Source organism: Schistocerca serialis, chromosome 1 (genome assembly GCF_023864345.2).
Source record: "Schistocerca serialis cubense isolate TAMUIC-IGC-003099 chromosome 1, iqSchSeri2.2, whole genome shotgun sequence".
NCBI classification, from domain to species: domain Eukaryota; kingdom Metazoa; phylum Arthropoda; class Insecta; order Orthoptera; family Acrididae; genus Schistocerca; species Schistocerca serialis.
In genome coordinates, this window is record NC_064638.1 from 247529591 (window position 1) to 247601679 (window position 72089).

Consider the following 72089-nt stretch of genomic DNA (forward strand, 5'->3'; position numbering starts at 1 on the left):
TCTAACAGTGTGATGCGTGACAGTGTAAAGGCACATTGTTCTGACTCTGTACGCCTTCCCTACGAACATCTTTTAAGGGGTGTATTCGCAGCTGATTTTTACGGATGGCAGTGCACGAGTTCCTCGAACAGCGCAGGTGGAGGAACGAAAAAGTATTCGCGAATGGATTGGCTTGCCCCTTCCCTGACTCAGATACCGTCAAGCACGTGTGAGATGGCTTAGGGAGACGTCCATATTGCAGTGAACTCGTGAAATTAAATGAAATCAAACACAAAGGGTACAAAATTAAAGGGTTCTTTTATGAATATAAAAGATTGCTTAAATGTTCAAAACATGAAAGAAATGTATTTATTTTCGTGCTGTTTGCACAAAACAAAACAAAATTATAAATCTGAGAGCCGATTTGACTGGGCGTGGACAGAACTCAGTTATTAAGGGGAAGGAGGAGGGAACGAATCGCCGGCCGGAGTGGCCGTGCGGTTCTGGGCGCTACAGTCTGGAACCGAGCGACCGCTACGGTCGCAGGTTCGAATCCTGCCTCGGGCATGGATATGTGTGATGTCCTTAGGCTACTTAGGTTTAAGTAGTTCTAAGTTCTAGGCGACTGATGACCTCAGAAGTTAAGTCGCATAGTGCTCAGAGCCATTTGCAACGAATCGTCTCACCATTATTATTGTCGTTCGTCGTATACTGCTGTCGGCGGCAGACGCTGCGTTGGTGCGGCGCGTCGCGTCGGAGCTGTGCCACATGGGTTGGCTGCCCTCATTAACAATCGCGGCTTTAAGGCGGCTCCCAGGTACGATCTCCGCGTTGTCTGCCCTTTGCCGGTTGCGTGGCCGAAGCTGTGCTGTCACGGCGTCGGAAGGCGGATGTTGGCGATGGGTGGAAGAGCGCCCATGTCCTCTCGCTTCCGCGGCGTCTCCACGACTGTCCGATTTCACTTCTCATCCATCTCTCAGCTCAAATCCCCTTCGAGACATAATTCCTTTCGACGTTATCATTGGTGGACGAAATTTTCAATGTAGCCCAATGACAGACCGCCATTTCATTGCCACGCCTCTCCGTACAGGGCGGAAATTTTCTATCTGGCGTGGGCTGGCGTGTGCCTCGTTAATTGGCATCTTTCTCACGATTTCACATTCTTAAGATGTTTTCAGCATTCTGAGGCCGTCGCGAGAGCAACTACACAACGCTTAGAGTGAAATTTTCACTCTACAGCGGAGTGTGCGCTGATATGAAACTTCCTGGCACATCAAAACCGTGAGCCGGTCCGGCACACGGTTTTGATCTGCCAGGAAGTCTTACACAACGCTTCTTTATAACAGATCCCTCTGCGTGAGGCCTGGACAGACTCATGTTTCGGCTCCGTCTCAAAATCTGCCGGCTTCCGTCGAGGAAAACATCTTCTTACGAGTGCTGGTTTCTTTTACACGCCTCCCTGCGCCGAGTCCGCACACTGTTTTTTTCACGCTCCTATCTGTGCCCGTGGGGTGCTGGAATTGTCGGCACATCCCTGATTTCTAAGGCAGCTGAAATGACTGCCACAAGGCCAGAAGAACTCAGATGCTTTCGAGCATACATTCTTGGCTGCAGGTGTCCATCAGCTCTCGGCACGCATCTCGTTGTCAGACGGGCCCTTCGCATCGTGTCCGTTCTTGAGCGAGGCGAGGACGTCGGCCCGGCTTCCCTCAGTGTGCTTGAAGAATGACGGCTGTGCCCTCTTCTTGGGGCTCGCCCAAGGGAGTCCGGCCCCTTCCTGCTCCACGGCCGCTCGCGGCGAGTTGGCGAAAGTGGCTGCAGTATTACAATATGCACCAAGGACCATCCAGCACGAGAGGACGTTACTGAACATGCGTTGCCGTCCAAGGTGATCACACACCGTACTGCGAACCATGCCCTGCCTTTTTCAATGTCCAGGGAACTATCATAAATCGTGGTAACTAAATTTTAATTATTTCTTTGAAGAAAAGTGTCATTTTTGTTCGTCTCATTGCGTATTTCTTTTAGTTACCGTCCATATATACTTCACTACAGCAATTTTTTTTATGAAACTTCCTGGCAGATTAAAACTGTGTGCCGTACCGAGACTCGAACTCGGGAGCTTTGCCTTTCGCGGACAAGTGCTCTGCCATCTGAGCTACCCCGTCCTCACAGCTCTCCTGCTCGCAGGAGAGCTTCTGTAAAGTTTGGAAAGTAAGAGACGAGGTACTGCCAGAACTAAAGCTCTGAGGACGGGGCATGAGTTGTGCTTGGGTAGCTCAGATGGTAGAGCACTTGCCCGCGAAAGGCAAAGCTCCCGAGTTCGAGTCTCGGTCCGGCACACAGTTTTAATCTGCCAGGAAGTTTCATAGCAGCGCACACTCCGCTGGAGAGTGAAAATCTCATTCTGGAATTGTTTTTATGTTTGGTCCAAGTTTCATAAAGTTGTGTTACTTGGCAGTGACACATTATGAAAAAGTAACTTTTGTCCATAAATTTTGCACACTAGTCTCAATAGAATCAATTGATTTTGGGTCACTAGTAACTGTACATTTTTTTACTCGTCAGAAAATATGACTCTGCTCCATCAGTATTCTCTTCTGCAAAAAGCATGTGGTCGACCTGCTATTAAATAGTCAACCTTCACAGCAGACCTTTGGCATGAATGTGCATTATTATTCAGTCTATTTCTCACAGTTCTATCGCTGCCACGAAACTGAGAAATATCTACCAGTTGACGGCCACTGAAGAATGGGTTGGCGTGTATGTTGTCGTATGAACATTGGTCGTCTCTCTCACTGGACGTACAGGTTGCCCATTCCCAGTTTTCTATCTGATACAAGTCTCCCCACCAACTCCTGTGCATTCTCATTGGTACGTCGCATCTCTCATCAGTTTTAGATGAACAGTAAATACCACCCTCGACAGGTGGGACAACACAAACTTTTGTCTCTTGTTGCCACTCAGTTTGTTTTATGATTGTGATTTACGGTCGCACAACGGCTATGTTACATGCACCCTTGCCGATAGGTTACAGAATAAGTTTCTACTCAACCAGTGTCCTGTATATTACGTTAATTAAAGTATTAAAGGATGTATTAAGTTCGCAGTATACTGAACATAGACATTGCGCCATTGAGGTTGTGACTCGCAACAAGTATAGCGGAAAAAAGTGCCCAATGTTGAAGCAGTGTGTTTATGTTAGCTGCACCAGGTGCTAAGACGTAAACAGAAATACATCTTCTCGGCTCTGAATGCAGTTTACAGACATCATGGTCCGCTCTTTCTCTGAGTAGCCAACAGAAGACTTTGTTTCCTGATGTGATCGTACGAATGGAACCAGTATTATATCACTAGTCATCAGAATATTTTTCTGTTTTGATTCCAAGCAGAAAGATCTCTTTTTATCAGAAGCATGTAATTAAAACCCTCCTGTCATATCGTAACATTTGTTTTACAGTTTAGTGAGGAAATAAATATTTTATGGTTCTGAGGAATGATATGAAATCAACTTCTTACCGTAGTCCCGATCTGAAATGAAAAGAAAACCAGGGATTCCTCAATTCTCTCCTCCTACAGTCCGTTCCCTTTCATACATTTCCACCTCTCGCAGAATCTTATTCAATGAAATCCAGGTATCGCGTTTTTCAGGAGTATGAGCCTTATTTTACCAACTGTGATACAGGCAATGTACAGCAGAGGAGAGTCATCCCCTTCAACAGTGATAATCTTTGCACTTTCAGCAACAACTGCCAGCTGCCACAACACCTCCCGGCATACATGCAGCAGGCAAGATAACTGCCACAGCAGTTCAGATATCACTCACGATAGACTGAAAGTCAAATTAACATCGCTTTCCGACTCATAAACAACTCAGAATGGAGCATTACAAGTAGCACAGTGTTCTAGCGATTGAACTTCGATAATTTCTGTATGAATGTGCTGACAGACGAAGGACGACGGTTCAGTCCCGCGTCCGGCCATCCTGATTTAGGTTTTCCGTGATTTCCCTAAATCGCTCCAGACAAATGCCGGAATGGTTCCTTTGAAAGGGCACGGCCGACTTCCTTCCCCATACTTCCCCAAACAACCCAAACCCAACAGACGAAGGTGCGCGCTAGCACGAGACAATCAGGAATTAAATTAAGACCGAATTACAAAAACTCAATAAATAGCCGTGAAAGTTGTACAAAAATACAGGTCCTGGAACAGTTATCAGAGGGGCTCGCACATTTGTCTCGCGAACAATATGCTGAGAGTCAGTGAAACAAGATGGCGGCATCCTTGTAGGTGTGCGCCACCACTGAGCAGCAGACTGTCATTAGATCTCTGTTAGATCAAGAGTTGATATTAATCCGAATTCACATTCAGATGGCACTGTAATTTGGTGAAATTTGTTTGAGTCGAACACATGTATACAAGTAGCAGATAAGTTCAAACGGCGTTGAAGATTCGCCGCGCCGTGGACGATCTGTCTGTGCAATCAAGGAGAACTGATGAGTTGATACGAGGAAAGAGGCGTATATTGCAGCAAATGTGAACATTAGTGTCGGATCAGCCCACTATATTGTTTATGACTTACGACTGTTGAAGAAAGTGTATGTGTGGTTGACATAAGAATTGAAAGAAAGGCGTATGGACGCGTGCAGGTAGACCGTAGGACCGTCTGTTTATCCCGCCCCCAGTAATCCCCTAATCTGGCACCTCCAGATTATCAGATTTTTGACCGAATGAAAGAAATTCTTTGTGGCTCAAGGTCCGCTCATTACGAGGAAGTCCAGGCAGCATTCCGTAACTGGTAATGCATATGCATCCAACACTTGCGCTTAGAAGTGAGTAGCTTGTCCAGCATTTGCTTAACTGCATTGAACACGAGGCGGATTACGTTCATAAATAAATACGTATTGTGTTTCATTCTCGTAACACATTACTTGAAAAAATTCCTGGTTTTTGTTCAATGATTCTTGCATGCAGGGACTCTACGACCCACTCAGATTGGTTAATCTCTTATAGTTATTTTGCATTCTTTCAGTTTTATGCATACTGAAAATAGAAATTCTCTCTCATAAGAACTTTTAGCTTTTCGTGGCAAAGGCGTCAGCATTAGTTATACTGCGATCATTGCGAGCAGGTGATACTAACAACTGTGTGATCGAATCATACAGTTGCTCACTCCAACGGCTTTGAATGATGTTAGTGGTGGCGCACTTAGCACTTAGTGTAGTGTTGAATACCTTCGGTGGCAAGGTTAATATTTTAATTGTTAGTGTTTTGTACAATTTCCATCCCTCCTACGAGGGGTGCATAATTTGTGTGCGTCTGTAAATTGTTAAAACTCTTAGTTTAAAGATATCTGGTGCGTCGCAGATTTGCACCAGTGTAGTCTTTCAGAGGCTGTTGTAAGCGGTCGTAACTACGGCCGTGTCTAAAGGGAGCGGCAAGATTCTCTGCCCGAAAGCTCATACAGTCAAAACTTGTTTCTTTCTGCCTCTGAATAAATTGTAACTTTGATATTTAGAGGATGCTTTCTGATTATAATTTTAAATCTGTTTCTTTTAAAAAATGCTTTCAGGCACTGTTAAAGTGAATAAAATTCCCATTTGTTAGATGCAATTTGGTTATGATTTCATCAGTTACTCCCTGGCAACTACTTCCATGCTTACATACTGTGATTAAATGTGTTAATGTTCTTGATGAATCACTAGTAAATAAACTAAATTCTTAAGAATATTCTCTGAAAATAAATCACGGTTCACTGAGTACATTCTGGGTTTCAGGAGTGACATGATACGCGAGCAAAAAGCATGTACTAAAATTCTACAACAGATCAAAACAATAGTTTTGCACATCTGCTCGACGACCCTTCTTGAAAACTGGAACTACCTGTGCTCATTTCCAATCATTTAGAACCTTCAGTTCCTCTAGACACTTGCTGTACTCGGCTGTTAGATGGGGGGCAAGTTCTTTCGCGTACTCTGTATAGAATCGAATTGGTATCCCGTCAGGTCCAGTAGACTTTCCTCCTTTGAGTGATTTCAGTTGCTTTTCTATTCCTTGGACACTTATTTCGACGTCAGCCATTTTTTCGTTCGTGCAAGGATTTGGGGAAGGAACTGCAGTGCGGTCTTCCTCTATGAAACAGCTTTGGAAAAAGGTGTTTAGCATCCTCTGTTTCAATGCCATTATCATCCCAGAGTGTCTGGATATGCTGTTTCGATCCACTTACTGATTTAAGGTAAGACCAGAACTTCCTAAGATTTTCCGTCAAGTCGGCACATAGAATTTTACTTTCGAATTCACTGAACGCTTCACGCATAGCTCTCCTTACGCTAACTTTGACATCATTTAGCTTCTGTTTGTCTGAGAGATTTTCGCTGCGTTTAAATTTGCGGTGAAGCTCTCTTTGCTTTCGCAGTAGTTTCCTAACTTTGTTGTTGAACCACGGTGGATTTTTCCCGTCCCTCACAGTTTTACTCGGCACGTAACCTGTCTAAAACGCATTTTACGATTGCCTTGAACTTTTTCCATATGCACTCAACATTGTCAGTGTCGAAAGAGAAATTTTCGTTTTGATCTGTTAGGTAGTCTGAAATCTGCGTCCTGTTACTCTTGCTAAACAGATAAAAACGGTTCAAATGGCTCTGAGCACTATGGGACTTAACATCTGAGGTCATCAGTCCCCTAGAACTTAGAACTACTTAAATCTAACTAACCTAAGGGCATCACACACATCCATGCCCGAGGCAGGATTCGAACCTGCGACCGTAGCGGTCGCGCGGTTCCGGACTGAAGCGCCTAGAACCGCTCGCCCACACAGGCCGGCGCTAAACAGATAAACCTTCCTCCCTTTTTATTTATATTCCTATTTACCTCCATATTCAGGGATGCTGCAACGGCTTTATAATCACTGATTCCCTGTTCTGCGCTTACAGAGACGAAAAGTTCGGGTCTGTTTGTTATCAGTATGTCCAAGATGTTATCTCCACGAGTCGGTTCTCTGTTTAATTGCTCGAGGTAATTTTCGGATAGTGCACTCAGTATAATGTCACTTGATGCTCTGTCCCTACCACCCGTCCTAAACATCTGAGTGTTCCAGTCTATATCTGGTAAGTTGAAATCTCCCCCTAAGACTATAACATGCTGAAGAAATTTATGTGAAATGTATTAGAGATTTCCTCTCAGTTGTTTTTCCACTAATGCTGCTTAGTCGAGAGGTCGGTAAAAGGAGCCAATTATTAACCTAGCTCGGTTGTTGAGTATAACCTCCACCCATAATAATTCACAGGAATTATCCATTTCTATTTCACTATAGAATATACTACTACTAACAGCTACAAACACGCCACCACTGGTTGCATGCAATCTACCCTTTCTAAACACCGTCTGTGCCTCTGTAAAAGTTTCGGCAGAATTTATCTCTGGCTTCAGCCAGCTTTCCGTACATATAACGATTTAAGCTTGTGTGCTTTCTATTAGCGCTTGAATTTCCGGTACTTTACCAATACAACTTCGACAGTTCACAATTACAATACCGATTGGTGCTTGGTCCCAAGCTTTCAAAGTGTCCCTGTAGCTGATCAAAGTTTTGGAATCAATGATGTGCCTATTCACCTGTGTACCGCTCTTTTGGAGATAGTGCAAATGGCAGCGATACTAAGAAACATGTTTTCTAAGTCTATAATTATAAAATAGACGTGATACCTACTCATAACATTTACAATATAACCACCAGAGATGCACCCAATATTTTAATTATGTTCCATTGGCCGTCTTAAATGAACGACTCGGACTTGGCAGAGATAAGCCAGGGGCAGGGTTTTATGTCTAAGAATTTACGTGCCTTCAGCATCCAGTCAAATCATGAAACATGTAATTCATATTGTCTTCAGCTAATGATTGGTCTGGGTTAACTGATTATTCAAGCACTATAATGATTTTATTGTTCTGTTTTGCAAAATGAATTTCAAGACATCCTTTCCCACTAGCAGATGTGATACAAAACTCAGGTACATCAGTTAAAAGTAGGTCCGAGACTAAGTCTATTGCTGGTGCAGTGCAGAGGTAGTGGAGTTTTGATTGTGTCACGGCATTTCAAATGTTTCATTTTGTATCTGATGCGGTCTGTGAATGGTGATAAGACTTACAGACGGTTTTTCACAGTAGACTACCTAATTGTTCGATTGTTGTCTTTGAGTTTTCAATCCCATCTGATAATTAGACACTGTTTCCCGAAATCGATAGTACCAAACAAAACGATGAAATCAGGACGAAGCAGTTTAGGTAATTAAGTCAGGCAACATAAAATATTTGCTCTGTGGCCCTCAAAACGACGTGCAGCTAAAGCAAAGCTTGATCATTTCGTAGTTTCTATGGTAGATGCTCTACATTTCTTACCATCTACACTCCGTTCCGGAAAAAATGGTTTACTTTGTCTTTCTCGTCTCTCTTACTTATTGTAAGTAAGATTGCAACCAAATTTACTTCTGACATAAGAGTCAATCACTGATAAGCCAGAACATTATGACCACCTACCTAACAGCCGATATGTCCACCTTTGCCAGTGATAACAGCGGCGACGCGTCGTGGAATGGAAGCAATATGGCCTTAGTATCTCGCTAGAGGGACTTGGCACCACATCTGCATACACAATTTCCGCAAATTCCGGGTAGTGGGAGGTGAGATCTGACGCACATCATACATGTGTTCAATCTGGTTACGATCTGACCAGTTGGGAATCAGCACGTCAGTTGGAATTCGCCACTGTATTCCTCCAATCACACTGTAACACTCCTGGGCTTGTGAAATGGTGCATTATCATGTCGAAAAATCCCACTGCCATCAGGAAATATGATCGTCCTGAAGGGGTGTACTTGGTCTGCAACCAGTGATCGATATTGCTTGGATGTCACGATGCCGTACACGGGATACACTGGAACCATGGGTGCCCACTTGAATGTTCCCCAGAGCACAATGGAGCCGCCGTCAGCTTCTCTCCGTCCCGCAGTACAGGTGTCAAGCAGCTGTTCTCCTGGAAAACAGATTCTCGCACTCCCTTCGGCATGATGAAGAAGGCATCGAGATTCGTCACACCATGCAAAGCTCTGACACTGCGCCGAGGTCCGGAGCCGATGGTCACGTGCCAATTTCAGTCGTAATTGCTGATGTCGTGGTGTTGACATTGAGACATGCATGGGTCGTCGGCTGCGGATGTTCTTCGTTAGGAGTGTTCGGTGATTTGTGTGTTCAGACACACTTCAACTCTATCCAACATTGAAGTCTGATGTTAGTTCCGAACCAGTTCACCGGCTGTCCTATTTTACCTGTCTGTCTAATTTACACGTCCGAAATCTGTAATGAGTGGTGGCCGCCCTACACCAAGACACAACAGCACTCCTCGAACACGCAACAAGTTGGGCAGTTTCCGAAATGCTCATGCCGAATCTGCAGGCCATCACTATCTGCCCTCGGTCATACTCAGCTAGATCGCTCACCTTCCCCCTTCTATACACGTACAACGCACTCACTGATACTACAATCACCGTGCGCGTGTCTGACTGTTTATATCGATAGCAGGTCGATGGTCAGAATATTATGGCTGATCAGTGTTACTATAAGCGGTGACGTGTTGTTGGTACCAAATACTGTCTAAATCGAATATAAATCGAATATAAATGGTGATAACAATCCGTGTGTTTTCAGTGTCGCACGGCGCTGCAAATAGTAGGTAAAGACTCAAGAATATTCGAAATAAATATGCTACGTATTTCTCGAGATTTACTGTAACAAATGTATTTGAAAGGAAACGCAGCACAGAACTTGTAAGGATGAATACAATTTGTGCTCATACGCAAAACCAATTCTTGTGTTTCTGGCCTGGAAGAGCCACTCTTCTTATTAAGTCCTCCACTTCGCAAAGTTTTCATTACGCTCGCGTCGTCCCTGGAAAATAAAAGTGACGAAACTCTTCGCCGGCTTTCGTGAGGCAGCTTTCCGGCTTACCCAACTTTTATTCTGACACCTGCAGCCTCTTTCGGGACATGGGACTAATAACATTTTCTTCTCCACGAACCAGTAGTTTGCGCAGCGAATAATAATCTCCCAGTAGTGATCGTTGGACGATTCAGGCAAGCAAATTATTGTTGAGAGTTATTGCAGGAGAGAGATGGGAAACGACATTAAAATGTTTGTGACGTACTGTATTGGCTGGCTCTGAGCACTATAGGACTTAACATCTGTGGTCGTCAGTCCCCTAGAACTTAGAACTACTTAAACCTAACTAACCTAAGGACATCACACACATCCATGCCCGAGGCAGGATTCGAACCTGCGACCGTAGCAGTCGCGCGGTTCCCGACTGAGCGCCTAGAACCGCTAGACCACCGCAGCCGGCCGTACTGTATTATCACCACTTCACTATACAAGTAATATGAATGAGTTGATGGAGCACAATACAATTTTAAGTGTGTAATTGTGTCTATTAACACTCTATACAGCCAGTAATAGTTGCAATAAACAGACACATACATACATCTTGATGTTTCAATAAATATACGAAGTGTTTCCTTTATTTCTTAAGAAGTGAAGCATAAGACAGGTTTGGTCTCGTCTTCCAGCTTTTGGTATTCCTTCTTCTGCTAAAGTTTTACCATTGTTTTTATTTACTGGTGAGTATTGAATGGCAGGCATAATGAATCAAGCTTTTGACTGGTGTTCTGTGATAATACGTCGTTATGGCTATCTTCTGCAAGGCACCCATTAACCTTTCTACAGAGTAGCCATAAGTTCAATGACGAATAGCGGGACCAACTTTCCATCCAGAATCCCAGTGTCAGTTATATTCCACACCCACGAAAGTTACTTAACCTGTGAGGGAATAACAGGACATGGGAGACTGCAGGATACTAAGAATAGCTTGTGGGATAACGAAAGCCGGGGCTGTAATGCGTGGAATGGCGACCATAATAAGACACCGTGTATTTGATGCCCACTAGCACCATAAGACTTATTCTTTGAGTCATCAGTCTTCTGATTGGTCTGATACTGCCCATCACGAATTTTTCTCCTGCGGCAACCTACACCCTACATCCTCAGTCATTTGCTGAATATACTCCGGCTTCCACTAGTAGCACGAAAGTTATTTAATGATGTCTTGACATATTTGCTGTCATCCTGTCCCTTCTTCTTGTCAGTGTTTTCCAGGTGTTGCTTTCTTCTCCAATTTTACTGAGAATCTCCTCAATCCTTCTGTTATCAGTCACTCTGATTATCAAGATTCACCTGCAGCAACACATATCAAACGCTTCGCTTCTCTTCCATTCCTGATTTCCCACAGTCCAATATTCATTACCATACAATGCTGTGCCCCAACCCTGCATTGTCAGAAAGTTTTCAGACCCATATTTGACATTTATAGACTTGTTTTGTGGGCGAGTCCTCTTTTTCTGTCCTCCTTGCTTTGTCCACATTGGGTTACTCTACTTTGGGTTACTTCGGTTCCAAAGTAGCAGAATTCTTTGTCTACTTGGTGACATTAAAAATCTCTCTGTCGTCATTTCCACTACTCCTCATTACTTTTGACTTTTACGGGATTATATTCTGTACCTATTAGACTGTTCATTCCGTGCAACAGTTCCTGTAATTCTGCTTGACTTCCTCTGGAGATAGCAGTATCGTTAGCGAATATTATCGTTGAGGTCCTTCCATCGTTAATTTTAATTCTGCTCCTGAACCATTCGTTTATTTCACTGGTAATTTCTTCTATGTACAGATTGAACATTAGCGGAGAAATATTTTATCCCTGTCTTACCCTCTTTCTAATCCGAGCACTTCTTTCTTCTTCTCCCAGTCTTATTATTCTCTCTTCCCTCTTCGTTCATGTAGATCTTGCGCCACTTTACGTCATCGAACGCTTTTTCTAAGTCGTCAGACTGCACGATCAGGTTGTGATTTCTCTTCAATCTTGCATACATTGTCAACCTCAACTTCATAACTGCCTCTTTGGTCCTTGATGTCAAACGACTTGCCAGAGAGGTGATGGGGGCGGGGGGAGGGATTGAGTCGACCCGAGGCGCCGTGACATCGTCACCCCACCTGAAAAGTAGAAGCGTATATATTTTTACATACATCGAGTTTCAAACATCACAACTAACTTTTGGAGAACGAAATAGACAGCTTCGAAATAGGAATGTACAAATTCCAGGCTACAATTAGCACAGCATACTTTTCAGTTCCTTATTGATGGGCTGGCCATGTGGACGGGTTCACGATCCGACCGCAACATTGTAACCTGGTGTAGGTTTACATTCCCGTTATCACCAACAAAATCCAGGACGGAGGACCTGCAAAGCCTCAGGAAGCTGCCTGAAGGAAGACGGAAAGGGAAGGACCCACTCCCAAATAACAGAAAGTCCTACCTCCTGAAAGTAGGAGGAAATGACGTCAATAAACAGCATTCCACCACGTTTACACCTTCTCCACACAGCCACAGTCTGCAGACCTGTGTTCTCAGTCGCAGTGCTTAGTGAAATACTGACTTTGTATCGTGTTGTACAATGGACCAGCCTTCTGACTGGTCAGGCACGACTTCCTCTCCTGTGCCCATCTCTTTAATCCTGAGCAGATCTTGTAACCAACGTCTTTAATTATTTGTTGCTTATACACTGCTGAAAAAAAAACAGTAGCTTCAAGAACTATGGTGAGTGGGTGTAATTTATGCTTCTTGAGAAGCCGTAGTGTTAGTAACATTTGTCACGGTTATCGACGATGAGATGGTGTTCAGTGGGGCTGATCCCGTACCGTGTGTTATGACCCTTGCAGGCAGGAACTGTGCACAATTTTAAGTGAACAGTGTTTTCAACAATCGTGCCCAACAGTCATTACGTACTCCTGTTAAACATCTTGATCCATTTAAAGGCGTCGCGTTGTAGGCCTGCGAGAAGTTGGACGTATCGACGTATTGCTGCACGTGGTGTGCACAATGTATAGGAGATGTGTCGCTGCTTTCAACAATTTTCTGAGGAACATTCTCACATCTCTAGACGAGCTTCTGGACGCCCATGCAGAATAGAAGCACGTCATTACCGACGCACTCTGCAGTGGTAGCCGACGAACATCATCCAGGAACGAAATCCGGGAACATGTTGTACCTACTATGTCCCCCGGGGAACGTTGGGAACGGTCAGCTTGCAGCAGGATCACGGGTTACCATTGAAACCACGAAACTACCAAGCGTGGATACTCGGCTGGCATGAAAATGTTGACTACAGAGTGAAATGCGTTCTGTATGATGGCGCTCTCTATGCCATCTAAAGACTTCCGGGACAAGAAGTCAGCCTAATTCTGTCAATGCCTTGTCAAAGAGGGCGGAGTAGTGGACAGCATACTCTTGCCTTTGTGGGTAGTAAAATACCCCTAACATAAAGAATCACCAATGGTCATCGGCCTGAGGATGCAACGGAAACCATTGCATTAAAGACACATACTGTACGTTCACAGGACATGTGGCCTATAAATGAAAAAGTGTCATGATGATCTCTGCATTGGCAAAAGATTTCAAACTAGTTCCCCGTTCGGATCTCCGGGAGGGGAATACCAAGGGGGAGGTGACCAGGAGAAAAATGTTTAGTAACCAACAAAAGTCTAACGTTCTACAAGTCAACGTGGAATGTCAGAAGTTTGAACGTGGTAAGGAAACTGAGATATCCAAAAAAGAAAATGCCAAGGCTCAATCTAGATACAGTAGGGATCAGTCAAGTGAAATGGAAGAAAGGCAAGGATTTCTGGTCAAATGTGTATAGGGTGTTATCAGCATAGGTAGAAAATAGTGTAACACGAGCAGGATTCGTTTTGAATTGCAAGGTAGGGTAGAGAGTGAATTACTGTGAACCGCCGAATCGTAGCATTGTTCTTATCAGAATTCACATCAAACGAATGCCGGGAACGATAGTTCACAAAGACATGCCGACGTGACAAGCGGAAGATGATGACATAGAGAAAGTAATTCACTACGTAAAGAGCGATGACAATTTAATAGTTATGGAGGACTGCAATGCCATTATAGCGGAGTTCGTTGAAGTAAGGATTACGGGAGAATATGGCCTTGGCACTACGAATAATGGAGGAGAAGGACGAACTGAATTCTGAAATAAATTGCAGCTAGTAATAGCGAATTCTCTGTTCAAGAAACACGAGAGGAGTATGTGTACTTCAAAAAGGCTAGGAGATTTTTCTTAAACTGTACCATGGTCAGGCAGAGATTCCTAAATCAGATATTGAAGTGTAAGGCGTATCCACGAGCAGATATAGACTCAGTTCACAATTTAGTAATGATGAAAAGCAGCCTGAGTTTCAAGAGGATGGTAATGATGGGTGTTGAAAGAAGTAGGGTACGGAAATGATAAGCAATGAAGAGTACACTTGTAGTTCCCTCGGGCTATAGGTACAGTAATGCGATAGTTAATAGTTCGACAGTCAGTTCAGTTGCAGAGGGATGAATCTCTCTAAAAAGGCCAGCCACAGAAGTTGACAAGAATACCATAGGTACAAAGTAGGTAACTCCAAAGAAATCATGGGTAACGCAAGAAATAGTTGAGTTGATCGATGAGAGAAGGAAATATAAAAATCTGCAGGTAAATTCAGGAATGCAAAAGTACAAGTCGGTTAGGAATGAAATAAATAGGAAGGGCACGGACGCTAAGGTCATAAGGCTGCAGGAAAGACGACAAGAAATCAATAAATAAATTATTGTCGGAAGGACTACTCAAGAAAGTGAAAATATTCTTCGTTGAAATTAAAACAAAGGTGGTAATATTTAGAGTGCAGTGGTAATTCTACTCTTACATGCTGAAGAGAGAGCGGATAGGTGGAAAGAGTACATACAAAGCTTTTATCAGGGGGATGATTTGTCTGATTACGGGATAGGAAAAGCAACGGGAGTCGATACAGAATAGAGAAGAGATCCAATGTTACTATCAGAATTTAAAGGAGCTTTGGAAGAATATGATCGGATAAGATGGAAGTGATAGATAACATTCGATCGGAGTTTCTGAAATCATCGGGAAGAGCGGCAACAAAACGAATATTGACTTGCTGTGTGGAATGTATGAGTCTGGCGATACACCATCTGACTTTCGAAAGAACATCATCCACACAACTACGAAGACTATACGAGCCGACAAGTACGATAATTATCACGTAATCAGCTTAACAGCTTATGCATCCATGTTGCTGACAATAATAATATACAGAAAAATGAAAAAGAAAATTCATGATAGATGAATGTCATTCGGAAAAGTAAAAGCACCAAAGAGACAATTCTGACGTTGAGCTTGATAATGAAAGCAAGAACGAAGAATAATCAAGAGGATTTGTCGACCTGGAAAAACTGTTCAACAGTGTAAAATGTTGCAAGATGTTCGAATTCTGAGAAAAATGGGGGTGAGCTGTAGGGAAAGATGGGCAGTATACTGTATGTAAACTAAGAGAAAATAATAAGAGTGGGAGACGAAGAACGATACCCTCGGATTAAAAAGGGCGTAAGACAGAGATACACGCCTACGCCCCTACTGTTCAATGTATACGTCGGAAAAGCACTTTCGGTAATAAAAAAAGTTTCAAGAATGGAATTAAAATTGAAGGTGAATTGTCATGAATGATAAGATTCACTGATGACATTTCTATCCTCAGTGAAAGTGAAAGAGAATTACAGGATCTTCTGAATCGAATGAACAGTCTGAGTACAGGACATGGATAAAGAAGAAAGAGTAAAGTAATAAGAAGTGGCAGATATGAGAACAGCGAGAAACCTGGCATTACGATTAGTGTGTAGAAAGTAGATGAAGTAAAGGAATTCTGCTACCTGGGCTGCAAAATAACTCATGATGGACGGAGCAAGGGGGACATCAAATGCAGACTAGCAATGGCAAAAAGGGCATCCCCTAGCCAGGCCTTCATCTGAGTAAGAAACGTACGTTTGGAACACAGTGTTGATGGAAGAAAAACATGGACTGTGGGAAACCGAAACAGCAGAGAATAGAAGCATTTGGGATGTCGTGCTGCAGACGAAAATTTGCAAATCCGAAAACTAAACTAAACTCCGTCCGAACAGGCTTAGAATGACCCTAACGGTACTGACCGACCGCCGTGTCATCCCCAGTCTACAGGTGTCACTGAGTGCGAATATGGAGGGGGTGTGGTCAGCACACTGATCTCCCGACCGCTGTCAGTTTTCGTGACTGGAGCCGCTAGTTGTTAATCAAACAGCTCCTCAATTAACGCCGACCAGTGTGGCCGAGCGGTTCTACGCGCTTCAGTCCGGAACCGCGCAACCCCTATGGTCGCAGGTTCGAATCCTGCCTCGGGCATGGATGTGTGTGACGTCCTTAAGTTACTTAGGTTTAAGCAGTTCTAAGTTCTAGGGAACTGACGACCCCAGATATTAAGTCCCATAATGCTCAGAGCCATTTTTTTCATCAACTTTCCTGAGAAAAGCTGAGTGCAGCTCGCTTGCCAACAGCTCTCGGCAGACCGAACGGTCACCCATCGAAGTGCTAGCCAAGCCAGACAGCGCTTAACTTCGGTGATCTGACGGGAATCGGTGCTGCCACTGCAGTAAGGCCGTTGGCAATGTTGCAGTTTCGGTGGACTGGTAAGATAAGAAATGAGGAGCTTCTGCGAAGAATCAGAGAGGAAATGAATATATGCGTAATACTGACAAGAAGAAGGGATAAGATGATATGACATCTGTTAATATACCAGGGAATAATTTCCATAATACTAGAGGGAGCTGTAGAGGATGAAGCATGCAGAGCGAGACATAGATTGGAATACATCCAGAAAGCAACTGAGGACATAGGCTGAAACTGCTGCTAAAAGATGAAGGACTTTCCACAAGCGAGGAATTCGTGGTGGGCCGCATTAAACCAGTCACAACACTAGACTCAAAAAGCAGTGTAGTACACGTACATGGCGTATACCTGGTGAGGTGCCTATTACAAAGTGCATTCGCTCGCAAGATACAGGTTCCATCAGAGGCTTCCTGGAGGGGACTTCAGTTACATCTCGCGGTCAAGCTTGCAGTTTCTGTAGGGCAACGTAAAAAGTATCCACAAAACTGCACAGGCTATTACTTTCCTGCTAGTGCAATTTCTTCGATACGTTGGTGAAACGCTTTTTCAGCAGGGCAGTGCAGGTCCACATACGGCTACTGCGATGAGCGTGCTCTTCTCTGTGAAGAACAACTGCCTTGGGCAGCGATCTCACCAGATCTCTGCTTAATTATACGCGCGTGTGATATGCAAGGACCGTTGCCAAACGCAACAAAAGGCCCAAGTTACTTGGGACAGTCTGTCGCAGGATGCCAATGTGCAACTTAATGACTGTTTGCATGCATGGACACACGTTTGCGTTGCAGCCAGAGGGAGTACGAGGAGAGCGGCTACATTGTGTACTGATGCGACTGTTTGGGCACCCATGGGTATTTCATTATGCTTGTGTTTTGTATCGATATAGTCACAAAATGTCCAATATATTTGTACAACAATCTCTGTACGGATACTCTCGACGATTTTATGGAGTCTATCTGTTTAGCATTAAGTCATCGGACTATGGGCTAAGAAGTCGAATGCCAATTCATAACAAACTCTTAAAAAATATTATACTGTGTATTTAAATTTTTAAATACGTATGCCTTAATAACACACTTGAATATTTGTGTTCTTGTCTCTCTATTATATAGCTCATTAGATGAAACTAGTGAAGACCATATTTAAATTCCCACCCTTTCTATTGACCGAAAGTTTTCTCCTAATATGGAATTAACGTTTACGAAAAATTTGCATGTTAGTTAATTGCTAGTCTGTAAAATTCTGGATGTGAGATACTATAAATTTTTTGACAGTGTCACTCTCATGTTAACAAAACTCCATTTTGTTTCAAAAAGATTACGATTTGAGTCCACAAATTCTGTTCTCTACATGCACATTTTCAGATTCCTATACATTCATTTGTTCAGCTATCTCGTCTCCTGTGGTCTGGACGGATATTGCGGAATGTGTATTAACAGTCTTTGAGCTCTCTCTCTCTCTCTCTCTCGCTCTCTCTCTCTCTCGCTCTCTCTCTCTCTCTCCCGCTCTCTCTCCCCTTGTGTGTGTGTGTGTGTGTGTGTGTGTGTGTGTGTGTGTGTGTGTGTGTGCTAGCGAGAGACAGAGAGAGAGCGATAGAACGCAAACCTCAGAGAAAGCAGCCTTCGTGTTTTTCTGTGAGATTATCCTCCTCCTGATAATTGAAAGCATAGTATAGAGTACTGGAGCCTCAGGAGCCACACAAAACTGCGTACTGGGTCTTTTTTGCATTTGTGAATGCCGGCTGAGAAGGAAATAGTGGTGTTTATGTTCCCTCTGATAACGTTTTCTTCGTTGTTCGCTTTTGCAGCACAAGTTCCTGTTGTTGCCGCTCTGACATCTCTGAAAGCAGATGCGTCGCAACCTCTTGAACGTACATTCACCATGGAACCTTCTCATAAATTTTAAGACTATGGCAACATCCATTTATTAAACGAGTTTAGCTGCCTACAAAACTGATAATCTGCAGAAAACGCAGTACAATATGTCGTGGTCATTTCTTCAAGTGAAATGTCACTTGCCGGCCGGTGTGGCCGAGTGGTTCTACGCACTTCAGTCTGGAACCGCGCGACCGCTACGGTCGCAGGTTCGAATCCTGCCTCGGGCATGGATGTGTGTGATGTCCTTAGGTTAGTTAGGTTTAAGTAGTTCTAGGGGACTGATGACCTCCGATGTTAAGTCCCATAGTGCTCAGAGCCATTTTGAAATGTCACTTGTCTCCGCTACTCTTTTTTACTGTATGTAACCTCCCTTGCGCGTTTCGATATGAAGTCAATTCCGAATGCAAATTTTAAAAACATATTTTTACATTAAGTTTGTTTCATATTTTTAAAACTAGCCTTTGAAAAGGAAGCAATATGTAAACACCCAAGACCATTTCCGTGCAACAGGAAAGGGAGTCTGAGACAAATGAAGTTTCAACTACGAATTAAATTAAAAAATAAACTGAAAGTTCTGAAAGCTGTTATAGAGTTCGTTCAAGACTCTCGCAATTCGGTGTGGCATAGTTGGCACATACTCTCCTGATTACAAAATGGTTAACAGATCTGATGCACAAAGAGACGTATCGCTGTCGGCCGCACGATGCTGGGTCCTAAAGGATATTCTAAGCTGAATCATTATGTGATATACAGATTGCTCTTTTCAGAGACGACATCTTGTAAACAATATTTGGATGTAAAAACATAAATTCCGTCTTTATAAACATCCAGAAACCGTTCAACCTTCACTAAGAGTAGTGAGCGAGTGAGCCTCTGCGGTTCGAGGGGTTTAACGACCACGAAATAACCCCCGGCTGTCAGAAGCCAGCAGGTAAATCGAACGATACTACAAATGGTTTGCTCTGAGCGAGCTTCCGTTCCAAGGTGCCGCGATAAGCTTTCTGTTGCCCCTTAAGGAGTACTGAGGGTATGTATGCTATACCTAATGAAGTGACCACTTACATTTCCGAAGCATTCGCGAAGCGGTTACCTATAGAAGAAGGAACGAATTTCGAGATTCTTAAAATACTCTCCAGACGATGGAGATACCACGCCGGAATGCGATCGTCCTTGATTACATGCAAAATAATGCATTGATAAGAGGAGCACGCTTACTTGTCATCACCAGTTTCCTCAGAATGTATCGTTGGCGTTGCTTGGTCGTAAAATTACAGTGGCGCAAGTGGGAATTCCAGATAGACAGGTGTTTAGAAAAAAAAAAAAAACATTTTTGAGGCGGGTCATGTCAATCATGGACAATTAACGTTAACGTAGTTTCCCAGCATCGGCAGGGACAGCAGAAAGAATAAGGAACTATTCATCAGTACGTCATGTGATCAATCACTCTGTAGGAACGTTTCTTTTTTTTAGTTTTTACCTTACTTACACTGTAGATGAGCCGAAATATTGCTCAATATTGCATGAAAAGGAAAGATGAAGGGAGATTTGAGATTGTCCATAAATTTCGAGTAAGGAAATGTAAGGCGTACATGGGAACTACATATCAGATATTTTTATTATTTTATAGTTCATAGTCTCCAAGACCGAGGGAAGCAGTAATTTTCTCGTCACCATGCATACTTTACAAACATCGCATTTTGCAATTACATGGTTGTTTTAAAGTTTCTATACAAAACAAATTTGATTTACAGTCATAAAAGGTTCTCACATTTTGGCAGTAAAGCACGCGTAACGCATCATTTTGCCAAATGTTGGTGAAGACAGCTTGTGATGCACAATGTAATACACTCCGGTGCAATTTTTTCTGGATTCGATGGCTTTTCCTCTTTCGAGGTGATAAGAGCAGTTTTGAAGGCTTTTCATCAAGTTTCTTACATTACGATAAAAACAGCCATCGCAGTGTTGCACTAGCTTGTGCATTTGGGCGAGGGTGGGAGGGTAGGATCTCCCTAACGCAACACGACTGTAGTCCTTCTTCATATTGAAAATCTCGTTGTAAAGTTGTAGATTTGATTGCCTTGCCCACAAGTCAATTAATAGAAGAAATTTGTTCTACTGCACGTAGTGTTTCATCAAATAAAATACAATATTTTGACAATTACTTCGGGTTACTAGCAGATTCAGCAACGCAAAAACAGAGACTAAAAGAAATTTTCCATGCAGGAGCTGGATCGCACACCCTGGACTTACCAATCCGTAGTCCTTCGGCCGTGCGAACCTCCGCCTGTAAACTAAGGTAACAATGACTCATTCAGCGCCTAAAATGTTAATTTCCTCTGAACGCTTGGCCATCTGGAACTTCCACTACCGTCACTTTCAAGCCTTGAATATACCATAAATTTGGACGAAATTGGAGATTACGAGCGGTTTGCTGGCGAGTTTGATTCACACTGTAAGAAAACATGACATTGGTGTAAACTCCATGTGGCTGAAAGAGCTTTCATGCGCCACTAGGAACGAAATAGCCGACAAAGATGCTACTCAAATGGGATTAGAATCCACTATGGTGACTCAATACAGAAAATATGCCATCAAATACAAGAATAATGGAACAACATTTGGACGATAACCTAAGGAACAAATGAATGTTTTATGCGGAATTCAGCCTGAACAGCGGAGAGTTTAACGGATCAAAACGAGCAAACGGCACCATAGCTCCGTAATACGATATCGGTTAGGATGTCGATGATACTAATTACATCTATAGAATTCAAAGTTCGAGGTTCTCCAATGTGCACTCATGACAGTGAAGCAGGAGCCGATTTACGTCACGTAATATTCGCAAACACTAGGTAACGAATAGAGAAATCAGAATTATACACCAAACTGACCGAACTGAAGATTCCAAGGCCCTCATACATTACTGTCCTGTCACGTGCGAATGATCTAAAGATATCTCATAGTCGAAACAACAACTATTCGCCGTCTTGATGGGGTCGGGTACCTTTGTTTTTGGTCAGTTCGCACTAGTGATAACGCAACAGACACCGCCAGTATGTCTCAGCACACGCATGCCAGGAGAGATAGCGTCCTGGCACTCGTCCAGTACGATGGTTTCCGTGCACGTGAAGCGGCATCCAGGTGCGCCGTACAACATCGCTGTGGCCAGAAGGGTATAAATTGCTGTCGCAAGTCAGGGCAAACTGCCCGGATTCGAGGGTCTGGCCTAGCAAAGCTACCGACGCCTCAGTAAGAGAGCGTGTTAGTTCACACCTGTATGGAACGTCCGTTCTTAGGCCCCTTCCAACTCCGGAATGACATCTGTTCTCCTGGATGCTCGGGAACTGCTCGCAACCGCTCATGGGATGCTAACTTTATAGTCCAAAGAACGTCATCCATCGATAGCTGGCTTGTGCTTCTACTCCCCTTTTGTAGTTCACGATCCGTATGGGGGCGTCGTCTTCTGTAACTTTAAGAGAACTGATGGAGCAGCTGCTAATCAGTTTCGAAATTGTGGGAAGTTGGCGAGCAGCTGTATTTTCAAGTACAGAAAAACATTCTCAGATGGTTCACGGATTAAAAGAGGTGATGAGACAGCTTAAACTGTGGTTAACAGAAAGAATGCTTCAACTGATCATCAAAAGAAACTTATAAAAACCAGTAAAAGATGAGACTATAGCGATGTGAGCCGACAATGAAATCAATATAAAAGTTGATACAAGGCTCAGAAATGGGATTAAAATTCAGGATGACTTGTTGTAGATGATAAGACTCTATGATGACATTACTGTCTTATATTAAGGTGAGGAAGATTTGCGGGTCCTGCACGGAATGAACAGTTTACTGAGCACTGAATATGGAGAACTGTAACGGAAGGAAATTTGTCACCTTGGAAGCAAAAGAAGCTTTTCATTTGCACCAAGTTACTTGGTAAGGCCCCAGACACCTGCCTCCTGAGGATTTTCCATGGATGTAGCCAGTCGTGGAAATTAAACACTTCTTAACACCAGCTGAAGCAATACAACACATGACAGAAAGCAATGAAGACATAAGTACGGAGAAAGAAGTCTATTTGTGTTTCAGTAATTAAAACTTCCGGGCTAAGAGGCCGTGGTCCAATAGTAGAAATACTTCTCCCTGACGTTTCGTTGCCAGCTTCGAGCAACATCACCTCAGATGATGTTGCCCGCAGCTGGCAACGAAACGTCAGGGAGAAGTATTTCTACTATTGGACCACGGCCTTTTAGCCCGGAAGTTTTAATTACTGAAGACGCCGGCCGTAAAAGCCTACACGCTATGATCTATTTACGTTTGTTCAATCTGGCCACGTGCTTCTACCTGTAGCAGTAAATGTACGACGTTGATCTCCATACAAACGGTCGAGTGGGAGATCATTCCAAAGTGTAGCAGGCAGCGAAAAACTTTCCGGGGGGGGGGGGGGGGGGGGGGCGATCGTAGGGCCTCCATGGTTCGTTTGACGAACAGGTCTCGGGCGTTGGGTGACAATGTCTCTAAGCTGGATGCAGTCGTCCACCCTGTTCCAAAGGAAGCTTCTCGGCCCGCACGGTCTGACCTTTTATAGAGGATGGGTTTGCTGGTAGTTGGGAGCTCCAACGTTAGGCTCGTAATGGAGTCCCTTAGGAATATGGCTGCAAAGAGGGGGAAGGAAGCCAATGTGCACTACGTGCGCATACCGGGGTGAGTCTTTCCGGACGTTGAGAGGGTGCTTCCGGATGCCATGAAGAGTACAATGTGCAGCCAACGGCAGGTGGTGGCCCATGTCGGTACCAATGACGTGTGTCGCTTTGGAGCGGAGGACATTCTCTCTGGTTTCGGGCGGCTAGCGGAAATGGTAAGGGCTGCCAGTCTTGCTTCCGTGATTAAGGTGGAGCTCACCATCTGCAGCATTGTCGATAAAACCGAAAGTGGAACTTTGGTGCAGGCGATGTCAAATTCATTCCATATTTTTAAATATCCAGAAGCCTTTCGAGACCGTTCGTCACAAGCGTCTTCCAACCAAACTGTGTGCCTACGGAGTATCACCCTATTTTGCGACTGGATTCGTGATTTCCTGTGAGAAAGGTCATACATAGTTCGCAGTAATAGACGGAAATCCATCGAGTGAAACAGAAGTAATATACGGCGTTCCGCAAGGAAGTGTTGTAGGCCATCTATTATTCCTGATCTATATTAACTACGTAGGATAAAATCTGAGTGGCCGTCTTAGATTGTTTGCAGATGATGCTGCCATTTACCGTATTGTAAAGTCATCAGATGATCAAAACGACTTGCAAAATGATTTAGATAAGATATATGTATGATGCGAAAAGTGGCAGTTAGCCCTGAATATGGACAAGTGTGAAGTTATTCACAAGAGTACTAAAAGAAATCAACTAAATTTCGATTACGCGACAAGTGACACAAATCTGAAGGCTACAAATTAAACTAAATACTTAGGAATTACAATTAAAAATAACCTAAATTGGAACGATCACATAGATAATATTGTGGGTAGAGCAAACCAAAGACAGCGATTCATAGGCAGAACACTTAGAGGGTGCAAAAGGGCTACTAAAGAGACTGCTTACACCACGCTTGTCCGCCCTATTCTGGAATATCGCTGAGCGGTGAGGGATCCGCATTAGGTGGGACTGACGGATGACATTGAAAAAGTACAGAGAAGGGCAGCTCGTTTGGTATTATCACGAAATAGGGGAGATGGTGCCACAGACATGATACGTGAATGGGAGTGGCAATCATTAAAACAAAGGCGTTTTTCGTTGCGACGAGATCTTCTCATGAAATTTTCATAACCAGTTTTCTCCTCCGATTGTGAAAACATTCTGTTGGCACACACCTACATAGGCAAAAATGACCATCACGATAAAATAAGAGAAATGAGGGCTCGCACAGAAAAATTTAAGTGCTCGTTTCTCCCGCGCGCTAATCGAGAGTGGAACGGCAGAGAAACAGCTTGAAGGTGGTTCATTGAACCCTCTGCCAGACACTATATTGTGAACAGCAGATGTAGATGATTGGAAGCATGTAGTACTGTTGTTTCTTACACCTGTTGATGGTCTGTTGTTCGACAGAAAATAGTAGATTTAATAGATAGCGTACAGCTATTGTGCAAAATAAAGATTTTTGCAAGAAAAAGGAGATACACGAAATACATTTACTATAATAACAGAATTTCAATCTTCTTGAGAAATTGAGAAATAATTTAATTCAGAATGGAATCAGCATTAGAGAGGAAAATAGCAGGGGGACTCTAAAATTTGAATAATTTAACACTATTGTCTTGAATTTTTGTGAGGAGTGTGAATAGATGAAAGTAGTAGCGCAAGGTAGGCTATGATGATGTACGGCATTACCAGGTATACCGGTAGGAAGTAAGCGATTTTTTGTGAAAATGAAACACTAATTTTGAGTTGAGAAGTAAAAACATTTTATTCAAAGTACTGACCATTGCGTTCTACACATTTTGACCACCTTTCTGGCAATTTGTGGACACCACGCCAATAGAAATGTTCGTCTTTTGAAACAAACCAGACACCCAATTTTCGGCTTCTTCGTACGAATCGAAGTGTTCCTCAGCCAATGTGTGTCCCACTGATGAAAACAAATGGTAGTCGGAAGGGGCCAAGTCTGGTGAATCCGGCGGGTGGGGTAGCAGCTCCCATCCAAGTGTTTTGACTGTATCCTGAACCAGTTTTGCTTTGTGTGCAGGTGCATTGTCGTGTAAAAAATTACTTTGCCATGTCTTCTGGCCCATTCTGGTCTTTTTTCGATCAATGCATAGTTCAAATTGATCATTTGTTGTCTGTAGCGATTACTATTCACAGTTTCACCGGGTTTTAGAAGCTCATGATACACCACACCTTTCTGATCCCACCTAACACAGAGCATTGTCTTCTTGTCGAATCGATCTGGTTTTGCAGTCCATGTTAATGGTTGTCCCGGATTAACTCATAATTTTTCCCGTTTAGGATTCTTAAAATAAATGCATTTTTCATCGCCAGTAACAATTCGATGCAAAATTGATTTTCTTTCATGTCTTTGAAGCAAAATTTGACAAATGGTTTTTCGGTTTTCCATCTGTCTTTCATTCAATTCATGTAACACTCATTTTCCACACTTTTGGATCTTTCCCATAGCCTTCAAACGGTCAGAAATTGTTTGCTGTGCAACATTTAGCATTGCTGCCACTTGATTCTGACTCAAAGTATCATTTTCATCCAATATTGCTTGCAATTCGGCGTCTTCGAACTTTTTTGGTAGTCTTCCACGTTCTTCATTTCTTACATCAAAATCATTACTTCTGAAACGTTGAAACCATATTTTGCATGTTGCATCTGATAGAGCATGATCACCATATGCCTCGACAAGCATTCGATGCGACTCTGCAGCACTTTTTTTCAAATGAAAACAAAAAATTAATGCTTTCCTCAAATCATCACTTTCTGGTACAAAATTCGACATTGTTAACACGATGAAAACATATGACGCTGTTTGTTCCATGACTTGATGTATACTAAATATCTTTGACAGATGTCATACCAACCAAACAAAAAAAAATTAAGGCTCGTTCACATCGCATATTCCCTATCGACACATTCGTATCTTAACGCTCATTTCGTACCGCTACACCTGGTAAGTCTGTCGAAAGAACAGTGACATAAATAAACTTCGAGTTGTAACAATCAATGTGAAACAGGAGTCAGCAAAGTGTAGCTATACACTATACAGTTTGGGAGTTTATCTTGTGTCACAAGTAACTATTGAAATGCAGTGCACTGTGATGTCAGGGTGCAATGAGCCGTTAACTGAATTTCAGTTTCGTCTGAGAAACTCTGTTGCTCCAAACGTGACGTGCAGAATGTTTTATTGATTTTTAACTATTTTCACTCATGATACTCAGTCGTGGTTCCATTAGTATTAGGAACACGTTGAGTTTATGTAACTATTCAAAGAGATAATAAGGTCGTTGAGCCTCGATCTTATGCAAGTTAGTAATTCTGTCATCTTAACGAAGCAGTCAATCTGGATTTTCCGAATGAGCACACCGGTTGGGGATGTCTTTGGAATGTACTTTCCACTGACCGGAAAACAGAATGTGGCAGTGCAGTAATTCAGCAGTAAAAGAGATGGTGTCTCTCTGATGTAAAATGGGCAGCTTCTGCTAGATATCGAACGTGGCTTTTAGGTTTTGGGGACAAATCTGGTTGCACTCCCATTACCGAAGCAGATCTCTGGTCTTCGTTGTTAACTGAACGAGTGAACTACGAAGCGCGTGATTGTCTCCTTTCTCTATCGTGCGCTGCGGCACTGGAGTTCTTCGAGGATGGAGGAAAAAGGAATGTGAGAACGAGAGAGCGGGCACCCTCGAGAGATCTCTGAGTTTTTCGAAGTTAAACTTTTAAAAGTACTCACTCTCCTGCCCTAGTTTAAAAGTGGTTTACCGAGTAAATAGTGGCTACAGTCGTTTCAGAGATCCTGGTTTTCTGATATTTTTTAGGCAAATTTTAACAAAAAATAATTTTTTTCCAGTCGAAAAAATCGTGGAAGGTAAGTGCACATTATTTGCCGTACTGATACGAAATAGACGATGGATGTCTTCAGGCCTACCTTTCGCATTAGATTTTGTATGCTATTGTTTGCTATCACTGCTAGGGTGAGAAGTGCCTGGTTATGTGAGTTTGAGTGTTTGTATGAATGCAATTGTTATTCAGTGTAGCAATCAAGACAAACGTCGCAGAAAGCAAGGAACATTAAAGAGAGGAAAGTGATCAGTCCTATCAAACAAGTTCCAACTGCAAATGGTCTCCTTCTAGATTTCTAGATTCCCCTCGTCCCTGCCCCCTGACCACTCTTGCCATAGAATAAGAAATTCAGTAGGCAACAAACCGTGAGAAACGATAACAATGTCATCACACCATATGACATACATTTTGTTCAGAGAGTCTGAGCAAGAATTTCCTTCTCAAAATATATACTTAGGCATCATTCTGACCCAAAATCTAGGTCTGTATCCATAATAGGCAATTTACTTAACGGAAAGGCAGAGTGAAGTAAATCGTCCTAAGGTGGCTTCCATACTGTAACGGAACATCAATGTGTACAGCAAAGAACTGAGATTACTAAGACAGACCAAGTCTACTTTCGTAAATCACAATGAGACCTGAGATTAAAGGCAGTTGTTGAAATTTGCTCTTTTCTGGCAAATATCGCAGTAGACAAGGAATGAAGCAAATGTGTGTCTCATTGGGCACATTTCGGTAGGGATTTCCAGTTCAGGAAATTTTTGAAATTGGTGGTAATGTTCTGTGGGACCAAACTGCTGAGCTCATTGGTTCCTAGGCTTACACATTAAATATAATTAATGTAACTTAAGCTAACTTACGCTAAGGACAACACACACACACACACACACACACCCATGCCCGAGGGAGGACTCGAACCTCCGACGGGGGGAACCGCGCGAACCGTGTCAAGGTGCCCCAGCCCACGCAGCAACCCTGCACGGTCTTCAGTTCTGACGTTCGCTAAGGAACAAACTAAGGAAAATCTTGGATGGAACCGAGGGATTAGTACTGTTTGATTTCTGGGACAATGGTTTTATTTGTATAAAAAAAAATTAACCTTCGCAATCCCGGGAATGGGGGGGGGGGGGCTATTCCCACCTTTTAAAGAAAATGTAATCTTATCGGATACTTCATATTTTAAAATTTTGAAAAAAATAATTGTTTTTCTTACTGACCCCATACGGGTTTTAAATTCTCCAGTTAAACTTCACCCAAAAATTTAAGTCTCAGTAGCTGACGTCATTTTCCCCAGCAAATGCCGTATTCAACATTTCGACGTTCAAGTCAAAACTTACGAACCAATGTCTCTTTACATGCTAAATAGAGAGTAAAAGTCAACAACAATGAAAGAAATTTGCATTTTTAAAAATTTTTTGTCGTGGTACTGGAGTCGGTTGAACACGTTACTGAAAATGCGTTTACATTGCTAAGAATTTGCTAAAAGGTATTTTGAGGTTGTGGATCCTAATTCAGAATCAGAACCTCTTTAAAAAGTATTTTGTTACTACAGAACAGTAACAGTTAACGAATTTTTTCAACTTTTCTTTAGGGTGAGCATAATATTCCCACCACCCACTGACAATGCGCGTTATGGAAAATGCCATCGTATTGCTAGGGTTAACGTTTTGTGAATGCGTATGTGTGTATCTGTTGTGTATGTTCGTACAGAATCGTTAGATCTGTCACCAGAACACCAGGAAACTCATCTCCCTCCGCCATAAATCATCAACATCAGGAAACTCATCGCAAAGGAGGCAATGACGTTCTCAGATCACAGCCTCTCTCTGGAACAGCACTAGCGGTTGCACATAAAAATCCAGCCAATGTTGCTTTGACTACCACTACTGAATATCCCAGTGCTGACGCTTAACTGAAGACCTTGTTCATCAAAATATTGCATCGATTTATTTTTCAATTGTCTCCAGAATTTACCACCTGACAGTTAGTGTTTCATCGTTTACCATCTCGGGCTGGAGGAGTAAGAGAGAAAGTAATTAGCGAAAAACAAGATTGTACTTCCCAGAGTTCTATTTTATGACATGAAGGAAAGCTAAGACTTTGGTCAATAGAGACACTATACAATTTCGGACAAAACTAGCTAGAGGGCAAAATAAATTGACGTGACTGTGACACCTAAAAACGAAACATTCTGTTTATCGCTTTAATCTGATTAGGGAAACCATAAGAAAACTGTATCTCGATCTCTAATCTGAGTCCAGCGTCTAAACCGCAGTCCTTCTACTCTATGATTTAATGACGGGATATATTCCAATAGTAAATTCTGGCAGAAAACACCTAACACTTCTTCGAAATGACGCAGATGTAGTGGTCAGGTATGTCGTTTTCGAGTAATTGTCTTTCCAAGTGTTGCATTCTCACTATGCTTCTTGGAAACCCCATACGATGAAACTGTTTTCCTCATTACGACCACTGCAATCGCAGGGTGTACGCACAGCACAAACTACTGCACATATTTTTCACTGGGAACATAAATCCAACGCCTACCCACAAAGGGAACATAGTGCGATCTTCTGGTTATTATGGCTCTCAAGATTGCGCTGCTGTAAGCGGCGATAAACACCCGCTTCCGGGGACCTGGTTGGCTTTCGGCCAAGCCGACTCCTATCCTGAGGAGACCATTTTGTGGTTCGCGCAGTGCACTGCACAGACGCATAGATTATGGTGCCTGCGATTTAGGTGGCTCCCCACAGTTACTTCACCTCCCACAGTTATACACGCGGTGGTTTAGAAGGGTGTAGTGTACTGTACTTTTTGCCAACATGGCTGGAGGCTTCATTATATTGCACTACTCTTCTGACATTGTTTTCGTTAACTGACGTTTGAGTTATGTGCGTCTAATTGCTAATTTGGATAAAATAATTCGTCCTAAACCGCATAATAGGACAACATATTGTTGTGCGCCATGTTCTCATATGTCTGATCCAGCTAATATAGTCAGTTGTGCAGAACCACATAAGGTAGATCATAAGTTTTGCAATGATACCAGGAAATATAGCTTGTAACTGAAAAAGCGTCACATTCTCTTCCTTGGCAAAAGATTCCACAGTAGTCCCCCATTACAAACTCTGGAAGGAAACTGCCTAGGGGGACATGAAGCTGAAAAAAAAAAACATCAGAAAAGCAACGAGAGTTTCCCTCCGGGTCGCGGAGTGGAATGTCAGATGTATGGGTAGAGTGGGGAAGCCAGAAAGATTAAAAAGGAAATCAGAAGACTGAACCTGTATTTAGAAGCAAACGGTAAAGGGAAATTCAAAGCAAGATATCTAATCAGAGAATATGCTCATAGAGCAACACCACCATCAGAAGAAAATAATGTTACAGAAACAAGAATTTTAATGACTAAGAAGGTACGTCAAAAAGTAAATTATTGTGAACGGTTGACTAATCGTATAATTCTCATCCGAATTGGGAGAAAACAAACACCAACAAGAGTAGTATAAGTATGCACGCCAGTGTTACAAGTAGATGAAGAGTTAGAGTGCGTACTAAGGCACTGAAAGAGTAGTTCAGTATACAGAGGGAGATGAAAATAAATGGATGTGGAAGTCTAATATTGGGTGTATTGAAACTCTATTAGTTCGAGACACAATGGAAAAATAAAGAATAAGACACACACTGGTGTACGAAAGTAAGACGAGAAAGCCTCATTCTGCAATGAATTCCAAGTGGTAACAGCGAGAAACACAGTTAAAGAACCATAAGGGAAGGAAATATACTGGGGAAAAGACTGATCACACCAGCTGCCTTATATCATGCTGCGACAGAGATTTCGAGTTCAGATAAGAGCTCGTACGACGTATATCAATACCAAAATGTGATGTCAGTCTGTGAGTAGATTGTAATTTAAGGGAATCGTCATGCAGACGAATTGTGTGAAGAAGGAGGATACAGAAGTACTGAGGACTGAAGTTAATGAACATCACAGCAGGCAGTTCAGCTGAACAAGAGTGAGCATCTCTAAAACGCGAAATATGTCACATGTAGGTACAATGAGGGTTAAGGAAGATATCCTTCCTTCAAGTAATAGACGAAAGAAGAAAACACAGACTTGTTTAAGATATGAAGGGAATACAGTGATAAAGGTTAAGTAAGAATAAAATCAGCAGGAGCTGTGCGGAAGATGGAATGAGACTGCTCCAAAAAAAGTGAAGATACTGAGAACAGAATAAACGACGGAACGGCAGATTCAGTTTGTACAAAATTCAACCTTCGGTGAAGTTAAAAGCAAAAGCACTAATATTTATAGTGCAAGAGGTTTCCACTCTTAAATGCAGAAGAGGCGAAAGATCAATGGAAAAAGAACACTACGGCAGGGAACCATGAGGTACTCTAATAGTAAGACCGGATGACCAAGACATAAAAAAAATGGCACAAGGTTGGGATGCAGTCTACCTTCCCTATTGATCAACAGGAACTCAGAAGTAGCTGTGGTGGAAATAAAGGCATGGCTTTACGTGCGGGATTGTAATTCTGAGTGAATGAATAACAATGATAAGATTCACTGTTAACATTGTTCACGTAAGTGGACGTGAGGGAGACTTCAGGACTTATTTATTGGAATGAATACTCTTGAGATCACAAAATACTGTTTTAAACTAAAGAAAAAGACGAAGCGAGTTGCTGAAATGACAACGCTGATAAACTTTTCTTCTAATTCGTTGGAGATTACATAGTAGTCGAAGTGAAGGAAACCTCGAAAGCAAAATAACATACGGCAAACGAAGCAAAGTGGCTATAAAAAGCAGAATAGCAAATGAAAAGTTTACATTCCTAGCTAAAAGAAGTCAGCTATTGCCTTAACGTAGGAAAGAAGTCTATAAGGTAGTACATCTGGAGTACATTTATGGACTTTGGGATAACCGGTAAAAAAATAGATGCGTCTAAGATGTCGTGGTATGGAACTATGTAGAAAATTAGTTGGACTGATATGACAATAAATGAAGCTCTCCAGAGTACCGATGAGGAAAGGAATGTCTGAAAGACATTTCCTAGACGACTGGACACGATCATAGGACATGTGTTAAGACATCAGCCATTACCTTCCATGATACCAGAGGTAACCGTTGAGGACAAAGGCTGTTGAGGAAAACAGATACTGAAATATATCCAACAAATGATCGATGCCGTTGAGTGCAATTGCTACTGTGAAATAAAGCAGTCAGAGGATCAGAGGAAGGATGACTCCAGAAATAAAGTTAGATTTGATACTGCTTTATTGACGTGCGTAGGTTTATGCTCTCCAACACCGAAAGGACAGTCAAACTCGTACCAATCGTTCTGAATGCTAGCCGATCTTCTTGCACAGTATCTTTGTCGTTAGTTTAAAATTAAAGTGTAGGACAAATTACAATGGATCAAAGCATACTTTACATCTGCAGTCAGTGTACCTGGGGAATTGCTCAGGAGACCGGAAAATGGGCTTGGTATGCAAAAAGCTTACAAATTCTAAACAGTTTCTTCGTCTCCCACTATCAAGCTACCACACTTTCGGACAGTAACTCGCAAGGAATATTCAGCTACCAAGGAACAAAAAGCCTGCTGACATTGGAAGATAACAGATGTACTGCTTTACATACGGCAGTTTCTGTTTAGAACTGATACAATGTCTTGATGAATTGACTAGACATGGATTTTTATGTTAGCTAATAAGTAATCTGATGGTATTCTCTTACGCCGTCAGTTTTCCATACTCGAAGCTCTTACTACTACAATGGAATACTGTTTCATTTCTCCATAAATTCTATTTCCCTGTAAGCTACTTTTCCTTTTCATTCTATTGGATAATAATCACTCAAAGAATAACTTATCAGAATACGTCTTATTTCTGTCTGCATTTTGAAGCGTCTGGCAGGTAGCAATTAATGTTGCACCTAGCTACGTCTTGTGGTGTTTAATGGAGATACTTAGGTTACGTCACACTCAGCCAATGAAGACCCGTTGAATGAGGTACACACATGGAAAAAAAAAGCCAACACACCCATTCGATCACAAAGATCTCGAACGGAGAAGACTGGCCAGTCTCCATGCCGACCATCTGACAGTATCCGGCAGGCCTATTGGCACGAGTTTCACTGCATCAGCCTCAAAACGGCGAAACGCATCACAGAGCAGTTTAACCATATTTGTTGCCTGGAGCATGCTGAGTTCTGTAACGCGTTTTCGAATTGATTCCCGTTTCACGGTACGTAGTAATGATTCTGAACGAGATCAGATGTAAATCAATATCTCTAACTAAATTTTGCACTTAACTGAGACTCTCTTCGTATCTGCATAATCACACCCATTTCAGCTTGCTTTAATTAGTCAAGCCTCGGTCTACTTCTACAATTTCTAAACTCCGCATTCTATTCTTTACCAGACACGATTCCCTAATGCCTGAGTATGTGTCCTATCAACCAACACCCTTCTCTTAGTCAAGTTGTGGCATAAATTAATTTCCTGCACAATTCAATTCAGCGCCACTTCAATGCTTATCGTATCTGTTATCTAATCCGCAGTATTCTTATGTTGCACCATATTACAAAATCTATTCCTCTCTTCTTATATGAACTGTTAATCGTCCACTTTTCACTACAGACGAAAACTGCCGGTTAAACCGTATCCCTCGTATTTACATTCAATGTTAAAAATTTCCCTTTTCAACAAAGACTTTTCTTGCTATTCTCAGTCTGCATGTTATATCCTCCCTATTTCGGACATCATAGGTATTTTACTGTTATGTATTACTACTTTTAGGACCTCATTTCGTAATCTAATTACTTCTGTTTATCATCTTATAACCAGTTTTCAAGAAACTATCCATTCCGCTCAACTGATCTTCCAAGTTTCTTGCTGTCTCCAATAGAATTGCAATATCATCGGAAAAAATTTTAATCCTGTATTCCAACTACCAGATTTCTCTTTATTTTCATGTACGGTTTACCCAGTATACAGTTTTAAGATGATGGGTGATAAGCTACAATCCTGTCTCATTCGCCTGCCAACAAATACCGTCTTTCCGCGACTTTTAAAGCTATGACGGCAGTCTGGTTTGTAAATACCGGTCCGTCACCTGTGCCATTCCTTTCAGGATTTCGATGAGTGTATTCTAGTCGACACTGTAAAAAGATTTTGTCGAAATACGTAAGTCCTTCAAAGACGTCTATATTTTAAGCCAAGGCATAATATCAACACAGCATTACACGTTCCAACATTCCTCTGGAATCGAGGCTGATCTTCCCCGTTCCCCGAGATCGTTTCCTACCAGTCTTCCCACTTGTAAGGATCCTCTGTCATCATATGTCGAGTTGGCTGGTATCATTTCTAAGACTTGCAAGTCAATAGTTGAACTACTTGATCTCAGTGGCTATGTTGCAGCTGCGCTTTTTATACTTTCGTCTGGGTTTGCTCAACGAAATGTGCATTGACATTCCTTGATTGAGCACGTGCATACATCAACTTGCTGCGAAAGATTGTTCCGTTTTGCTGACTTAAAGTTATGTTTCTCCATCTTTTGCTGTTTGAATTCAGTGGTTAAGTACTTTGCTTTTTGCATTAAATATCGAGTTGCTAACAAAGCAGGAAGTAATAAAATCATGTCTTCAGACATGGAATCATAAGTGTGTGGATCGAATTTCGTAACTTAGAGTAACGCGCGTGTGTGTGTGTGTGTGTGTGTGTGTGTGTGTGTGTGTGTTTGTGTGTGTCAGTGTGTGTGTGTCAGTGTGTGTGTGTGTGTGTGTGGGTGGGTGGGTGGGTGGGTGGGTGACTGGGTGTGGGTGTATGAGAATTTTTGATGAAGCTGTATCAAGTTGCTTTTGACAAAGCACTTCGCACTCTCCTGCACCAACATGTAGGCAACCCATGTGTGTGACATTGTACAGTACTAAATATGTTACGATACTATGTACATTTATCTTAGTCTGGAGGCCCCATTGCTATACTACTCACAAATATAAAACATTAATTTTCTAACTAGAAACACAGTAGCTTTCAAAACAATTATTTTAGTATTCCTTTCATGATATATTCGTTCTACTCAGTTTCCATTAATACATTTTGCGTGTTTCGGTAAAACATAATGACATGAAATAATTAATATTTGTTTTCTCAGGTCTACTGTAAATTAGGAGGACTTTTGCTCTTTTCGTAAAGAACATCAGTTGCCATATTCTGAACGTTCTACATTCCTATTACTGTAGGGTTAAGAACGTTAATACCTGTTCAATAGCAGTTGCTGACACAGGAGGTCGTTCAGACAAATGTGAAGGATTCAGATTAGTTTCAGTGGAAAATGAGTAACTCGTTTGTATAACAGTCATACGCCGCAATATTTCTGTATGCAACGAGCAATAGCGAGTCCCTAACAAAACTTTCGTAAGATATGAAGTGTGCGACAGAGAAGGCCGCTCGGCAGAGTTTCATTTTGCCGCAGACCAACTCAGTGTCAGACGACTGTACGTCATCTGGCGGCGTCATCCGGGACCAGCAAATCTCATCTGTCGCGCACGGATACAGAGGTGGAGTGCTGTCAGGTAAGCTGAGACTCCCCTCCGCTGTTCGGCCACGTATCGCTGTAAGAGCGTCGGCAATAACAGAGATATTTCGATCAGACGACGATGATGATCGCCAAGCAAGAGCCGCGGAGGCTCTTTGAACTACACTGCGTACAGATTGCGCATGTAGCACAGGGTGGGAAACATTTTAAGACTGACATGTAACTGAGTCTTGTTAATGAATAAGAGGACTATCACACGAAGAAAATGCTGGAAAGCGTGATTTCGACGCATCAGTCAGTTGCTCTCACATTTAACAGCATGCACATCTCTGTGTTATATCTCACTTTGCAGTGTCGGTACGTTTGAGTGACACAGGAGCAGACGTATTTAGTGATCAGTTGAATGCAAGACAAAATGATGCTCACGGTACAAGAGTGTGTGTTCGTTGTCGAGTGTTATGCGAAACAAAGTTCATGGAAAACGTATGAGGAACTGTCTGAAGGAACTGTCTGAAGGAACTGTTTGCGCGAGAGTTTAAGACGGGCACTGTTTAGGTAAAACCACCACCAAAGTCTGCAATTCCAAACCCAGTGGCGAAATGGTGTGAAACTGATTCTGTAATTAATAAAAGAATGATTCGAGAATTAGGCTGAATTCAGGGTGAAAAGATGTCAATGACAAAACTCGCTGATGACACTGCTATCTTTGTTGAAAATGAAGAAAAACTACAGGATATGTTCAATGGAATGAACATTCTGGTGAGTACTGTATATGAATTGAGAATAAATGGAAGAGAGGAATGGGATGTTATAGAAACGAAATTAGCGACAAGCTTTGGGTACCATGAAATAATCGAAATTAAATAATTCTGCTACTTTAGGTGAGATGATAGACAAAGAAAGAAGGACATAAAAATCAGGTTAGTATAGGCAAAGAAGGCATTCCTGTTCAAAAGAAGTCTACTAGTATCACACTTCGGCCTTAATCCGAGGAAGAAATTTCTGAGAATGGACGTTTGGAGCAGAGCGTTGTAGGATAACCGATGGTAGACTGTGGGAATCCGTGCCTTTGAAATGGTGCTGTAGTAGGATTGACAATTAACTAATAAGGATTGCAGACGTTCTCCACAGATTCGACAAAGACATGAACATAGGGAAAGAAGAAGAAACAAGATGGGAGAACGTATGTTGAGGAATAACTTCCATGGTACTACGTTCGTTAAGGAATAACTTCTGTGGTACTACCGGAAGCTGTTTGGGGTGAAAATTGTAGAGGAAGACAGATCGAAGAAATAAATGGAGAGCAGCAGAAATGAAATTAGCAATAAAATTAACATGAAAATTGGGGACTATGAAGTAATCGAAATTAAGTGAGTCTGCTAAACGAAAAAAAAAGAAACCATGACAGACAAAGAAAGAAGGACATAAAAATCAGATTAACGTAGGCAAAGAGGACATTTCTTGTCAAAAGCTACCTGCTAGTGCCAAATGTAGGCTTTAATGAGACAAACAAATTTTTGATAAAGCAAGTTGAGATGTACATCATTGTGTGGTAATGAATCGTGGTCTGTGGGAAAGCCGAAAAAGATGAGAATCGATGCTTTTGACATTAGGTTCTACTGAAGGATGTTGAAAATTAGATAGACTGGTAAGGGATGAGGATGTTCGCCACAGAGTCCACGGTGAAATGAGAATAGGGAAAACACTGACAAGAACAAGGGACAGGCTGAATGGACATGTGTTCAGGAACAATCTCATTGGTACTGCAGGGGAACACAGGAACTGGAATAAACACAACAAATGACTGAGGATATAGGGTGGAAGTGGCCATGTGAGATGAAGAGATTTGCACGAGGAGGACATGATGATGGGCCGTATCAGACCAGTCTGATATCTCAAAAGAAAAATAGTCCTGTTCAGACTCCCAAGAAAGCATTGCTCAAGTGAAGCAAAGCCTGTAACGAAGTCCGACGAAATCTTGATGCCGTTTATCTGAGCAAATGGATAGTAAAAGGTCATCGTGACGAAATATTTTCAGAAAGGACGTGCATCTGTACCCTTACCATTATTGCCTGATCTCTCCCCCTGTAATGTTTATCTGTGGGGCAGATTGGACGGTCAGGTGTTCTCAAATGAGTCTCGCACGCTAGAAGAGCTACAGCACAGCACTGTAAATCCTGTTGCTGCTATTATCTCAGGCAGGGCAGTACGCGCGTCTCACAGTTTGATAAATCGTGTATAGCGTTTCGTCGATGTCAATGGTGGCCAAATCCAGGATCTTCTGCGGTGTTCATTTAGAATCGTATGTCCCACAAAATTCTTTTTTGTAAATATTTTCAAGACTAATTTTGTATTCTCCAATCTGTAAAACAGTTCCGAATTGTCTCGGATAAAGTTATTATCAATCATTTAACTGGTAATGCTGTTATCGATCATTTTCTTATTCTTTACCCTGAGAATAAATATTCTTCTAAACGTGCACTTAAATGCGGTATCGTCCTTGGTGAGGATGACAATGACCCAGGAACTGACATGTCATGGAAGATTAAAACCGTATACCATCTCATACTCCGCTGCACTGTGGCAGACTGGTTCTGGAAATTATCTCTTCAGCTGCGGCTAGGTCATTTCTGAGGAAAATCTTTTCTCCCGGGATTGCTACTCTAGTAAGGTATCATGTTAGGAAAGTAGCAGAGAGCTGGTAGTGCAATTAAAGCTGTGAGGATGGGTAGTGGTACTTTTCTATTTGCGTCCAATGTTTCCTCTATGTTTATATCCACTGCCATGTGATGTTTTTTCTCAGGACATTCACTTTCGAACCCTTGAACAGTTTAAGTAGTAATTTATTGTGGCTGTTATAGGATGTAAATGTAGAACTTCACGGTAAAGTAAGTACTGTTTGTTTTCTCAATTTCTTTCCTGAAGTATCGACCTCGAACATCAACTGAACAGGTTTTTGCGATATTATGAATCAATCTACCTTCACTTCTTTCATCTGAAGCAAATAAATTTCCATTGTCATCAGATTTCCCATGTGGTATTACTAAAGAATCATAATAAGGCCAATTTCTCGGAACTGTTAAACAAGTAGGATAATCATTCATTGTATTAGATCCCCACAAAATATTTTTTACATGACCTTTAGCAGCAATACTACTAATACACATAGGATTATTTTGTTAAGTAGCTATTTTAACTGGTTCATGAGCAATAGCAAGATTTGCACTTTTATTATAAATCAATAGTGGAACATGCATAATACTACCACTTGCACTTAATATACTTCCAGTTTGAAAACTTGCTTCTAAACCAACAGGATTTAAAGATATCCATAATTTCTTTACAAACGAAGTATGTGGCAATGAATCAAATTGAGCTTTACTTAAAAATTGACTTAATTCATTCATCATAAATTGTGCTCCAGATGTAACTAACCTCTTTGCTACAACTTTGTTATTATTTTCAGGAGCAATAACATCAAACCATTTATATGCGTAACCCCATACAAAAAATATGTGAGTATTAACAATTACAACACCATTTTGTTTAATTTGTTCCACTGACTTCCACAATTAAAATGGAGTTGATTGTGTAGAACTATTTCCACTAGTTGAAGTATTATTACTGTTGTTACTACCTTGATGTATCTGTTGAGCAGACTGTAGAGCTTCGTCGATTTCCATCATCGTGGATGCAGAAGTACTTGGAATTTGTAATTCTCGTTCTTCTAATTCGTTGTCTATCAAGTTTGGTTGAATGTCAGGTCTCGAAGAAGGTCCTGCTGTAGGCTTGCTTTCTTGTCTGGGACGTTTTGGTTCAGACAGAGTTTCACCAAACAATTCAGTTAAATGTAGTTCTCCCAATGCATCGAAAAAAACAAGTATCAACAGACGTCAAGTCCAACGATTCATCTAAACTGCCTCTTTTACGTTTCTCTGCACGTTTACGATTAATTTCACGTATTGCTGACCTAGGTAATTGTTTCTTTTCACCACGAACGGTATACGTTTTAAACTTTCCACTACTCTTGCCACGACGAGACTCCATAACCCATCGTTAACAAAATGAAACTAATGATATACAGACAACGCTACTCCTTATATACCCGATTCACATCTTATTAGCATTGCAAAACAATTCAAGGTTAGCCGCTTTCCCACCAACTGATTACTTGCCAACGACCCCCAGCCACCCGCCGACCCTCGGCCGTGACGTCACGACCGCCACATAGTGCTACTTCGTGCCTTTGGCAGCGGCGACCCTCGGCCGTGACGTCACGGCCGCCACATAGTGCTACTTCGTGCCTTTGGCACCCATGTGTATTAGTAGTATTGCTGCTAAACGTCATGTAAAAAATATTTGTGGGGATCTAATACAATGAATGATTATCCTACTTGTTTAACAGTTCCGAGAAATTGGCCTTATTATGATTCTTTTGTAATACCACATGGGAAATCTGATGACAATGGAAATTTATTTGCTTCAGATGAAGTATATGGAGCACACCATTTACATAAACTATATGAAGTTGGTATTGCTTCAAAAGCTGTTGATCAAAATAAAACATTTGATTATGAATATGAACCTGCAATAGGTATAATAAAAACTAGAAAACGTGCTCATGGATTTGCTGGTAATGGAACACAATATTATTTAGGAACACATGGTTATCCTGGACGGTTTTGTAATACTGATAATAAAGTTTTAAAGAAAGTTGGACAACAAAGTGCAAAACCTTTATCTGTTCATCTAGCATATTTTAATTATGATCAAGGAATTGAAAAATCACATCTTGTAGGTCGTTTAAATAGATCAACAAGTGTTAAATTAATGCCTTCTTTTACATTAGGTATTAATCCAGTCTCTAATAATGCACCAGCAGATTCAAATAGTTATGTAAATTGTAAAATGATTGTAAAAATGACTACAGCAATTGAAATAGGATTTTCTATAGAAACGTATAATACTTTGGTGGAAACATTAGATCATTCTGGAGAATTGTATGTGAAAGGTGATAGTGAAAGTATAACATCAATGTATAGTGGTATATCATTTGATTCAGGTACTGGAGTTGCAACTAGTATAAACGCAAGTACTACATCTTGTGCTAATATTGTAAGAGATGTACCAAGAAAGAGAAGACAAGATGTGGAAAATGTAGAATTGGAGGATTTAAATAAAGATATTCATCGTTAATAAACATTTATTGTATACAATTTCATTGTAACAGTTCATATTCAATAAATAAATTGTACAATGTATATGGATTTAATTCTTTTATAATCCTTGTATTCCATGACTTCCAATAGTATTTTTCAATTCATTCATCCCACACATGACCTTTAAAATAATCACAATTTGAACGAACAATTACAGGAGTTTTAGCCAATATATGATCACCTTCAAATTTAATAGGTATATTAGTAGGATTACCAGAAAATTTTGTTTTTAATTGTTCAAAACATCCAGGATCATAATTAGGATCATCCATTACAATTAATCGTTTTCTGGCACATTCTTGTAATCCAAATGATACATACTTGTTATTTTTATTCCACCAACCAGTATTTAACATTGCTGATGCAACCATTTGAACAAATGTCGATTTGAAAGAAGTTGGTTCTCCTATCAAATTTAAACAATTTTTTTCCATTACTTCGATTAAGCACATGGAATAATGTAATAATAAAATGTCTTATAGCTTCTTCATCATCTTGAAATTGATATCGTAACAAATCTCTTACAATTTTTCCACTAACATTTTCATCATAATAAAAGTCATTAAAATTTGAAACATATGATTCAAAATAAACATATTGAACATTACATATATATTCATACAGCTGAATTACATTCAAATGACTTGTTTCAATTTGAATGTGTTTAATGATATTTGATAATACTTTATCACTAAGTGTACAATGTGTTGTATTACATCTCCACATAGATGTTTCTATTACTTTATTAATAGGTACAGTTAAATTATTTTTTGCTATACATACGAGTTCCTCAAAGGAATATTTTGTTTTGTGACCTGCTGTCCATTTTTTGTAAGTCTGTCCAGATGATGTTGCGATGTTACTGTAAGGTTCCTTACAGCTTGATTCAAGGGAGAATGGCTTGAATTGGGATTCACAATTAATTTCATTTCCCTTCTTTTTGTGTCTCCACCATTGAGATCTGTTGATATGTTTTATTGTCTGTGTTGGATAAAATTGAACAATCATATAAAATGGTTGTTCTTCCTCGATCCATGAAGAGGATGTAATGGCATTGTTGTTTTGCACTGAAATACTGGAATAAATTTCTTCGGCCTTGTTCGTTCGATGTGTTAAAGACTGATGAAAATTCTGGCTTCACAACTCTATTAGTGACGTATGTTCTAAAAAAAAAACCATCTGCACCATCCATTTCGTCTATTGCAACAGTCGATAACGTGGATGTGCACTGAGTTAGTTTCAGATTTTTTGGCAAGGATGAAGAGAAATCTGTTTCTTTGGCTTTGTTTACAAAAGAATCTAACGCAATTTGTAATGTCTTTATAGCTCTTCGAGTATTGGCTTTGGATCAACACAGAGTGTGTCCAATCCAATTCTCTAAATTGGAAACACAAGTAATTAATGATGTCGTTTGAGGTGATTTCTCCCATTCTCCCTTCAATTTGCTGTAAAGTTTGTAAATGTTCAATTTGATTTTTTTTCAGAGTGAGCACTTAACCATAGAATGAATTTAGACATTCTTCTGGATCGTCAAATAAATTAATTATCTTTACAAGTAAACTTACAATTTCTATTACAGCTATCGTTATTCCGTCAGTATCGTCGTTGTCACTTGTCACAGTTATTGACTTTCGCTTTTTTATTTCACTTACTTCTTTATGTTCTTCCGTATCAGAGTTTTTTCGTTTACGTCCAGAGTCTATGTCTTTTCCAGGTGTAGTCGGTCTTCTGTCGTCTTCGTCTGAATAATCAGATGAATCAGATGAGATGTCCTTTTTGCCATATTAAAAAATGAAAATATGTCCTTTTGCGATGGCGTGAAATAATGAAATGGTTATCAGCCAGTCGTAATAATAGATCTGAAAATAGAATTAAAATTTTATAAGTCACACTGTGTACCTTGATGTACGGATCTTATTAAATCTTTAGTGAAAATATTTTCGATTCTTTCAGCAAACGTTGCTTTCAAACATATTCTACAAAATAAAATATCACTCATCTGTAATAAAGTTTCAAAGTAATGAGCCTTGGATGTACATAGTATTTCTTGTGTTGTAAATCCATAATGGTCCTGTGTCGGTTGTTCAGTCAGATATAATACATTAGATGGTCTATTTACAAAATGACATTAGATGGTCTATTTACAAAATGATTATTGGTTAGTATACGTAATTTACCTTCGTCATGAGTATTAACAATAACATTCAAATAACAATCTGAACATAAAACATTATATAAAACTGGCTTTCTCATATGATCATAGTGTCTGAGACAATAATTATGTGATTGGTTAAGTGATATTAATTTATAATTAACATTCACAATCTTAATCCTATATCGTAACTTACGCATCGTATCAAATCTTGTCCATGTTATCAAATCTCTATCTTTTAGAGAACAAATACGCATAAAGTGATCATATCTCCTAAGCGCTACAACACTCCAATTAAAATGTCTCTCAAATTCTTCATTACGAGTAAATAGTTTGTATGTCGTGTTTGGTACTGCTTTCATTACTGCGTTATCATATAAACAGCTTGGCCAACCCAAACCTTTGAGAACTGTTGTCTGTCCTCCATAGAGTAAGTCCTTAGTTGACACAGGTACCTTCTCATCGATACATGCTGCCCAATCTGCACAACGTTGGATAAATCGATCATCAGATTCTCGGCTTCGAATGAGTGATTCTTCATTCTCACCGTCACTGTCACTTTCAAAAACTAAGCGTCGAATCGTACTACTATTAATATTGCGTCTCGGAGGAAACGATTTGTTACTCAATAGAGAGACACTGTTGGAAGAACTCTCGTTGGAGTCGGACGAACTCATTGTATCGCTCCGAGTTAACGCAAATTAATTAAAATAATATTATAAATACCTTTCTTCTTTGAAAGCCACGATTTTACGCACTGTTTCACTGTTCAGACCTATGACTGTAGTAGCACTTGTTCATCAGGTACTGACTGAAACGTACTCAATCGAAACAACGCTACTCCTTATATACCCGATTCATGGACGATAAATAGTTTAGACAAGAAGAGAATAGAAGCGTTCGAAAAGTGGTGCTACAGAAGAATGCTGAAGATTAGATGGGTAGATCATATAACTAATGAGGAGGTATTGAATAGAATTGGGGAGAAGAGAAATTTGTGGCACAACTTGACTAGAAGAAGGGATCGGTTGGTAGGACACGATCTGAGGCATCAAGGGATCACCAATTTGGTACTGGAGGGCAGCATGGAGGGTAAAAATCGTAGAGGGAGACCAAGAGATGAATACACTCAGCAGATTCAAAAGGATGTAAGCTGCAGCAGGTATTTGGAGATGAAGATACTTGCGCAGGATAGAGTAGCATGGAGAGCTGCATCAAACCAGTCTCAGGACTGAAGTCCACAACAACAACAACAACGACAGCTACAGTAGGACACGATTCCTACTTCCTTGACAGTCATATTCTACCTTTATTGAATGTATATCTAAAACACCTTAATTATGTTCGCGAGCACAATCACATGGCAATTATGTCGTCTCAGTGTTTATTAAATCTGTCGAATCTTCAGACTCACGCATTGTCTGTCTTAGCACGTAGTCCATCTGCTGCATGTCCTTCTGTCCTCTGTGATGCCATTCCAATCCACGCACGGTGATACAGGATAGACGAGCAGCAGCTAAAGGGTGCAACTTCCGTCCATGCGATGTCCACCTCGTCATAAGCTGCAGAATCCACCACCCTTCTCGCGGCGTGTGTCAGCAGTGCCCAGCGGTACCGTACTTCCGGCTCGGAGCGCCCTCTCCTGGTGACCACCACAGTCACATGCAGACAGCCACGCTGCGCTGATGGTCGCCGCTCTGTCCGCAACTCCACTCTCCAATTCAGCTCCCTTTCTGCACAACCAATATCCAGCGCGCTCGGTGTTTCGCCACGTCTCAATATTGTTGTTGCACTTTCTTTCTAATGTAAGAAAACAAGTTAAACATTGACCGTACCTCAAAATTATTTATTACAGTATAGTGAATATACAGATTATATCATTAGTAATAGCTGACTCAGGTGAAAGTATACGATAGTGGATGCAAAATCGGTCCAGTAGATATGGGTCTGGTATTGAGCCGTTTGTGCAGACGCGAGCCACCACCGGCATCAGCGTGAAATTGTGTCGTATTTAACAGGCGAGAGTGCTGAAGCTTAGAAAACTTTTCAGACTTTCGCCCTGTAATATCAATTCGATATAGAAACATTTACCAAAAGCTTAAAAATATATTATAATCTTCTAAAAATGTTCTGCAGCCGCATTAGTTGTTAATAACTCCTGTATTACAGATCATATACGGCCGATTTTGCTGTGATTTAATCGCATTCTCAGACGTATACATACAACTAATTTAACAAAGGTCTTTAAAGATGCACGGCGTCTCAACGCTCGAAGGGCGTTCGAATTGTCAGAACAGCTAATGCAGCTACTAAAAGTTTTTCTAGTAGATTTTAATTGTTTTTTTCCTGATTTAAAGTACTTCTATTAAGTATCTAAGCCCTGTATACCCAAACTGCAAACTTATAAGTTTAATATCGGCCTATTTTCTTATTAAATTTTTTGTGTGCTGCAGTCTTTTTCTGAAATTAAAATCGTTACTACGGAAAAGTTTCCTCATACGCGAAATTTTTTTCCAAGGTACAACATCGTCATGTGACCACAAACAAATATTGTATTCAACTGTAAAGAGTGGCATTCGACAAAATATTGCGAATATTGTGCAATGTTGTTATAATTAAACATTTCACTACTTGAGAGAGACTAGACGGAGCCGTGTTCACCGTATGGCTAACCAACTTTATAGGAATGAGATACAGACCGTGCACTGCAGGATTTGCCTTGTTGGTAGTGTCAGTATCATGACTTGCTGTTACACGTCGGAATTGGTACAGTGACATAGGTGGAACTCGGACGCAAAGGATCCAGGACACACGTTACTGTCATCTACTTCGCCAACTTGTGACCTTACTCTGCGGTAGAGAGGTGATTTAGACTCAACTGTTTTGATGCGCAGTGGAGTTCCACCTCACATTGCTCGTAAGGTCACCAGGTTATTCAGTAACACAGTCGGAGAAAACTGAATCATTGGCTGATCCATCCAAACTGCGTGGCCACCAAGATCGCCAGATATGAACCCACGTGATTTCTGGTTGTGGGGTTACCTGAAGGACAGGTTGTATCATCGGGACATTAACACACGTTGGAGGATGAAGATGAGCATATCGACCGAGCGAGGCGGCGCAGTGGTTAGCACACTGGACTCGCATTCGGGAGGACGACGGTTCAATCCCGTCTCCGGCCATCCTGATTTAGGTTTTCCGTGATTTCCCTAAATCCCTTCAGGCAAATGCCGGGATGGTTCCTATGAAAGGGCACGGCAGATTTCCTTCCCAATCCTTCCCTCACCCGAGCTTGCACTCCGTCTCTAATGACCTCGTTGTCGACGGGACGTTAAACATTACTATCCTCCTCCTCCATGAGCATATAGAGCGAGATAGCCAACATCCCACCTGAGATGTTTCTGACAGCAGTAGAGCAATCTCTTTTGCACTTTCTGGCTGTCGTGGATGCAGATTGTCGTCACATTAAGCAACGTTTCTATCGTGGAACCTAAACATTGTAGGCAATCAGCAAATATTACCCTCTCGCATGGGAACTAAAATGTTATTCTTTTAATGCCTTTTTCGTTATTTCTCTTCCACATGTCCTTAACACTGTTACCACAAAGTTTCATAGTCCTACGAGCAGTTGTTTTTTCTTGGGGGCCTTCTCAAGTAGAGAAAGTTTAATTATAACCACCCTGCACTTAACTGTCTATGTGTTACGTCGTTACTCTACTACACACCAATAATCAGTAAGTGAAATCAAATTAAGAAGGAAGTTACAAGTTAAAACATTTTGAAACAGGTGCTATTGGCAACTAACGCAAATTTCCATGTTCAAGACACGAAAAATCCTCGATACATTAAAGGAACTCAGTTCATTTGCAAATGTCATATGTTCCGTGGTAGACAACTTTCTTCCGTTTCAAGGCACAAGATGGAGCACCACAGCCGAAGTATGGCTGAATCATCCACATGCTTTTTAACTGGTACTACGAATATACAGTACTCATCATAAAACTATGCAGCTGATAATTTCACAGTGCCTTCAATATACCTTTAGTATATTATATAGAACTTGAACACTTAGAACTCGTACTACCTAAAAACGCTGCACGAAACACAATCTCATGTCTCAGCATAACAAGAACAGTAGAAAATGGCTCTGAGCACTATGGGACTTAACATCTATGGTCATCAGTCCCCTAGAACTTAGAACTACTTAAACCAAACGAATCTAAGGACAGCACACAACACCCAGTCATCACGAGGCAGAGAAAATCCCTGACCCCGCCGGGAATCGAACCCGGAAACCCGGGCGCGGGAAGCGAGAACGCTACCGCAAGACCACGAGCTGCGGACAACAGTAGAAAATGCCGGGAACTATATATGGCGGTTTCTACTGCGCACTTGTTTATTTGATTTTAAAATCGGCCACTAGATTGAAAAACTGTCCAGTAAACATCATGTGTTCCTAGGTATGCTAACCTTCAGGTACAACGCTCCTCCGACATATGTATTTTAAATGCATATTTTCCGGATTAAGTCCCCACGAAATCCAGCTCAAATTTCACCCACAATCAATAGTTGGGAAATATGGAAGGTAAATGATACACTGAGACATTTTGCTTCTTATGTAACATATCTGGCGTGCAGTGTTGTCCAAGATGGATAAGTCCAGCAGAGTGAGTACCTTGCCCTAACACCACCTGACGCCAGTTCCCTTTCTGGTCATCTCAGAACAGAATTGTACAGCCCTTCCGATTTAGGCACAACCGTTGCAGAATTGGACCATTGAACCACAGAGACTAGTCACGCATTACGTGCTAATCCGGGTATGTTTGAAAGAATTTGCAACATACTTCATCCAAACGCGAGGACATTTTGGACACTTATTTCAACATGAACGAGTGTGGAGTAAAATGTAACACGTACAGTGTTGGATCATAGTGTATTTCTTATTAAGACGGGTCATGGGTGAAATCAGCCAATATCAGTTGAGGACGTATTCGATTTTTAATAACTCAGTTTGTTTTGCATACTGTGGTATATAGTGCATTGTGACGACATTTTTTAGAAATTATATCGCAAACGGCTGGTCTGGAAACCCATGTTTGCTGCAGTCTTTTTTGTTTCGTACTATCGAGCTCTTTCATTCGTGCCACTATTCGCTGTTTATCCAGCATGTATATTCTTTCGCGCTACGCTGTGCTTCTCGAACCATCAAAAGCTTCCGAAAGGTAAAGATAGTAAGTTTTCATTCTATCCTAACACTCGCTTTCGATTTAGTCACATCACATACATGGGATTTAGAAGCGTATTGGGGCGTCATATCGTCTCATCTCCGGAGACAGTATATTCCGGAAGAAACGAGAATGGAAAAGCTCCGCCCCCCCCCCCCCCCCCAGAACATCCGATGACAGGAGTTGTATCGTAAGAAGAACATCGCAAGACTCTGGACACCCCAAGATTCGGGTTGAAAAATTTGAGTTATTTAACCACGTCGGGACGCTGCAAAATTTATAAACTTGTAATTCATGTGGAGTTCGCCAAACTAAATAAATATATTCACGTGCGTCGTACGTGCAGAATGAATATCTAAGATCTAATAACTACTCATTGGGTTTTTGTTTTCATTAATTGCAGGTATAACGCCACAATATGATTTCGCCTCCTCTTATATACATTTTTATTGCACTGCCGTGTCTTTTTGATTTCGTAATTTAACGAAATATGTAATGCTTTTCTACACATCGGTTACGTACCTCAGTCCCATTTGGTACATATTAAATGCTGTCTAGTTAGAAATCATCGCGTTTTGAACTTGCTCCTTTGAGTCGTTTATTTTCGGCAGTCTGTGAGCTCCTTATGAGCGTTCAAGGGCAAGGGATCATTCGTAGGGTCTCAAGTTGAGAGCTATGATCACATTCCAGTTTCAGGTGTCATTAGAAAGAATGAACTGATCATCTTAACTAACAGAGGTTTACATTGCTAAGGACCCTCACTCGAAGCCATGTGTTACAGGTAGCCTTAAACATCTACGCTCTGCAACTATTGCGTTACAGATGATGTATGATTTTCTGGATGAGAAAATCAGAATGTTGATTTACTTTTCCTATTTTCATTCACTAATGTCTTACGACGTCAAATTCTTTGGTAATTCGTAACAGTGGGAAAAGTGTTTGTTGTACCGAAACTTGCAGTAAGGATAGCATGGTGTCCTTTCTACAGCTTTTAAACCTTTGGACATACATAAAATAGTCTAGTTTGTTGTCAACATTCAATAACAGTCCGGAAACAACAGGAACGTCACAAAAATAACATTAGGTGAACTGGTCTAAAACATCCATCACTCAGCGCTAGTGCAGAACTGAATGCACTGATGTGTTAAAACATATTAAAACATATTAATCTTTCAGCATGTGCAACGGGATGTAACGATTTAATAGATATTAATATTAATAACATCTGCCTAATAAGTCCTTTTACTTCATAGAAGATTTCTGATTGTGAAATAAAGTGGTGTGTGTGTGTTTGTGTGTGTGTGTGTGCGTGTGTGTGTGTGTGTGTGTGTGTGTGTGTGTGTGCGTGCGTGTGTGTGTGTGTGTATGTGTGTGTGTGTACATTTAAGAGAGATAGAGAGAGAGAGAGCGAGAGCGAGAGATAAGGTGAAAGAGAGGGATTCAACACAGTCAAATACAAATTACTGCGTGTCTATAAAAACCCATAGCTTAGCGCTATCATGTAAATTCTGTATGTTGTATTTTCCAATTAGAAATGTGCACTGTAATTGTAATACACGGTCATACTATATTATAGCGAGCTATCGTAATTATGGTCCACGTAACATACAAATAACTAGGTACTGAAGTTTGGAATCATGAACAACAACAGCACTATGACAAAATCAAAGCTTTCAGCTTTAAAAAGTCACTTCAAGGTGTCAGAATGACAAACATATAATCTAAATAAAGAATAGTATTTAAGATACGAAAGGGAAGTGATCCTTTGATAGTAATTGTACTCGGAAAATCAATGTTGCAGGGTTGAATACAACTACGTCGAGTGGAAATCGATTCCGAATAGGTGTAGTAGTCACACCAATTGTTCCTGCAATGAACAACATGATATAAACCACATCTTTATGGCAGAAGACATAAAATCTTACAATTCATTATACAATCCTGTAAATAACGCTGAAAATGACGTAAGATGTGAAACTTTCATATCCGTACGCATGTATAATAAAGTAAAGAAATAACCTAATTTTTTGCGAAACCTAGGGCAAAATAATGTACTTAAATCAAAATCATCAATATCATCACTCACCTGGCACAACTCCTTCAGACTTTTTCATAAATTCCAGTCTTCATTCGGGCATATCTCAGTTGCTTCTACATGTTCTTAGGTATCCATTATTTAGGTCGATTTCTTAGTCATTTATTGTGTATTATCCGTGTTGTATCTCTTGTCAACGGTCAGTTCATTTTCTTAGCAGTCATAATTACATTTCATTCAGAGAATGTGTGGTTTCTGTTCCCATCTCTCGTGATATATACCAACAAACATTGATGAGCCGAAACATCATGACCACATGGATAGTTGGCTACACTATTCACTAGCTTCGCCTGTTACCTCTTACCGAGATGCTCGTTCCCAGACACCAGACGATGAATTTTGACCTTTGTCAAAACTATTTTGGCCAGTTAGTTCGAAAACCCACACCCAGGGGACGTACACTACTAGCCACTGAAATTACTACACCAAGAAGAAATGCAGATGATAAACGGGTTTTCATTGGACAAATATATTATACTAGAAGTGACATGTGATTACATTTTCACGCAATTTGCATGCTTAGATCCTGAGAAAACACTACCCAGAACAACCACATCTGGCCGTAAGAACATCCTTGATACGCCTGGGCATTGAGTCAAACGGAGCTTGGATGTCGTGTACAGGTACAGCTGCCCATGCAGCTTCAACAAGATACCACAGTTCATCAAGAGTAGTGACTGCCGTATTGTGACGAGCCAGTTGCTCGGCCACCATTGACCAGACGTTTTCAATTGGTGAGAGATCAGGAGAATGTGCTGGCCAGGACAGCAGTCGAACGTTTTCTGTATTCAGAACGGCCCGTACAGGACTTGCAACATGCGGTCGTGCATTATCCTGCTGAAATGTAGCGTTTCGCAGGGATCGAATGAAGCGTAGAGCCACGGGTCGTAACACATCTGAAATGTAACGTCCACTGTTCAAAGTGCCGTCAATGCGAACAACAGGTGACCGAGACGTGTAACCAATGGCACCCCATACCATCACATCGGGTGATACGCCAGTATGGCGATGACAAATACACGCTTCCAATTTGCGTTCACCGCGATGTCGCCAAACACGGATGCGACCATCATGATGCTGTAAACAGAACCTGGATTCATCCGAAGAAATGAAGTTTGGCCTTTCGGGCAGCCAGGTTTGTCGTTGAGTACACCATCGCAGGCGCTCATGTCTGTGATGCAGTGTGAAGGGTAACCGCAGCCATGGTCTCCGAGCTGATAGTCCATGCTGCTGCAAAAGTCGTCGAACTGTTCGTGCACATGGTTGTTGCAAACGTCCCCATCTGTTGACTCAGGGATCGATCCGTTTTAGCCATGCGGATAAGATGCCTGTCATCTCGACTGCTAATGACACGAAGCCGTTGGGATCCAGCACGGCGTTCCGTATTTCCCTCCTGAATCCACCGATTCCATATTCTGCTAACAGTCATTGGATCTCGACCAATGCGAGCAGCAATGTCGCGATACGATAACCCGCAGTCGCGATAGGCTACAATCCGACCTTTATCAAAGTCTGAAACGTGATGGTACGCATTTCTCCTCCTTATACGAGGCATCACGACAACGTTTCACCAGGCAACGCCGGTCAACTGCTGTTTGTGTATGAGAAACCGGTTGGTAAGTTTCCTCATGTCAGCACGTTGTAGGTGTCGCCACCGGCGCCAACCTTGTGTGAATGCTCTGAAAAGCTAATCATTTCCATATCACAGAATCTTCTTCCTGTCAGTTAAATTACGCGGCTGTAGCATGTCATCTTCTTGGTGTAGCAATTTTAATGGCCAATAGTGTGGTGTAGACCCCGTAGCTACAAACAGGCCTATCGTTATGGGTAGTGACATTATGGAGACAGGGATTAGCTGCCGGATCCACAGAGCAAGAAGCAACTCGTTCTGCCAACCATTTTTTACTAAAGGAAACCACAATAAACGACTAACTGTAACACAGTCTTCAAAACCGAAAAAACAATAAGGATACCATCTCCGGAACAAGCAAATAACTAATGGTTAAAATGGCTCTGAGCACTATGGGACTTAACATCTTTGGTCATCAGTCCCCTAGAACTTAGAACTACTTAAACCTAACTAACATAAGGACACCACAGAACACCCAGTCATCTCGAGGCAGGCAAATAACAACTAATTCCTGTAATCAGAGTTCCCTTCGTCTCTATACCCATATAACTGTCCCATGACGAAGTTGGCTGTTAGCAGCTGGTAGGACAGCCTAAAGCGACGGAAGCGACGTATCGCAATAGTTGTGAAAGAGAGGATAGTCGTGGCGGCACACTGCTGGACCGGCCAGTGTTCTCCGCACTCGACGAGGCGAGAACTGGCTGCTGAATGGCGCTGGCTTATCTAGCCCTGGGTAGAAGAATATTTCCAGGACTATTTGTACACACGTGATCACCAGGAAATAGTTCATTGTTCGTCGCACGTCTTCCTCTGCTGCTGGTAGATGCCCTCTGATGGACGTTGGCCGCACATACGTGTTCGTTGTCAACTGTGGTCCTTACTTGTAAACACTAGCGTCGGTCATACTTCGCAGCGAAGTCGGCAACCCGCATCGCTGATCTGTTTGCGGTGTTGCCGTTGCAGTTGGTGTCTGTGGTGACTGCAGCATTCCTCCCCCGACCCCTGCCCCACCCTCACAGGGGCGAGGCGAAAGCAAATCTCGACGTCAGTATCCGGTTCCGCTGGTGGAACGAGACGATGGGTGGCGGCGGAGGAGCTGGTGGTGGAGGGGGGGGGGGTAGCTGCATCGACATCCATAGGCGAGGGACCCGCCAACGGGGACTCTGCGAAACAAGCGACGGCGGTGGCGGCTGCAATGTCGACGGCTGCGACGTCGGCGGCTGCAAAGGGACGTCCGATGAGCCCCCAGCCTCCCAGATGACCTCAGACCGAAGGCGCAGTGCACGCGACAATGGCAGCGCCGAGCGTGGCCCTCGATGATGCCATAGCTGGTCGAAGTGCTTTCGACGACAGTCGCCATGGTGCAGCCAAGAAGCGTGGAGACCTTGGCGGGAACCCAGCAGGGGCGAACCTTGGGGAACACCAACGCCCAGACTGGATCCCGCAGACAGAACCGCATGCGCGCCGAGACTGGGGCAAATGGACGGCGGATAGCAGGAAATGGGAGTGAGAAGGGCGTCTGATGTGGTCGGCCATGCCGCTTCTTCGGTGGCAGGGACACATCGTGGCCAGAACAACGATAATTGGACAGGAAGAGATCGACGGCTCCTGACTGGGACTGTTGCTGACATAGTTTGGCCATCTGCGATTTCGAGGTGCAAAGAAATCGTTCAGCAAACCCATTGGATGCGCGATGGAATGGCGCCATATGGACCAGCCAGATGCCTGATGTAGCTCAGGAAGAAGTAAACTCTGCTGACATGAAGGCCATTGTCCATCACAATTGCCTCCAGCAGACCCACAATGGCAAAAATATGAGAGAGGGCTTGAATTGTTTGAGCAGCGGTCGCCGAAGTCATGCATGTGACTTACAGAAAACCACTGCCAGCGTCCACCAAAATGAGCCATTAGGACCCAAACAATGGACCTGCAAAATCCAGATGGAGCCAGGACCAAGGGGCGGCAGTCAGAGGGCACAGAAGCAGGGGTTGTGGAGGCGCCAATTGCTGAAGTTAACAAGAGGAGCAGGGACCCACCATGTAGATGATGTCACTGTCCATTCCCCATCAGTAGACGTGTTTGTGGCCAAAGCGCTTCGTCAGGACTATTCTCCAGTGCCCGACAAGTAGGAGCAAGAGGACGTTATCATGGCACGCAAACCATCAGTGTCCCCTACAAGAAGAAGAACCCCATCGCAGACAGAAAAGTTGTTGTGGCTAGGCCACTAAGCCCAACCACCCGGGCCCAACCCCTGACGACGATCAGAGGTCCACCCAAGTTGCACGTTGTGCAGAATCACGTTGAGAACTGGGTCTGAGGCCAAGTACTATGTGACGAACTGGGCGTTTAGTGGCAACGTGGCGATGGCGGAGGAGACCGCGTCATCCAGATTAAAACAAGAAACCAGATCCGCATCGAAGTCAGAATCTGCCCCCACAGGAAGTCGAGAAAGAAAATCGGCATTGCCATGGAAAGCCGTGGCCCAGTAACAGATGTCATAGGTGTACCCTGTAAGGAAAAACGCCCAGCGCTGCAGGTAGAGAGCGGTCTGTGTAGGGATGGTGGAAGTTGCGCCAGACACGGAGACCAAGGGCTTGTGGTCTGTGTAGAGTGTGAATCAGCAGCCATAGATGAAGTCGTGGAACTTCTTTAATCCAAATATGATGGCTAAGGCCTCCTTTTAGATGTGGCTATTGTTGCACTGTGCATGTGATAGGGTTTTTGAGGTGAAAGCCAATGGGCGCTCAACACCATCAATGATATGAGACAACACAGGCCCCAGCCTATAATCCGATGCATCAGTGGCCAAATTAAGAGGCTTGGCAGAGTCATATGGGATGAGGCACATTGTAGTGAGAAGAGCAGATCTGAGATGCTGGAAAGCTTGATCACATTCCGAGGACCAGGTCTAGGCCACATTCTTGCGAAGCAGGCGACATAGAGGCTCCGCCAGAGCCACAGCATGTGGGATGAAATGCCTATAATAGGTGAGCTGACTCAAGTTGGATTGGAGCTGGGATACGTTTGTTGGCATTGGAAGCCACTGAATGGTCTAGAGGTATTGCGGCACTGGGCGAATGCTCGCAGCGCTCAAGACATGGTGGAGATAGTTGTGGCACAAAAAATTGACATTTGGCCCTGTTGCACCACAACCCTGCAGCCTGCAAAATCTCGAAAAGTCGCCAGAGTCGGGGGTCGAGATCAGTGCGATTAAGATGTCATCTAAGTAATTAGTGGTGCAAGGGACCTCTTCATTCACATACTCATGAAAGCATTGAAAGATGTCTGGAGCACTGGCGATCACAAAGTGCAGGCAGTTGTACTGGAAGAGCCCAAAGGGAGTGTTGATTATGAGGACCTCCTGAGAGAGAGGGTCGATCTGCAGCTGCAAGTATGCTTCCCTTAGATCATTCTTGGTGAAGATCTTTCCACCTGCCAACTTGGGTAGAATATCATCGACCTTCAGCATAGTCAATGACAGACTGGGCATTGACAGTTGCCTTAAAATCCCCACATACCCTCAGGGACCCATTTGGTTTTTCGAGGATAACAATAGGCGGAGCACAGCAAGTGTGGTCAATCGGTGACAAAGCTCTCGCCTGCTCGAGGCGACTCAATTCATTGTGTTGGGCGAAAGACACTGGACGAGCCCTGTAAAACTTTGGATCTGCTGAGGAAAGTAGTTCTACGTGTGTTTCGAAACCCAACACTCATGGAGAAGAATCAGAGAAGACGTCTGGGAAGGGATCGAAAAGCTACTGTAAGAGAGCTTCAGAGGACACAGTGTGGACCGCTGGGGTCGAATCATGGATCTAAGAGCCAAGAGAAGATCCATTCCCAACAGATTAGTGGCCGTGGGGACAGCTACAACCAAAACTTGGCCAGTGACATTGTGGGACAGATTCTACATCTCCTCCAGAAACCACCACTGCACCGAGCTCTTCAAGGGTTTCGGTAAAGGGCAGAGCATTGGAGCACCCAAGTGGCTGTGGGAGTCACCGTCGCCGTCAATAATAGTAGCCAAGGACACTGTGTCCAGCTGAAAACGGAGAGGAATCCCATTGATCTGGACCATCAGAGCGATTCACCCCGCCATGTGTGGGAGCACGGTGTGGACATAGGAGACGCTCAACAGCTGGTCACAATCCTTTACGACTGAGTCCGGAGGGTCCAACGACGTGAGGTCCACCTCCATTGACGTAGAGGAGCGGTAAAAGTCGGCCCGATTACCCTTAGTCCCTCAGGCTCAACAGATCATCCACTGTAAACGGCAATCACTGCGCTGGTCGTAACAAGGCACTGACGATAGGAGGGCTGCCACCAACGCTGAAAAGCCTAAGAACCCGTAAAATGGGCTCGAGGTGATGGCAGAGCCTCCAGCGTCGGCCTTCGGCGTGGCCGCTGCTCTGGCGACGCCGGCGCCGAGGGACGACCGGGTGGCCTCATGGCAAAGACCTGCATCGAGGCATGGATCGTTGCAGACGAATGGGCTGTTCATGGTAACGAATGATCGACAGACAATTCTCCAAGGAGGGATCCATCAGCTTCAGCAGATCCGTTCGCAGTGCATCGTCAGGAGCAATGACCACAATCATGTCGTGAACGAGGGCTGAACCATACAACTGCTTACACCCTGGGTTTGCAGAAGAGAACCAAAAGTCCCGGGAGAGCCTTTGAAGGCAAGAAATCCATACCCTGTAAGACTGCGAAGGAAGCTTCTGACAGCTGAAGAACTTGTGGTGAGCTGCACTCTGCTAATGTGGTGGTCAGCTGGTCGTAAGGGAGGGCATGGGGCTCTACCTCCGGATGCAACTGCTCCACATAGGCAACTGCTCCACATAGGCAAGGAAAAACGCACGTCGCTAGCCGGTGTCGATGATTCCAAGGGCAAGGAAATATTGTTCCAATGGAGCCGCTTTATCACTCCACGGTTCAATATACTTGTCAAACGGCGGGAATGCGGCAGGAGCAGCTGACGTCGGAACCCCCCGAGGAACGCCACTCAAAGCCCGCAGACGCTCAAACAGGAATTCTCTCGGGTGTTACATACGATCCAACAGGCCACGGTCCCGAGTCGACGGTGTATCTAACCCCGGAATATCGTCTGTCATGTCAACAAACAAGGGAGGAACGCAATAATTCGAGCAAACTCGTCGCCCCTGATACCTCTACAAAGCAAGAGCCAACTCTTTTTCATTCGTTGTAACTACAGTAAAGGACCAACAGTAACACGCTCTTCAAAACCAAAAAAGCAATAGGGATCCCTTCTGCGGATCAAGCAAATGGCAACTAATTCCAATAATCACCCTTCGACTCTATAGCCGTATAAGTGTTCCATGTCGAAGTCATCTCTTAGCAGGTGGTTGGTAGCCTAAAACGACGAAAGCGAAGTATCGCAATCGTTGCGGAAGAGAGGATGGTGGGGGTGGCAGCACAATGTTGGACCAGCCGGTCTTCTCGGCGCTCAGCAAGGCGAGAACTGGATGCTGAATGGCCGGGCGCCAGCTTATCTGGCCCCGGGGGGGGGGGGGGGGGGGGGGGACGGTTTGCACACACGTTATCGCCAGGAAATAGTTCACTGATTATTACGCCCCCTTCCTCTGCTGCTGGTTGATGCCCTCTGATGGACGTTGGCCGCACCGACGTGTTTTTTGTGAATTGTGGTACTTGCTTGTAAGCACTCTTGCGTCGGCCAGACGTCGCAGTGGAGTCGGCAACCCGCATCGCTTGTCTGCTGTGGTGTTGCCGCTGCAGTAGGCGTCTGTGGTGACAGCAGCAGTAGCTATCATTATGGCATCATTGCGACGATGGTTACTGAAGTTAATGAGTTCATCAAGAAGGCTAGGACGATAATTTTGCTAGCAAGACTGAAGTTAATGAGTTCATCAAGAAGGCTAGGACGATAATTTTGCTAGCAAGAGTAGGTAAGCAGTTGTTAGCATCTCAGACAACGAGTGGACATCATTTATTTCCAATATTGTGGACATTCAGGCTTTATAGCTGAACTTTGGACTGATTTTAAAACCGGTTCTGGAGAAGTACGTGCAGACTAGGTGGGCTCGGGGCGGAAAATCGATGGCTGATAATCTAATTCTGAAAGTGCCAAGTAAACTGCACTCTCAGTTCAAAAAAGAGCGAGCAGATCTCCACAGGTAATAGATCAAAGAAATTCATGAGTCCGTGAAAATAACGATTTGTAAAGGATACGTCTTTCATCATCATAGATTAGCGAAAGATTTTGGCCACAGCAAGATAAAATTTGATCGTAGAAAATTCGACAAGCTGGTCAGTGACTTCTTTCCACACGGTCGTCGGCCAGTCTGGTGTGGGTTCACAAGAGAGTAAAGGGATAGCTGAAGTTTCAAATTTCGTATTTCAGAAATCATTCACGAAGGAAGATCGTACAAAAATAACGTCGTTTTACCGTTGCATAGACACTCATATGTAGGACATATTAATGCGCAGCGCTGCCCCAGAGAAACAACTTGAAGAGTGGAAAGCAAGTAAGACGACAGATCCAGATGAAGTCCCAGTCTGGTTTTACAAAGAGTACTCTACTGCATTATCCCCTTACTTAACAAATTCATAGCGAATCTCTCTCCCAGACCATAGCTCCAAGTGACTGGGGAAACGTGCAGGAGATTCAGTTGCCCTTACCCCTGGATTTTATGCAACCCGCAATGCCTTCAAGTACCACGTGTAAGATTTTTATATTCCCTTGTGTACTAACTGCAAATTAGTTCTACAGAAGAAATGAGCAGGACATTTTCGTAGGAGATAAATCCTGTACTGCGATGCGTATTTCCTAGAGACTGCAGTATTCAAATTGCTTAAGAAAAACATTCAAAAGTGACCTTCAATTGCGATTCTCTTTAATAATTAGAAAACCGTGGCTTCCACCGATCACATGTACCAAAGAATTTAATTTCATTAGATTTCCTGCAAAAATATTCTATCCATTTTTCTGTAATGCTAGAAGTTCAGAGTTGACGAGAGAATATGAAAATCCTGCATATGGTATTTGACGGTGTTGTGGGTTTCAGGAAACCTATCTATAGGGGCAGCTGAATCACCATATATAAGAAGGGTGAAAGAACGGACCCACAAAATTACAGACCAATATCCCTAACAGTGGTTTGCTGCAGAATTCTTTAGCATATTCTTAGGTCGAATGTAAGAAATTTCCTTCAGACAGAAGAACTTTAGTCCGCAAATCGTTGCCGGCCGGGATGGCCGAGCGGTTCTAGGCGTTACAATCTGGAACCGCGCGACCGCTACGGTCGCAGGTTCGAATCCTGCCTCAGACATGGATATGTGTGATGTCCTTAGGTTAGTTAGGTTTAAATAGTTCTAAGTTCTAGGGGACTGATGACCGCAGATGTTGAGTCCCATAGTGCTCAGAGCCAGCCCGCAAATCAGCACGAATTTAGAAAATGTCACTCGTGCAAACCTTAGCTTACCATTCTTTCGCATAATATCCTGGGAACCCTGGATGAAATGCAACAGGTAGATTCGATACACCTAGGTTTTCGGTTGGTGTTTGACAAAGTGCCACAGTGCACACTGTTAACGAAGGTTCGAGTATATGGATCAGGTTCTCAGATATGTCAGTGACTCGAACACTTCTGAGTCAACAGAACCGAGTTCGTTGTTTTCGATGACGAGTGTTGATCATACACAATGATATCGTCAAGAGTTCCCAAGAGAAGTTTGAAAGGACCACCTTGTTCTCTGGATACATAAATGGTCTAACGAACAGGGTCCGCAGCAATCTGCGGCTGTTTGCTGATGACGCTGTGGTGTATGGAAACGTCTCGTCATTGAGTAACTGCAGGAGCATACAAGAAGACCGCTAATACACTCCATAGTAAGTTCTGAATTTCAGACACATCGAATTCTACGTCACGAAACCTACATATAAAAGACTAAACGCTCTCCAGCTCGCATTTCCATTCTGATGTTTTTGTATATTGCTGACCACTCAGGCATTATTTGCTTATGCTCTAAATACATCTAATGTATACCTATGAACCGTGTCTGTGATTTTATAAAAAATTAACGTACTGAGGACTTTTTGAAGACGTGCTCTGTTTCTGATCGGCCAAGATTTATGTGAAGTGTTGTTTGGAAACAAATTAAATGTGGCACTATGCCACTTATGATTCAATGTAGGCTATAATCACCATTTTCATCCCCAACTCACGTTCGTTAACATCTTATGGACAGGAGATCATCTACGTACACTAAATATAGCAATATATCGAATAGCCGTTAATTTCACTTCTCATGCTGATCTGGGGGATCGTTTTCTTTTCGTATTTACGTAATGATGTAGTCTAATATTAAAAACTCGACAAACCCCAGCAAATGTCACTAGCCTTCCGTATGCCGAGATGTTATTTTACGCTGCGTTTGCTGCGACATATGCGAAGCGGGTCAGTGGAAAACCAAGGGAACCACATTTTCTCCACTTCGGAGAACAACGGTCAAGGCCGATTAGCCTTCACGGCTTCGCGCGCCGTTTCACCCACAGACTGCTTGGAACAGAACGCCTCATAGCCCACATGCAGTTAGCAATATCGGGAATGTACAGCGTAAACCCGCCTTTTATGCCACGCATTACGGCATTAACAATGCATTCTCGGTTCTTTGTAGTGTCATGGTTAATCATGAGCCGACATTCGACCGAGCGAAATGGTGCAGTGGTTAGCATACTGGAATTAGGTTATCCGTACTTTCCCTAAATGACTTCAGGCAAATGCCAGAGTGGTTCCTTTGAAAGGGTACAGCCGATTTTCTTTCCCATCCTTCTTTAATCCGAGCTTGCACTCTGTCTCTAATGACATCCTTGTCGGCGGGACGTTAAACACTAACCACCTCCGCCTACATCTAGATCTACATCGTGACATAGTGCAAATCGCTTTAAGTGCCTGACAGAGGGTTCATCGAAACACCTTCACAATTCTCTATTATCCCAATGTCTTACAATGCGCAGAAGGAACGAATACCTATATCTTTCCGTACGAGCTCTGATTTCCATTATTTTATCATGATGATCGTTTCACCCTATGTAGGTCGGCGTCAGCAAAATATTTTCTAATTCGGAGGAGAAAGTTGGTGATTTGAATTTCGTGAGGAGATTCCTCCGCAACGAAAAACGCCTTTCTTTTAATGATGCCCATCCCAAATGCCGTATCATTTCAGTGACACTCTCTCCCCTATTTCGTGATAATACAAACGTGCTGCCCTTCTCTGAATATTTTCTATGTACTCCTTCAATACTATCTGGAATGATCCCACATCCCGGAGCAATATTCTAAAAGTGGACGGACAAGCGTAGTTTAGCGTAGTTTAGTCTCCTCAGTAGATCCGCTATGTTTCGTAAGTCTCCTGCCAATAAGACGCACTCTTTGGGTAGCCTTCCCCACAACATTTTCTGTGTGTTCCTTCCAGTTTTGGTTGTTCGTAATGGTAATTTCTAGATATTTAGATGAATTTACGGCCTTTAGATTTGACTTATTTATCGTGTAACCGTAGTTTAATTGATTCCTTTTAGCACTCAGGTGGATTAACTCACAGTTTCCGTTATTTACAGTTAATTGCCAACATACATATTTTCTAAATCGTTTTGGAATTTGTTTCGATCTTCTGATGACTTTACTAGTCGATAAACGACAGCGTTTTCTGCAAACAGCCTAAGACGACTGCCCAGATTGTCTCCGAAATCGTTTATGTAGATAACGAACAACAAAGGGCCTGTAACCACTACCTCGGGGAGCGTCAGAAATCACTTCTATTTTACTCGATGACTAGCCGTCAATTACTACGAACTGTGACCTCTCCGACAGGAAATCACGAATCCAGTCACTACAAGCCGCTTTGGTGGCACAGTGCCAAAAGCCGTGCGGAAATCCATAAATACGGAATCATTTTTAAACCCCTTGTCGAGAGCACTCAACACTTCGTGCGAGTAAAGAGCTAGTTGTGTTTCACAAGAACGATGTTTGCTAAATCCGTGTCAACCGTGTGTCAATACACCGTTTTCTTCGAGGTAATTCATAATGTTCGAACACAATAAATGTTCCAAAATCCTGCTGCATGTCGACGTTCACGATATGGGCCTGTAATTTTGTGGATTACATCTACTACATTTCTTCAATATTCGTGTGACCTGCGCTACTTTCCAGTCTTTTGGTACGGATCTTTGGTCGATCGAACGGTTGTTTATGATTGTTAGGTACGGAGCTATTGCATCAGCTTAATCTGAGAGGAACCTAATTGGTATACAGTCTGGACCAGAAGACTTGCAGTTATTAAGTGATTTAGGTTGCTTCACTACTCCGAGGATATCTGTTTTTGATTAGAATTCTGGAATAGTTTCTTCGTCGTTTTTTATGAAGCCATTTCGGAAGGCTGTGTTTAGTAACTCTGCTTTTGCAGCACTGTTTTCGACAGTATCTTCGTTGCTAGTGCAACCGGATATTGACCTAGGTCTGGGCGTGGATAACCACGCCTTCTTCGGAACACACTAAAACTACAAATTGCCTCTTTAGGTGGACCTAGGTTTCGACGCGGATAACCACACCTTCTTCGGAACATACTAAAACTACAAACTGCCTAAAGAGACAGTTTGTAGTTTTTGTGTGTTCCGAAGAAGGCGTGGTGGCTATCCGCGCCGAAACCTAGGTCAACATCCGGTTTCTATTTGAAATCGAGGTGCATTCTTTATAATCATTCATTGTGTCTTGACTCTGGCATACTTCACATACGACCACAATCTCTTTGAATCTGTTAGAATTCGAGACAGTTTCGTTGTGAAAACTATTATAAGAATCTCGGAATGAAGTCCGCGCTAAATTTCGTGCTTCTGTAAAAGATCGCCAAACTTGGAGATTTTGCGTCTGCTTAAATTTGGCATGTTTATTTCGCTGTTTCTGCAACAGTCTTCTGACACGTTTTGTGTACAAAGGAGGATGAGCTCCGTCGTTTTTTAAATTTATTTTGTATAAATCTCTCAACTGATGCCAATACTATTTCTTTGAATTGAAGCCACACCTAGTCTACACTTATTTTGTTAATTTGAAAGGAGTGGAGATTGTCTCTCAGGAAGGCATCAAGTGAATTTTTTTGAATAGGTATATTTTTCGTATATTTTTGGAGGATTGGGGGGTTGCAATATTCAATCTCTCTTCGACAGCCCTGCGTTCACTCATCCATCTATCCCATGTTGTATTCTCACAGATCATTTCAGAATATTCATGCAGGGAAGTGTTTGGAATACCATTTAGCTTCGCGAGGTGATATGGGGGGCTGTTTGAATAATGCGAACAGTGAAATGGAAGTGCAGCTCATCAAATCGAAGAGCTTTCCGAGACAAGAAGTCCCACGATATTAATTTTTCATAATTTTTGTGTGAATTCTTCATATTTCTAGCCGATTTGTTTTTATTCTTCCACTTACATCACGTGCCTCGGAAGCGGTTTCTAGGACATTAACGAATATCCCCGTATTTAAGCTACACAGTGTTGAAGGTAACGTGTCAGCTAGAACCGAGAAATGAACTTGTCTTGAACGGCTTTGGTAAAATGTACGAGAAAATCGTTGCACCTCAACTGTCAGTGGAATATGGTTACAAAACTGTGGAGAAACTCAAACTGAAATATTACAAAGGAACGGTTGTGCCTCGGCTGGCCAGTTTCGATTCGGTTTTCTTGCTCGATAGCGGTACCGTATTTGTATACCACGGTCTGTGCATACTGGAGGGGCTCGTACATAAACAGTCCTTCTTTTCTGAGGAAACAAGCCTGTCACCTAACATACTCCAATAAATACAACCATTATTTATCAGTAAGAAAGCTACTTCAGGAATAACCCAGCGATCTTGCACGGACTTCAATGGGCAATTCAGACAGTGACGTCGCGCAACTGTACCTGAACGGGTCTGTCGATGCACTGCCGTTACTGCGTTAGGAATCAATTTGAGTTTGTGCGAAACTACACTCCTGGAAATGGAAAAAAGAACACATTGACACCGGTGTGTCAGACCCACCATACTTGCTCCGGACACTGCGAGAGGGCTGTACAAGCAATGATCACACGCACGGCACAGCGGACATACCAGGAACCGCGGTGTTGGCCGTCGAATGGCGCTAGCTGCGCAGCATTTGTGCACCGCCGCCGTCAGTGTCAGCCAGTTTGCCGTGACATACGGAGCTCCATCGCAGTCTTTAACACTGGTAGCATGCCGCGACAGCGTGGACGTGAACCGTATGTGCAGTTGACGGACTTTGAGCGAGGGCGTATAGTGGGCATGCGGGAGGCCGGGTGGACGTACCGCCGAATTGCTCAACACGTGGGGCGTGAGGTCTCCACAGTACATCGATGTTGTCGCCAGTGGTCGGCGGAAGGTGCACGTGCCCGTCGACCTGGGACCGGACCGCAGCGACGCACGGATGCACGCCAAGACCGTAGGATCCTACGCAGTGCCGTAGAGGACCGCACCGCCACTTCCCAGCAAATTAGGACACTGTTGCTCCTGGGGTATCGGCGAGGACCATTCGCAACCGTCTCCATGAAGCTGGGCTACGGTCCCGCACACCGTTAGGCCGTCTTCCGCTCTCGCCCCAACATCGTGCAGCCCGCCTCCAGTGGTGTCGCGACAGGCGTGAATGGAGGGACGAATGGAGACGTGTCGTCTTCAGCGATGAGAGTCGCTTCTGCCTTGGTGCCAATGATGGTCGTATGCGTGTTTGGCGCCGTGCAGGTGAGCGCCACAATCAGGACTGCATACGACAGAGGCACACAGGGCCAACACCCGGCATCATGGTGTGGGGAGCGATCTCCTACACTGGCCGTACACCACTGGTGATCGTCGAGGGGACACTGAATAGTGCACGGTACATCCAAACCGTCATCGAACCCATCGTTCTACCATTCCTAGACCGGCAAGGGAACTTGCTGTTCCAACAGGACAATGCACGTCCGCATGCATCCCGTGCCACCCAACGTGCTCTAGAAGGTGTAAGTCAACTACCCTGGCCAGCAAGATCTCCGGATCTGTCCCCCATTGAGCATGTTTGGGACTGGATGAAGCGTCGTCTCACGCGGTCTGCACGTCCAGCACGAACGCTGGTCCAACTGAGGCGCCAGGTGGAAATGGCATGGCAAGCCGTTCCACAGGACTACATCCAGCATCTCTACGATCGTCTCCATGGGAGAATAGCAGCCTGTATTGCTGCGAAAGGTGGATATACACTGTACTAGTGCCGACATTGTGTATGCTCTGTTGCCTGTGTCTATGTGCCTGTGGTTCTGTCAGTGTGATCATGTGATGTATCTGACCCCAGGAATGTGTCAATAAAGTTTCCCTTTCCTGGGACAATGAATTCACGGTGTTCTTATTTCAATTTCCAGGAGTGTATATAAACAGATGCTAAGGACATAGTGAAACAGCAACTCTCGTCATTTTTCCGACAACATGATGAAATGGGTTGGTTACGATAACTGGACATTTCACACGGATGTTGCAGGTGGACATTAACACGTCAGGTACACATTGCGAATGTATTTCCCACTCAGCTGGCGCCTTCTACAGTTGTGCCCCGTACACTGAAGACATCGCACTGTCGTGGTCCTCGAACGTTAGGGTGGTACCATGCGAGCGTAGAAGCACATCCTTCTGCTGGCCGTTGTGACCCAGCAAATCTAGGCGCTTCAGTCCGGAACCGCGCTGCTGCTACGGTCGCAGGTTCGAATCCTGCCTCAGGCATGGATGTGTGTGATGTCCTTAGGTAAGTTAGGTTTAAATAGTTCTAAGTCTAGGGGACTGATGTCCTCAGATGTTAAGTCCCATAGTGCTTAGAGCCAGTTGAACCATTTTAAACATTTCCCTCTAAGACAGCGTCGCATTACATTGAAAAATAATGTTTTACATCTCAAGAGTGGCGAATAATTTGCTGTATTCCCTAGATATTGAATTTTGTATCTAAAATATCGTGTTATAGAACCCTGAATACAACGATCCTGCTTCCAGAAAAAAAAATGTGTTGCACTACTTAATGAAAGCCCCCCGTATTTTGGCACTGCTAACACCCTCTGTTCATTGGTTCAAAGCGCGCTGTTTCTGACCTGTAGCTGGTGAGAGAGATTTCTTCACTTTGGACTTTTTTATGTTGCGATTCAGAAATGCAGTGAAGAATGAAAAGAATGGCTGTTTGATTAAAGTAGTAGTGTACCGCAGTTTAATTACTAACAATAACTGTTACGCGTTATCGTCTATGGATTTTAAAACTAGCATTTCTAAAGTGAAATATAATTGCAGTAGATGCGCTATTCTTCAACATGTTTTGCACGATCAGTTGTAAATAGCAAATCATTAACTTCATTTCATAATGATTGTGTAGTTGAACTTACATTTTCAATTTTGGTTTTGAGGCATACATAGCCGCTGACTGTCCATACGAGAAAAATGTTGAAAAATAATGAACGTATGTGTTTATAAGAGTAACATGATGTTCTGATATCACTCACTAATTTTTGCCTAAGATAACATCTCTGACAAGATTTCAAAATACGTTGGACAGATGTATTTACCTCCTGCCTCCTCATCCCGCGAATAGGAGGGTTCTAGCACTCACTCCAATGTACAGTACTTCACCCTCGGTGATTAGGCTGCTCCAGTGGGGCGGAGCGAGTTACAAACAAAAGTTATAATCTCTAACTCCTATCAGAATTAAGGCCCAATTTACGCACGGGATCGTTTGCTGCGGCTGGTATCTTGCTAGCGTGCTTTTCGCTCCTTATAATATGAGATAATGCTAGTGACGTTTTCTTGCTAGTGAGAAGCGAGAACCTGTCATCATCCAGCTAGCATTCTTTAAACAGATACCTTCGTGTCCTTAACTGTTCGGTGTTTGAATTTGTTTTTACCACCTTTTGCATGATTGTCTATTCACTACAGACACTTGGTGTTATACCATATAAAATAAATGACAGTGATAGTAAAATATAACACACATGGGTTCGTTGATTTCAAGGTTAGCTCTGTTGATTTGTTCGCTCGTCCACATCAGTCCACATGAGCTGTGACTAGACATACCTACAGAAATCAAATGTGCAATGTCTGTATACACGCAGCGTTCGATAAGTAATGTAAGGCATTTTTTCCTAAATGTAGGTTGGTTTTATTCGCGATTCTAATAGACTCTGTTAATCCCCACCCTTTCAGTTACAAAACGTAATTTCAATGCGACGGCCTCATGCTATCGTACTGGGAGAGTCTGTATACCATTGTGGTCGACGTTGGAGCAAAGTCTTGCTGCATCAAAACCCCTCCTTTCCCCATCAGCCACCTACTGCCTCCCGCTGAGTGAATCCTTCATCGGGTCAAACAGAAGTCGGAAGGTGCGAGATCCGGGCTGTAGGGTGGATGAGGAAGAACAGCCCAACGAAGTTTTGTTAGCTCCCGCTGGTGTGCAGATTTGTGTGAGGTCTTGCGTTTTGTGTCGACGAACACGCTGAAGTCGTTTCTTTATTTTCCTGCGAGTAGCACAATACACTTCGTAATTGAACTTTGCAGAATGAGGGAAGATATGAAACGGGACAATCCCTTCCGAGAACACCGTCGCCATGACTTAACCGGCTGACGGTGTCGCTTTGAATTTCTTCTTTGGGCGAACAGGTGGTGTGGCGCTACTACATGGACTGCCGTTTTGTTTCCATTGGAAGAGATGAACCCATGTTTCATTGCCTGTAATGATGTCTGACAAAAAATTGTCACGATCAGCCTCGTAACACAAAATAAATTCCTCACAGATGGTCTTTCGTTGCTCTTTATGTTCTCCTGTTAGGGTGGGAGAAACACAGTAGGCACACATCATTGAGTAACGCAACTGGCGGACAAGTGTGTTAGTAGTACCAACAATGACATCCCGTTGTGTAGCGAGGTGTTTGATTTTGATCCGTCAGTCATCTCTAATTAGAATATCCGCACGTTCTAACATTGCAGGAGTGACAGCTGTGTGCGGCTGGTCGGCACTTCAGAGGTCGGGCACATCTCGCGACCTTGTTGCGATGATGACAGACGCCTAGCGTAACGACTCACCGTGCTTTCGTTCACTGTCATTTCTCCGTAGACATTCTACACGAGCCTGTTTATATCTATGGTGCTCTGGTTTTCCGCCAAAGGAAACAAAATTAGAGCTCTCTGCTTGGAATCCATTACCGTTACAGATGCCATTTTGAAGGCTACGTATAGCGCCGCCAGTTAACGATACTTTCTGAGACTCTAAGGGCTGGACCAGGAATATCCTATGATGTTCCACAACAAATCCAGCGTTCTTAAAACTCAAACTGGCTAATCATAAAAGTGTTACGTTACTTGTTGAGCGCCATTCCTACATACTTACAGTGTTGAACTGGGTGATAATTTCATCCTGCAAGACGACAATGTTCGACCGGAGAGTTTACTTGGAAATAACGTAAGGCCGATAAGAAAATTATAGCAATAAACTACGAAATCAACAGTTGCAGATGGTCAAGGTGTCTTTCCAAAAAGTATATAAATTGTGGACCCTTGTTCAAAGATTTACTGTTATAGAATGTTTATAGTGCCGGGATGGGTGTCGTTGCTCTATCTTTAATTGGAAGAAACTTGCAGCGTCAAAAAAAGACTTGTACGAGCCGTGGCATTCATATACCACTGGGACTGTATTCGCAATCACTGAAAGCTTTACATGTCAAAGTGCGATATATGCAGGTAGAAAACAGTGAGGAGGAAGAGATTAATGTTTAATGACCCGCGGACAACGACATCATTAGAGACGAAGCATTAGCTCAGATTCGGGAAGAATGGGGAAGGAAAGCAGCCGTGCCCTCTCGGCACTTAGTGTAAGCGATTTAGGGAAATTACGAAAACCTCAATCACGATTGTCGGACTTGGGTTTGAACCGTCGTCCTCCAGAAGGCGAATCCTGTGTACTAACCACTGTGCTACCCCACTCCGTTAGAAAACAGTCACCTCCAGGAATGACACTGGACAAATATCAACAGCCGCTAAACCAAAAAGATCTAAGCAGTGTCGGGTTCAGTCAACATAACCATCTACAAGCACAGAAGTCGAAATTAACACCTGTGTATCATAAGTACACCATTGTCACAATCCGTTTCGAATCCATTAGTAAAGTTCCATACAAGCAACGTTAATCTGCGGATTACAAGTGCGCGCATCTCACACAGTATTACTTGCATTACAAATAGGCTATTAATGGAGGACTATGTAAGTTGACTGACGCACTACAACCAGTTTGTGATAATCAAGTACAGTGGACACACAGATATGAGTTTCAAGTTTTGTGTCAGACTATAGACATGTAAACTCAAACAGCCGCTGTATACCAGCTGTGGAGGGCAGCTTATCAAAAATGCTTCACATTCCCTTCTCCCAGAGAATTTATGTAGAGAAACACCTTCGGAATAGACGTCTATAAGGTACAGCGTCTTTTTTGGATCATCAATCTTCTGACTGGTTTGATGCCGCCCAGCACAAATTCCTCTCCTGTGCAACCTCTTCATCTCAAAGTAGCACTTGCAACCTATCGTCTCAATTACTTCCTGGATATATTCCAATCTCTCTCCATAGTTTTTACCCTCTATAGTTTCCTCAAGTACCGAGGAAGACGTTCTCTGATGTCTTAACAGATGTCCTATTATCCCGTTCCTTCTCCATGTCACTGTTTACCTCGTATTCCTTTCTTCTGTGGTTCTGTGCAGAATCACCTCATTACTTACCTTACCAGACAACCTAATATTCAACATTAGTCTGTAGCACCACATCTCAAATGCTTCGATTCTCTTCTATTCTGGATTTCCCACAGTCTACGTTTCACTACCAAACAATGCTGCGCTCCAGAATTATATTCTCCGAAACATTTTCCTTAAATTAAGACTTTTTTATACTAGTAGACTTCTCTTGCCCAGGAATGCCCTTTGTTGATGTCCTCCTTGCTCTGTCCGTCTTTGGTTATTTTGTTGCCATGGTAGCAGAATTCCTTAACTTCATTTACTTCATGACCATCACTCCTCTGTTAAGTTTCTAGCTGTTCTTACTTCTGATGCTTCTCATTACTTTCATCTTTCTTAGATTTACTCTCAATTCATATTCTGCACTCATTAGACTGTTCATTCCATTCAGCAGTTCATGTAATTCTTCTTCACTTTCATTCAGGATAGCAATGTCATCGGCGAATTGTATCATTCATATCCGTTCAACTTGAATTTTAATTCCACTCCTGAACCATTCTTTTAATTCCATCATTGCTTCTTCGATGTACAGATCAAATAGTAGGGCGGAAAGGCTGCATCCGTCCTCAATCCGAGCGCTTCGTATTTGGTTGTCCATTCTTATTACTCCCTCTTCGTTCTTGTACGTATTGTATATCATCCGTCTCTCCCTTAAGCGTATCCCTATTTTTCTCATAATTTCGAACATTTTACGTTATTAGACTCTTTTTCCCAGGTCGACAAGCCCTATGAGCGTGTCTTGATTTTACTTGCTGCCATTACCAACCGCATCGTCCGAATTGACTCTCTGGTGGCTTAACCATTAACCATTTCTAAATCCAAACTGATCGTCATCTAGCACTTCTTCGATTATGTTAGTCATTCTTCTCTATATTATTCTCGTCAGCAACTTGGATGCATAACATGTTAAACTGATTGTGCGATAATTCTCGCACTTGTCAGCTCTTTCAATCTTCCGAATTGTGTAGTTAATAATTTCCCGGAATTCAGATGGTATGTCGCCAGACTCATACATTCTACACACCAACAGGATTGGTCGTTTTGTTGCCACTTCCCCTCATGATTTTACAAATTCTTATGGAATGTCCTCTATCCCTTCTGCCTTATTTTATCTCCAAAGCTCTCTTTAATTCTGGTACTAACACTGGATTCACAATCTCTTCTAGATCGACTCCTGTCTCTTCTTGTATCACATCAGACAAATCTTACCTCTCGTAGAGGCCTTCATTGTACTCTTTCCACCTACCCGCTTTCCCCTTTGCATTTAACAGCGAAATTCCCGTTACACTCGTAAAGTCACCACACTTGCTTCTAATGTCATCGAAGATTATTTGGACTTTCCTATATGCTGAATTAGTACTTCCGACAGTCATTTCTTTATCTGATTACCTTCCATTAAGAAAGTGGGTGGACTCAACGACTGCGATGTGATTTATAAATTATAGAGCGCAGCAATCAGTCGTCCTACTTTTTTATTTTTTTCATGTCTTATTTGGTAAATCCAGATTTCGGCTAGCGCATAGCCGAAATCAGGATTTGCCACACAAAACTTACAAAAAAAAGAACGACTGATTAGTGTGCTTTATCATTTATGAATCATTTCTTTTTCGATTTCTTTACATACGGCTTGCAACCATTTCGTCTTAGCTTCACTACACTTCCTATTTATTGCATTCCTCAGCGACATGTGTCTCTGTATTTCTGAATTTCCTTGAATATTTTTGTACTTCCCTCTTTCATCGATCAACTGAAGCATTTCTTCTGTTACCCGTGGTTTCTTCGCAGTTACATTCTTCGTACACATGTTTTTCTTCCCAACTTCTGTGATTGCCATTTTTAGAGGTGTCCATTCCTCATTGCTGTATCCATAGCCTTACAGAACATCTAGCGTGTCTCGTTATCTCTTAGTACTTCCGAACCCGCCTTCTTTGCATATTGATTCTTCCTGATTAATCTCTTGAATTTCAGCTTACTCTTCATCACTACTACATTGTGAACTGAGTCTGTATCTGGTCATAGGTACGCCTCACAATGTCTGATTTCGGAATCTCTGACCACGATGTAATCTAACTCAAATTTTCCCGGGTCTGCCGATGTTTTGTAAGTATACCTCCTCCTCCTCCTCCTCCTGTGATTCTTGAACAGATTATTCGCTGTTACTAGCTGAAATTACTAACCGAAATTTATTTCATAACTCAGTCTTTCTCCTCTCTCATTCTTTGTCCCAAGCTCATATTCTTCCGTAACCTTTTCTTCTACCCCTTGCCGTACAACTATTTATATCTCTTCATCTTCAGCTTTCGACTTCGTCGTGTATACCTGAACTATCGTTGTACAGCTACTATTCAGAAATCGGACTCCTACATCCCAAAAAGCTTCAGACAGATGAGGAAGCTCGGCTTGAGGAGG

At 42.6% G+C, this 72089-nt stretch overlaps 1 pseudogene; it reads right to left on the minus strand.

Annotated features, from left to right (window-relative positions):
• Positions 1-16483: 16483 nt before the first annotated feature.
• LOC126421993 (5S ribosomal RNA) lies at positions 16484-16601 on the minus strand (annotated as a pseudogene).
• Between the last annotated feature and the right edge of the window lie 55488 nt (positions 16602-72089).